General features: G+C 35.7%; 2 protein-coding genes and 1 long non-coding RNA gene across 3 annotated transcripts; all 3 read right to left on the bottom strand.

Moving 5' to 3' along the window:
- Positions 1-40,361: 40,361 nt before the first annotated feature.
- On the bottom strand, positions 40,362-47,513 carry LOC140857486 (uncharacterized). Its single transcript, XR_012140943.1, has 3 exons — positions 47,069-47,513; positions 41,412-41,481; positions 40,362-41,285 (listed from the first exon to the last, which is right to left on the bottom strand). It is a non-coding gene; the product is annotated as an uncharacterized lncRNA (long non-coding RNA).
- On the bottom strand, positions 44,603-47,072 carry LOC140857485 (cuscuta receptor 1-like). The gene has a single exon (XM_073256428.1). It carries the CDS (start codon positions 46,679-46,681, stop codon positions 45,356-45,358), a length of 1,326 nt encoding a protein of 441 aa, XP_073112529.1. The 5' UTR covers positions 46,682-47,072; the 3' UTR covers positions 44,603-45,355.
- Positions 47,514-59,660: 12,147 nt separating the features above from the next.
- Positions 59,661-63,934, bottom strand: LOC140857484 (receptor-like protein EIX1). The gene has a single exon (XM_073256427.1). The coding sequence runs from the start codon at positions 63,454-63,456 to the stop codon at positions 60,928-60,930; it is 2,529 nt and encodes an 842-aa protein (XP_073112528.1). The 5' UTR covers positions 63,457-63,934; the 3' UTR covers positions 59,661-60,927.
- Positions 63,935-72,089: the final 8,155 nt, after the last annotated feature.

Raw genomic sequence — 72,089 nt, 5'->3', positions numbered from 1 at the left:
TCGGTCGGTCGGTCTTCGGCAGTCGGTCGGTCGGTCGGTGGATATCCCCAACAGGTTGCTATTTCAAAATCTAAGTTCTTAAAAACAAAATCTTTGATCTGTACTTCAAAATCTATGCAGAAAATAAATTATAAGTCTTTAAAAAATAAAAAAACCTATGCTTTCTATCTAAAATCTGCACAGAAATTTAATTAACTTCACAATATAAATCTTATTTTCTGCAATTTTAAAGACTATAAAAAAATTAACTGAGAATTTAAAAATAAAATCCAAAAAATTACTGCTCTAGAAACTATGTAGATAATTAGTCCATTTTTAAAACTAAAATTCTAATAATTGCTGCTTTGAAAACCATATAAAACTTTTATTTAGATTTCAGCATAAAATCTCATTAGTTATTGCTCAAAAATTCATATAGAAATTATTACATTAAATTAAAACAAAAATTCTTTTTTGCAGCTTTAAAATAGTGGAGAAATGTATAAAATAAAAATATAAATCTTTTCTAATGTTCTAATAATCGTGCAGAATTTTTTTAATTCTTCAGTTAAAAAAGGAGAAATATATAAATGTTTTCTAAAATTTCATATTGAAGATTCAAAATGTGCAAATAATTCATAGTTGAATTCAAAATTTGAAACACCCTATAAATTTGCACACTATTGAACTTTAATTTAGGTTCTGAAATGTAACACCATGTTTATCTCATTACTTAGTGCAAACATCACTTAGTTATGCTATTATTATTTACTCTTTAATTTTATGCATTTTACATATTTAAATTTATGAATTCAAATTAAAACAACAATCCATCCAACTATATGGATCTCAAAGCGATTAATAGATGATCTAGATTATTCAGCCATAGTACAAATCTCAAAGCATCCATGTGAATGATCCAGATTATTTATTCTTCTACGTAGATCTTAAAATAATCAATGGATGATCAGGATTATGCATCCATCTGCATAGATTTAAAAGCAAATATGGATGATTCGGACATTCATTCATCTGCATATATCTTTAAGCAATCGTAGATAATCTAAATATTCATTTGTATGTACTTATCTCAAAGCAACCATAGACGATCTTGATATTCATCTGTCTACATAGTTTCAAAATAACAACAGATGACTTATATATTCATCTCCTATATAGATTTAAATTTGAATTTGCATTCATAAAATTTTAATGTCTCTCCTCATGAGTTCCAAAATGTTTGATCTTCGAACATAATTTCAATGAAATGATCGTCAATAATATCAATCTTACAACATTCTATGAAAAAAATAATCAATAGTATCAATCTTACAACATGTCATCCTCATCTTCTTACAATCAGCAAGAAAAAAAAAATATAACAATTATTTAACCAAAATAACATAATTTTGTCAAAGCAAGATAATATGCATCTGCCGTCATGACATACAGCTGGAACAAAAGAAAAAAAAAAAGGGTAAGAATGTTGAAATAGAAGATATAAATCCTATAATAAATTAAACAACACAAACCCACAAAGCAAAGCAATAAGTAGCTTTGGGGAATAGCCACCTTCTTGTTTTCTTATGGCTTTGGGGGGGTTGTTACCGTGTTATTTTCTCGGCTTCCTTTTTCTTTTTGCTTGGACGGAGAGAAATCTTCTCTTTCCTAATTATAATATTTCTAAAAGAGATGTCCCATTGTGTTGTGCACTGATCTGAACGCATGACAAAAAATAGCGTGGGAAAGGAACCAACAGTCGCAGCTGAATAGTCAAGAGGACGACCAGTAGATACCTTACACGGATCTCGCTTTGACCCTAGACATTTGGTAATGGGGTCTTCTTTTCCGAGTCTAAAAACGTGCCTCTAGTTCCTCTCCCTTTTTTTAAGCTATCATACGTGCATCATGAAAAAAAAAAAAAAAATTATCAACTTTATGCCAGCTCAGATTCCAAATTTAGTTTGAGTTACACAATGATAGCGTATATTTGAGAGGTTATGTTATATTGGACCCGAGCTGTATCTTCCGCGTGTAAAAAAAGATTTATCTTGTACATTAGATTGTACTATAGTTATTTTGAAATCTGTGCAAATAGTGAATAAAAAATTTAAAATGTTTTGAAATCATATAAAGTATGATCCAATTATCAACATCATATAAGAAGATCAACCATTCTTTCATCCAAAAATGCAAACTGAACCCTATATGTTATCTAAAATTAGCCCTTGTTTCAATCAAATTCTTGTTTGAAATTGGATTGACATCAGTGATGGGAAAACATGTCCAAAGAAGCATGAGAAAATATTGTTATATATTCACTGATTTCCAGAGCCGGAAATCCTAACATGGAGATCTTTTGCAAGGTGTGACATTTCGATCTTTTTGACTCTATAAAAGTGCAAGCTATTAAAAATTGGTGCATCATCGTCCATCACATACATAAAAATTGAGGATGTGTTAAGCTGCTCTTGGAGCACGATAAACACGGATAATGTGCCACGATTGGATTTTCTGATAAAACTCATCTGTTTTGCATGATGTACCCAGTAAAGTATAAGTTTTTATTGCGCCCAGACTATCCAGATGCCTTGCTTCACCATTCTAATCTCTAATAGAACTAAAAGAGGAATAACCGTGTTCAGACGTGAAACAACAACCAGCATTGGCTGGTGTTGATACTGGTCCACAGACAGATGACTGACAATGGACTGAGCTTCGGCCACCGCCCCATAGGTTCAGCCCGTTCTGATCCCAAATCTTTAGAACACGGCCCAAACCAGGCCCAAGATAACCATGCCCTTGCCTAGCATCATCCGCACTTCTTACCGCCACGGCTTGCCCCCTTATGCCCATACTTCCCTCTACCACCCATCCTACCGTACGCTCCACCACTTACGTCGGCTCGTCCCGTCCTACTCGCCATTAACGTCCGTAAGAGTGGAGGAAAAGGAAAAGGTTCTAGACTCGATCTCAAATAGCCTTACGGGCCATGGACCAGGCCGAGAAGACTAGCTCGCATCAAGCTTAAAAACTTTTTTGGACCCAAAAACTCAGGCCCTGGTCCATTCCAATGAGCTCGGATGCAGCAGGCATGCGCCTGTCTCAGCCCATTAGCAACCTTCGTCCGTTGCCTTCCTTGGCAGTGATGACACCAGAGAAACATCGCCTGCCAGACGGCCCATCAAGCATGGAGGCAAAACTTGGAAGAGGGTGATGATGGTACGACTGGTGGTGGTCTTTGGCGTGAATGTGACGAAATGACATTTTAGGTGAGGTCGAATAGAGGTTTCTTTCGCATGAAGGTGAGGAAATGATGTCGTAGGTGAAGTCGGGTAGAGGTTGTTTGGTTTGAAAGAGTGGTGTGAGTGGATCTTCATATAAGGGTAATGCTCTTTGATGATCTGTTTGATAATTAATGGTATCAGCAGACTAAGCATATTGTCAATCCAGTCGCAAAGGATATTATTTCATCTGAAGCCAGCTACGCAGCCTGCCGTTGGCAAGAACAATGGTAACCCATGTCAGAATTGAATATTCCTATGGGCGAGGACAGAGAAAGACCTTTAGCCTTCATAACGCCTGGAGTTGGCATTCTGGGTTTGGAGGACGAAGTTCTACTGTGCAATGCCACCTTTAATTTCTCGCCAATGCTATCAAAATTTTGTAAATTACTATGATTGTTTAGGCCTGTAGCTGGCTTACTATTTTGAATAGACTGAGTGTATAGCTCTTTGCTGGAAAGGCCTTGCTGAAGGCTATTGTAAAAAAGGATACTTCTGTAGCTAGCCTTGTTTCGTATCAATAAAGTATTTCATCTTTTCAACAAAAAATTAAAATAAAATAAAAAAGTGCATCAAATCTCATATTAATAAATATTTTATTACAATCACAAAATCACCGTCCAACCTTTTGGTGTATCAAAAAGTGGATAAGGATAAACTAGTAGTTGGAGAGGGTAAATACCGTTTGTTCCATAGAATAATTTTATTCCATCCAAATGGTAAAATAGAACTATCCCCTCTCTCGATCACTTTTTTGGCGCTTGTACTGATATAGCTATTTAAGAATGCCTTTGGGTATGTAGCTAGAAAACTCTTTTGGATATTTGCCTAGATATATCCTAGTTTGAGGAGATACCTTCAAATTAACTTATCCTCCCTATCAAATGCCATCATAGATGTGCAAGGCCGCTTGACATGGTGTGATCCGAAGGGGGATTTTGTTCAACTCGTTCAACTAGAATTTTTTAACAAATCAGAAACATAGAAAAATTGGTGAAAAGAAGGTGTTGACCCTCTTTTATTTTATTTATGAATAACAAACTGAGTTACATAATCTCCACTTATATTAGTGAAATCTGTTCTTTCATAATTCGAGTTAGATTCTTCTAGTTAAGAGAGAACACAGTAAGAATAGATATGACTAGTTTAAATAATTATAAAAAGCTAAAATCTATATAAGGTAGACCTCGACTTCTACATCAATTTTATTTACAATCGCTTCATCTTATACTTCCAAAATTATAAGATATGTCATATCGAAATTTTCAAAATAATGAAATTTAACCTTGATATCTCCATGCACCATATCTTCAAGGAGGGTACTATGTTGATGTGCGTGTGTGTGCGTGTGTGCGTCATCAATCTAACATTATATGGCAAATTAGGATCTCCAGAAGTTTGATGTACAATTCAACTTCCTGATATTATACATCATTCTTTTCAAAACTCCCCGTAATGACTAGAGAGATTCAAGTTTGCTAATCCTCCTGAATCATCAGTATTTTGGTGTGCCTCTACAATTTAGATTAATTATCTATTAGTTGTGATGTCCTTTCCTATGCCCCACTCCAATAATGATGAATCATCGACAATGAAAATTTGGGTATTGTAGCAATGAAGATGAATGGCTATTGTTTGCAAGGTCCCTTTTGGCTTTTTTATGTTATAGTGATGATGTGGCCCTAAGGAGGGATGAAGCTATTCGCAGCATCAGGTAAGGCGGCAGAAAGTTGTAGAGAGACACTTGATGTCCAGGTTGCGTAACGTAATAAGATATCAGCGCAGGTTTAGAAGCTTATTATATATCACCTCCCAGCACCCACATAACTATGCTTTTAGAGTAATCTAAGCACATGAATGGAAGCTTTGAAATGCATAAGGTATCATTGACATTTACCCTTCTAACATTTCTTGATGGTGGCTACCAGATTTTTAAACATAGAACACACTCATAATCTCCAAATTTTCAGCCATAAATGTAATATAATCTCAAGGACACAATTATTCGCCATCCTTTTGGTAAATACAATTAGTTATTTGCAAATAGTGCTTAAGAAGGATGCTCTGTTTCTAGTATTGTTGACACAAAAGGAATTATCATGACACTTCAAAATAACATCACCTGAGTGATCAAACTGCCAATAGGACATCAAAATGTAACGAGCAATGCTACGATAACTCAGAAAAGCCAATCAAAAACATATAAAAATAAAAACTATTTGGCCCCAAAGCCACTGATTTTGCATCTTGGACATTGCGAGATGCATCAACAATTAAGTTGAACCATATGATCAAATAAATAAATGTGCGTATGCCTGTTAAACTATCATTTTGGTCCTATTCTCCCTGCACAATGTGTAGTCCTTTTTCTTCCTAATCAATATCCAAATGCTAAGTTCTACTTAAGGGGAAGATTAGGGGAGTGATGAGGACTCACAAAGCCATCTTGCAATGGTTGACGTCCAGTTTTGGGATAAGTTCTACCATCTTACCCAGCAAGTTAACTATTACTTTTCATAAGAACTTTACCAAGAAGATGGCTAACAGAGCATGATGCAATATGTATCTTTTGTTTCTTACATACTACTGTATAATAGTAACATACTATAATTTAAATTTAACTATGTAAAATTTGTAACTACAAGTATGTCACTTGATTTTAATCATTTTGTTTCTTTAATTACATTAATTTCAAATGGACATTAGGAGAAAGCTTTTGCTGTTTGGTATCTTATTTGCTTTCATATTCACCACATTTTCTCTTTTTATGTTTTTGAGAAGAATTTCTCTTTTTAAAATTGAAAATACTTGTTTCCTTTACTGGTTTTTTTTTTCCCCATCTACTTTGTGTTAATATATCTTTTTAGCTTAGTACTATTTTCAAATTACAGTCTTGATTTTTTATGTGCATCATTTATTTAATTATGAAAATATTATCTTGTAAGATGTCAACACTATATATTTTATCTAATTATATTCGAGTAAATATTTATTGTTTTAGAATATTTTTCAATATTCTGATAACCGATTGTTTCTGTCATTTTATAATTTTTGCACATGCATTGCATATATTTGCAGAATAGTGGCAGTATGTACAAAAGCATCTTCCCTATTCATATAGATTATCACAAAAAAAAGGAAAATATTGATAGACAATCAATATAATAAAACCTTAAAATGAACCAAGATAATATTTTGAGACAACTATGTTAGAATGGTTGACATAAACTCCAAATAAGCTAGAACGTATGAAACTGAAACCAACTTATGTTGTATTAGCTTAAAATTAGTAAGTTGAGTGATTCAATCACTATAATAAAAGCTAGAACTTTGTATTGTATGAGATTTTTTTTTTTTTTGATGATGAGATGGAGCACTCATACAATTCTAATATGAATACAACCAAAAAGATCAAAAAGCAAAATATTACGAAATGCGCTAGGTGTAGTCCCCATGTCAGTCCAGAGTGCTCTGCAATGAAAGGAGTGCCCAATCCGTAGCATAGTTCACCTCTTCATAGATGTGCCTGATGCACAGAGAGGTGGCCCCTCGCAACAGCTTGAACATATTAACACAATAGTGAATGGGCGGCACTCGACCTAGTTTGCAACTAAATCCATCCCACTATTATCAATACGTCATCCTCAATGATGAGACAGTCAACCACCAAGGTGAGTCTTGCATAGGTGATGCCCAACTTTGGTAGCCCATGACTCTGCACCGAGTATCGTGGTCACAAATAAATGGCTCCTAGCTCACGGCTACTAGCTTTGAGTCCAGTTTGTAGATCACAAACCTAGCTCCTCCTCTACTATTAGTTGCATTACCATTTAAGTTGACTTTAAGAAAGATCGAGTGTGGGGGTTCCCATATGATAAACACCCTACTAGTCACTCCATGAGCTGAAAGGAAATCTCATGAATCCAGAATTCTCAATATCATTCTAATCAATAATGGGTGAATAATCTCAATATCCCGAGCCAACATTTTCTTTAAGACAAACCTCACAAAAGACCTCTTCAACTCAAGCATCAGGCTGTTCTTGGATAACAAAATATGATATGTAATATATGCAGCCTAGAGACCTAAGAACCTAACTGCCTTAGAGCCAGCACTAGGCCTCATGAACTCATTAAAAACCTAAATAGGTGTTTTTGACTAGACAACCACTGAGGGGCCCAATCAGCCTCCATATCTGCCTAGCTCTCGAGTATGAGAGCAGAACATGCCCCACTATCTCCTTTTCTAACTTACAGCACAGATAGATAGCCGCGAGATCCATACCTCTATATTTAATATTGATATGGTGGGAAAACGACCCCACATAATTTTTCATACGAACAAGCTAACTCTTGGGTATGCTCCAAACCTTTAGATCCAAGTGCCATCTAATTGTCTAGCCAGCTCCCTCTTGTACACGTCATATAGGTCCCTAGCTACCACCCTCGACTCACCAAAAAATCTCCACAACCTCACATTATGGGTTCATGGACGGAAATCACTAGGGAGAACACCCTCTCGACCAACCCATTACTGAAAATTTGAGCCACTATTGCAGTACTCCAGCCCCTACCCTCATGTCAGAATAGATCACAGATCCGCATGAACTCTCCTACTTCAGTACTCCCAAAAGTCGGCTATCGGCTTAATAGAAGACCAGAGAGCTATGGGTTACTAGGAAGTTTGAAGTCTGCCCATCTTCCACCAACCATCTGATCCAAGCCATCATCTGTAGAGCATGAGAACAAATCTCCTCTACATGAAGGAATAATGACAACTTGTCCTTTTATGAGAAATGCTTTAGTGACACAAAATTTCTTATACAAAAACCATTTTGATCCAGTTATTGGGTTATCTCTGAGTTGAGTCATGTTGGTTTTATTCAAGCTCAATATTTTGCCACCATTAGACCATTATTCAAACTAAACTTGTTTCTAAGATGTCCCACGTGTGTACAAATGTCAAGGTGGGCTGTTAATGGCATCAAGGTGCAGTAAATTGAAATCTAGTTTGGATTTATCATGAAGTGCAAGTTATTTCATCTCCATTACGTTGCAGCAACAGCCTACTCTCCGGTTAAGTGGTGGGACCAGGAGGCACTTGTTTGATGAAATGCTTGGATGAATTAAACCATTGAGGGGAGGCAGTGGCGGTGGAGCGACAGGGGGAGGGGACCCTCCATCCTCTACAATGTGGTGATGGGCTTGATTGGAGAAGCAGCTCGTTGAGATCTGCTTGCTCGATGCTGAGGTGGAGAGCGGTGGAGTAGAAGGTAGTAGTGGCGGTGGAGTTGTGTAGTCGCGAGAGAGATGCCAAGGAGGGGGGGGCTAGAAATGGGGCTGACCCCAAGCTTGGTGAAGGGAGGGTAGTGAAGAACGGTGGTGAGGAAGGCTCCATAAAAACCATGACTCCGGAAGGTCCGGGCCTCCAGTGATGTTCAAAGGAGCCTTATGTAAATGTGTGTTTCTCCACCTGTTTGATGAAATGCCTGATAGAGGGACCATATGGATCAGTGCGTGAGGGAAGAGGATGTTTTTTTCTCTCTCTAATAAGGGTTGTTTTAGTAATCTGATAAAACTGGATTGAATTTTCTATTGGATTTATGGATTGAGCAACCTTTTTGGATGTGACATGTATTAACCTCACACTCTTCTTCCTGGAACCTTATGGAAGTAATAGAAAATACCTTGAGGACTCATTTGGCACAAATTTTTTTTTTTAAATATTATTTTTAAAAAATTGATTTTTAAAATATGACATCTAAAAAAATGATTTTAACATGCTTGATTGACCATTAGAAAATGATCTATTATGGAGTGTCTTGTATTTGATTGAATATCTATTTTTTAAAAAAATTTATAAAATATATATTATATCCTTGGTAGATATAAGGTCATAATTTTTTTCTCCATATTAATATAATATAATATAACATTAGTTCATAATAATTTATTATATTAATATAATATTAATAAATGAATATTATATTAATACAATACTAGTATATATTAATATAATATTAATATTTTAATATAATATTTATAAGTATAGTATTAATGTAATTTAATATTATATTATATTAAAATGATAATATTGTAAAGATATTTTTAAAAAAGATCTCCAATTTCCATCCCACAAGAATTCTAGAAATTCATCTCCTCCATGAATTTTTCTTTTCCATTAAAATTGAGAATTGTATCCTCATAGGAATATTTTTTTCCAATCTTTTCGTTTTGAAAACTACAACCAAGTAATAGAGATTTCCTTTACTTTCCAGAGATCATACTTTCCCCCTTCCAATTCCCATGAAGCAAACGAGTCCTGAGTCTTTTTTTTTTCTTTCATTTTTTTTTTTGTCAAATTCCTGCACAAGTAACAAAAAGTAAACAGACTCGGGCGGGACGTGAATGGATCCTTAGAAGGGCTAATAGGCCAGAATACAGCAGAATGCTCCTGTTCCTTTTAGGGAGGCCTTTATTTATTTATTATTATTTTTTTGGTACCATTTTATTCGTGTCATGGAATGGTGGCGATGTGGTCGCCACTTTCTCAAGAGGCACCAGCCCTTTCTCAAGTCACTTACATTAATTAAACATATCCATTTAATTATAAAATTATGATTTCAAAGAATAACATCTTTTAATGAAACAAATAGAAAAGCCATGTGCATTGCATGTACACATATCAACAAAGAAAAAAAATGAATAAAACAATTAATAATAGCATTGCTGAATGCCGACAATTCTATCAAGGTTAGACCATTTTTCCTCCACAAAGAATATCACACAAGATTCTCAGGGGACCATTCTCAACCAACCTCTATCTTTAGGTAAGGTTGAAACCTTTTCTGTATCAAGTGTGAAACACAGCCACATGAACGACGCCACTGCATCAGTTCTATCGCCATATTAATCTTCCAAAAGGATTCGACTACGTCCCACCTTTTAATAACACCTAAAATATATCTATATTGCTAATTGCAATGAGACCTAGGAGGAAAAGCACATTGCTCGGGTCGTCGTCTTTTGATGCTACTACCCTTTTTTGGTCCAGTTGTATCGTTTGTGCAAAAAATTGATTTATGTTTTCTCGCGATGCTGACCCTTGGATTATGCCACACAGACTTCAACGCATCCCGAATTTCTCCATTCGTTAACTGCATAGATCTTGAAGCGACGATCCAACAGTGGATTCACGCAAAGATCCAACTGTGGATTCACGCAAAGGAAGTTGAAACCTTCTTGGGCACGCAAGATGCAACCCCGTCCCCACTGCGCACTCGTTGGACTCGTGACACTCGCCATGTACGGAATTGAGCTATAACCTTGACCCCCATTCACCGCAAGAGTGGCGAAATTACCCACGGGTGGTGGTAGCTCGCAAGTCGGTCAACTTCTACACCTAAATTGTCAAAATTCGGTCATTTTTAATGGAGAATTGGATTAGATGAAGTAATCTTGAACGTGCTTTTCCCGGCCCTAGTGATGTCAGCAATGCATTTTGTCAATGGATGCAGTGTAGAAAGATGAACTAAGACTTGCAAGGGTAAGGATCGTAGGACGGGATAGGGAAGTTTGGGAATATATATATATATATATATATATATATATATATATATATATAGTGAAGACTCAGCTAACGAGGATAAAAAATAACAAAGGACTTGAAACATTTTCTTGGGTGAGACAACCATGGTCGACAATCTTATAATATTTATTTTTTTTTAAAACTGCTGCCTTCCTCCTTATGTAGGTTTCTATTCTCTCTATATATTCTGCATGTACTATACAAGGTATGTGAAGCTGTTTACTTCAGCACGAGAGATATTAACAAAATTGCTGGAAGCTTGGGACAGAAACTTTTTGATTGACGTCCTGAATGAAGACTATGTTGTTTAAATGTGTTGCTATAGGGCTTGAAATTTGAAGTAGAGTGGATCGACTTGGGTGAGATTGAATTGGAGTGATCTTTGTGACCTGATAAAAACTCCTTCAATATGCAAAACCAGTCAAAAAATCTGATGAGGATCTCCAGACCCTCTGATGCTTAGGTCAGTTCGAGCTTTGAGAACAGAGGTGAAAAAGAGTAGAAGAGCAAGAAGATTGAGTGAAATTGGAGAAATACTGGGTGAAAGTCAAGAGTCTGGTCTAATTTCCTACCGACAGAGTCTCTCCTAATTTCATAGAACATAACTTATCGATGGAGGATCCTTGACCCTCTATTTATAGAGGGGTTGAAGAAGCCGTTCCAGAGTTTGTTAGATCATTAGAGGAGTTTATTAGGCAGTTAGAGAGTCACTTGTAAATGAGCTAGCTTATAGCGTATATATGAGCTAGACGTGAGATTGTGGCCAACTGTGGCTTGGTTGAAGAAACCACCGTGAGCATTCATAGAACAATCAAGTCCATCACCATAATAGTTCACCTCAGCAAATGACCGGGGTGAAATAGAGATGTCCTAATTTCTCTCGGATCAGAAGATATCGGGGTTCAGATAAGTAGATGCCCAACCTGAGTATTTCTTTGTTAGCTAAAATGTCATCTGGTCAGAACACAAGGGTGTTCTTTATTCCGATCAGTGAAATATCGAGCTGAATCTACTAACTGGTAAATTAGTCTGCTGAGATCTGGTGCTTTCAGATTGACATCTTTTTGATCTTGTATGATGATTCTACGTATCTTAAGGCTGATTTAATGCACCAACATTTTACCCCTCACTTCCTATATTTGAGGTGATAATCCTTTGATCGGACTAGGAAGTAGAAGTATTTTCATAAAGTTGGGTTTTTGCCAATTTGGGAGGCATTTATCATAGAAATCAAATTTTATCGATTAAGATATCTTATTCCTAAATTAAAATTTTGATCCAATTTTTTATCGATCAGGAGATCCTATCTTAGCACTTGAATTTTTGATCCAGTTTTCATCGATCAGGAGTTCTTATCTCCACACTTGAATTTTGGCTCAGTCATTCACCAACCAAAAGATCTTATTTCCATGCTTGAATTTTTAATCCGATCTTCACCAATCGAAAAATCTTATCTCCGTACTTGAATTTTGGCTTGGTCATTCACCGAACAAGAGATAAGGAGATCTTATGTCCACACTTAAATTTTGGCTCGATCATTCATTGATCAGGAGATCTTATCTTCATGCTTGAGTTTTCGATCCGATCTTCACCGATCAAGAGATCTTATCTCCATATTTGAATTTTGACTTAATTATTCGTCAATCAGAAGATCTTATCTCCATGCTTGAATTTTTCATCCGATCTTCACTGATTAGAAGATTTTATCTCTACATTTGAATTTTGATTCGATCGTTCACTGACCAGGAGATCTTATCTCCATACTTAAATTTTTGGTTCGATTTTCACCGATCAGGAGATCTTATCTCCATACTTGAATTTTGGCTCATTGTTCACTGACTAGGAGATTTTATCTCCATGTTTGAATTTTGATTTGGTCTTTATCGATCATGAGATCTTTCTCCACATTTGAATTTTGGCTCGATTGTTCACTGACCAGAAGATCTTATCTCCATACTTGAATTTTCGATCCGATCTTCACTGATCAGGACATCAAATCTCTGTATTCAAATTTTGGCTCGATCGTTCACCGATTAAGAGATTTTATCAGTGCCAATCTGATCATTCTCCAGGAGGAAAGAAAAAGGAGTCCGAGATTACTGCGGGACTCAAACATCAACTTGACGAGAAGCTAAAGGCACTGAAGAAGAAGAATTAAAACCTACTGGATCTTCAGTGAAAGGTCAATGAACAGGAGAAAATTTTTTTTTGATCTGCATACTATAGCTAAGAACAATAAAGAACTAGAATCGAGACTTAGAGAGATGGAGAAGGCCAATGAGGCTCATGAGAAGGCCATAAAGGCCTTGAAGAGGCAAATCAAGAAGGAGCGGGACAAGGTAGCTAAGGCAATAGAGCTATACAAAGCCTCTGAGTAGTTCGAGGATGAAGTATCCGAGAGCTTCAAGGACGCATATGATTACGCCTTCAGTTAATATTGCAATCTAATCAAAAAAATTATATCTCGAGGTAGATATCTCCAAGGTCATTCTAAAGGTGGCCATCGAGATGGATGTAAAGGAGAACCTTGAGTTGCCTCCTGAAGCGGTAGAGGAGCCAGTAAAAGAATTTCGTTGGTCTCCTATCAGGGTGAACACAACTAAAGCCATCATCGTGGAGCCTATATATGTGGTGTTGGGAATAGTGTCCCAAAGCCAATCGTCAGCCTGTTGACGGTTGTGCTCCTTTTGTATTAGTACATGAATTATAAATAAATAAAAGTTATTTTGATATTTTTTATCACAAATATTTCATCTTCTAAATGAACTCCTGTGTTGTGGTGAAGTCCTTAGGACTATTTAGACTCGACAAAGGAGGATTTGTTGCTTAGTCCTTAAACATGTTCGTGACCAAATGATACGTTGTTACCAAGGATGACAATATTTATCGAGCATAGGTCGTTGTGTGCCATATGGGTTGGTTGTCCTCATAACCAAAGAGTGTGGAGACACTCCTATGGCATACAGGTGAGATGTAATGGTACATCTGCACTGAACGTGACCAACTCCGGAGCTATTTCTGCTGTCAAGATTTGCTCCGATGGGATATGGGTATAAATGTCCCTCCGACCTGAGACCGCCACGATGACTTGCAAGCAACTCACTGCACTTAGGCACTGGACTACCTGCATTTCTAATTCAATGACGGAAGGCTGCTGGGTGTAGTCAAGTACTTGACTTGTCGGTGCGTGTGTCAAGATGGGATTGACCACTCCAGTTTAGGAGCTGTGTACAGTCGTGTTTCAATTTAGCAAAACCTTGACCATGGTAGTCCTAGTGAGGAGTCACAGGACTAATTGAGTTGAGCACGATTCGGATGATATCATCATGGTTGACAGTTTAACCCTGAGTCGTCCTAAACACAGGGGTCAAAAGGGATGAATTATACGGTAACCATATTCACGTAGGTTCTGAATGTTGCGATTGCGATTATTTGATCTATCCGGTCATCGGGTACCATTGCTAGATGGTCACTTCGATTAGTACAGAAATTGGTTCCTGTGCTACCGGCTTAGGTTCGAACCTGCGGGGTCACACACATTAGTGGTTCCTTTCTGATCAGATGGCTGATTATGAGTCTTATGTGTCTGAGACTCTATGATTAAGAATTAGGATTCTCTGATCATGAGTTCCACACATTTTGGATACCGGGGTCAAAATTTTGAATTTTAAATTTTGAATTTGAAATTTGAACTCTTTGATCAGGGTTTCATATCGATGGTCTCTGATGCCTGATTGCCCATCGGATTTGGACTCAATATTTATGAGAGATTTAATTAGTGATTTGATCGCTAATTAACTCAATTTGATTAAGTAATTATTTTTGGATCAAGTCCAATTGAATTGGATTCAGTTTGGATTGATCCGATTAGGTTAAATGTTGACCTAATCGCTAAGGTGGTTTAGTCCCTGATTTGATCAGGGGTTAGGTTTAGTTAATTCCTGATTTGATTAGGATTTTATTGAGCCTAATTAAGCTTAATTAAATTAGATTTAATTTATTCTAATTATCTTAACCTATTTAGATTAGGTTGGCTCAATTAGGTTCAAACCACCTTGACTTTTCTCCCTGCGCCACCTCACTTCTTCTGTGCATATTTAAATTCACGAGAAGCAACTTCTCATGAATTTTCTCCATGCAGAAGCCATCCCACGCCCACCCTTGTGCGCCAAATATCTGAATAAAAATAAGTTGGTTGGCCATTCAAATTCAAAAGAAAGTTTGAATTTGAATGAGCAACCAACTAATCCATGCGCCATGGTCTTATCTTGTGCGCCCCATATTTTACACGAGAAAATATTTCTCGTGTAAACTCTCCATGCACAAATCAACTCACGCCCCTTCTCTTCTCACGTACAAGTGGATAGGGATGAGTTGGTTTTGCATTTGAATTCAAATTTGATTTGAATTCAAATGTGCAACCACTTATCTTTATCCTCTCACGCGGATAAGACACGTTCGATGTTGTTTTAAAAAGAGGAGAAAGGTGGGACATGTGTAGAAATTTTAGGAGAGAAACTCTGGGGCATGAGAAAAGTTTGTGCGAAAGGTGAAGGTCCAAAACCTTCCGAGAGAAAAAGAAAGAAAAGAAAAAAAATTGAGCACAGGATTTCTAGTGTGTACCCTAGGGTTTCAACCTAGGGTTTGGGAAGTGAGATTGGTGTGCCACGAGTGTCGTGAGTCACCAAATTTAGGGAGAGATCCATCAGCCTCTCAAGAAACCATGCAAATGATCTGGAGCATCCGAGAAGTCAGCACGCATTGATCGAAGGAGTTCGATCAACATCTGCCATCAAAAGGATGAAATCACGAACTAGCATTCGTGAGGAGCTGATCAGACGGGAGCTTCATGTGGATGATCCGCAGAGGCCAGACATTTGTGTGGCTGTGACGTGATGATCAGAGCCTCCCGACGGTGATCAGATTGCGGTGATCGACTACCCGCAAAAGGTGATGTGTTCTGAACACAGTACTGTAAAAGGTTTACTGATTCAAATTTGAATTTCAAATTTAAATGCATGCTGTTGTATCATATTTAGATCCTAGTGTAGGGTTAATTAGTATTAATTAATGAGATTAATTAATAATTCTACTGTAAAATAGTAATTTTGAAAAAGTTTTAAAATTATCATTTTGCCCCTGCACTAAATTTTCGCTACATGTGGTGCCTCCAGTAGAGATCGAAATCCTCGAAGTCGGCAAGAAGCCGGAGTCCACCCCAACTACAGAGCCTATTGCCATCGATATTACTATAAAGTTGGAGCAAGCCAAAAAAGAATTGACCAAGGAGAGCTCCGATGCATCGGTGATAATCCAATAAAATTTTTTCTTTCTTCTCGAGATGTACTGACCTGATACAAGTCTCCTCTTTTTTTTTTTCTTTTTTCTTCCTTTTTGGAACATGTAAACCCAATGCGGGTTTCTGCTTCTATACTATCTTTTCATATTAATGCAAGAAATATTTTCTCAAATGTCATGATTTACTCTGTATGTTCTAATAAATTTCATTGCTTGCCAGGATAAAATAACCATACATATCTTTATAATTCGACAGAATCAAAAAAGGGTAACTTTAAATTCACTCATCATTAATTAATTAAAAATTAATATTTAATGTACCTTTATTTGTACGATCTTGAATGGATCAAGTTTGAGATTCGATTCGGAGATCAATATTTTTAAGAGAATCTAAAGACAATCTTACTCTAGAGATCAATATAGTATCACATCGATTCGAAACTAATGTAAGATCCTCTTGATTTTGTATTCAGAATAAGACTTGTTGGTTGATGGGGGGAATCAAGTCCTTTGGAGCTTTACCAGATCGGGATCTAGATTAGTAAGTATGCCCTTCGGAGCTTTATTGAATTGAAATCTGGATTAACATGTATGCCCTTCGAGTTTTACCAGACTAAAATTTGGATTAATATGTATGCCCTTTGGGGCTTTACGAGACTGAAATCCAGATTAACATGTATGTCCTTCGGAGCTTTATCGAGTTAAAATCTAGATTAACATGTATGCCCTTCGAAGCTTTACCGGACTGGAATCCAAATTAACATGTATACCCTTCGAAGCTTCATCGAACTGAAATCTGGATTAATATATATGTCCTTTGAAGCTTTAGTGGACTGAAATTCAGATTAATATGTATGCCCTTTGAAACTTTACCAGATTGAAATTTGGATTAATATGTATGCCCTTTGGAGCTTTACCGAACTAAAATTTCGATTAATATATATGTCCTTTGGGGTTTTATCAGACTGAAATCTGGATATCGACAAAAGAAAAAATATGACATATGAGAAAGAGCTTGCTAGAGCATTTTTATTGATAATATTTTTTGAGATTTTCAGAATTTCAAGTACGAAGAATAATAAATCCATCTAAATTCTCAATTCTATAAGCCCCTAGATGAACTACATCAATGATCCGATAGGGTCCTTCCCAATTGGGAGCTAATTTATCTTGTTCAGTAGGCTTTGAGACTTTAGTTTATCTCAGGATAAGGTCATCCTTCTGAAATAACTTCGATTTTATATGGGCATTATAATATTTGGCAATTCTCTACTTATAGGTCGTTATGCTGACATGAACTTGTTCTCTTACTTTATCAAGAAGATTCAGGTCAGTTCTCAACCGATCTGAATTGGTTGCCTCATGAAAATTTCTGACTCTATCAGATAATAAGCCAATCTCAATGAAAATCACCACTTCAGTCCCATAAATGAGTCTGAAAGGAGTCTCTCCTGTCGAAATTTGATACGTGGTTCCATATGCCCATAGTACACTCTGCAGGTCTTTAGCCCACAATCTTTTTTCATTAGTGAGCCTTGTTTTCAAACCTTGAAGGATAGTTCTATTGGTTACTTCAGCCTCGCTATTTGACTGTGGATGTCCAATAAAAGTGAGTCGGTGATTAATATAAAACTTGGAGCCGAATTCATTAAACCTAGCGTTGTCAAACTGTCGACCATTATCAGTGATGATGATCCAAGGTAAACCAAATCAGTATATTATAGATTTTCAGATAAAATCTTGCATCTTTTTTCTGTGATCTGAGCTAAAGATTCTACATCTATCCATTTTGTGAAATAATCAATGGCTACCACCAAAAATTTTCTTTAGCTTGATGCTATTGGAAAAGGTCTTAATGTATCTATCCCCCAAATTGCAAAGGGCCAAGGGGCGGTAATTGAAATAAGCTCAGCAATAGGTTAATATTGGATACTAGCATACTTTTGGCATTGGTCGCACTTGTTGACAAGATCTGCTGTATCATTTTGAATAGTCAGTCAGTAGTAATTTTGTCGGATTACTTTATACGCAAGTGACCTACCCCCCAGATGGTTTTCACATATCCTCTCATGTATTTCTTGAGGTGCATAGTCAGCTTCATATGATGTCAAGCATCGAAGTAGAGGAAAAAATAAGACTTTTATATAAGTGGCTGTCTTGAAGAACATACCATGGAGCTTGTCTTCTAATACTTCTGGCCTTGATTGGATTATTGGGTAGAACTCGTTTAGATATATAATTTATAAGGAGATCTATCCAACTCGGCACATGATCGATTTGAAATACAGAGAGCACCTTAATACTAGGCCCGTGCAACTGTTCAATCAATACCTTCTGATTTAGTTTGAAAAATATAAAGTGGTGAGGTGGGATAGAGCATCAGTCCGGATATTTTTCGATCTAGAAATCTAGAGAACTTTAAGCTCTTCAAAATTTTTAGATAGTTTTTGATTTCTGCAAGTAACGGGCCATCGTGGAATCCTTGGCTTCAAATTGACTTCGGATTTGGCCAATGATGAGTTGTAAATCTGTAAAAGTATTTAATTTTCTGACTCCAAGTTCTTTTGCTATTCTAAAACCTACTGTTAACACTTCATATTCAGTGCCATTATTGGAAGTGTTCAAATTGAATCTCAGGATCTGCTTAGTCACGAACCCTTCAGGACTAGCCAAGATCAAATTGGTGCCACTTCCCTAGGAATTTGAGGCTCTATCCACATGTAGAATCCAAAATGAATCATAACTTTTAAGACTTGCCGGGATTGACTTATCATCTGATATAGTGCATTCTGCAACAAAATCAGCTAGTATCTAGCCTTTAACTACAGTTCGAGATCGGTAGTAGACATCAAATTTACTAAGTTCAATGGTCTATTTGGCGATCCGATCTGAAGTATCCACTCTTTGTGATATTGATCTAAGTGGCTGATCTATTAATACTATAATAGTATGAGCTTAGAAGTAAGGCTTGAGTCTCCGAACTGTCACGATCAGAGTATATATCATCTTTTCAACATTCTTATATTGGGTTTTTGCATCTCGTAGCAATTTATTAGTGTGGTAGATAAGTTTTTGAATGTCCATTTCTTTTTGAATAAGAACTGAGTTGATTGCATAAGGTGAGACAGAAATATAGATATACAGTTCTTCACCTTCGACTGGCTTAGAAAGAAGAGGCGGAGAGTCAAGATACTTCCTAAGATCCTCAAAAGCAATCTGACATTCTTCTATTTAGTTAAAATTTTTGATATTTCTTAATATTTAAAAAAAAAAAGACATCTTTTAGCTGATCTGAAAATAAATCGACTGAGAGTTGTCACTCATTTGATGAGCTGCTGGATTTTTTTTAATAGAGGTCGGACATTTCATTTTCAATAATGCTCTAATCTTTTCAAGATTAGTTTTTATTTTCAAGATTAGTTTTTATTTCTCTTTGATTAATAAGAAAGTCAAAAAACTTATCTGAGCCAACTCTAAAGGCATATTTGTTAGGATTGAGCTTTATCTGGTGCCTTTTAAGTTCTCCAAATGCTTCTTTTAGATCATTAATATGCCGATCTTTCTGCCCTTTACTACCATGTCATCAATATAGATCTTCATATTCTAGCTAATTTATTGCTTGAAAACTTTATTAACGAGACATTGGAATATAGCACCTATATTTTTAAGACCAAAAGGCATCATTTTGTAACAATACAAATCTCTTTCAGTGATAAAAATAGTAATTTCTTCATCTTTTGGAGTCATTTAGATCTGATTATAGCCTGAGAAAGTATCCATAAAGTTGAGGAGCTTATGATTGAAGGTAGTATTTATGAGTTGATCAATTTTTGATGGAGAAATATAATCTTTTGGGCAAGCTTTATTAAGATTTTTATAGTCGATGCATATCCTCCATTTATCGTTGGCCTTCTTAACTATAATAATATTGGCTATCCATTTTAGATAATGAGCTTTTCTAATGAATCTCACTTTTAAAAGCTTGTCAACTTCCTCATCGATGGCTTTTTATCTTTTCGAGATGAAACTTTTTTTCTTCTGCTGAACCGGCTTGAAATTTGGATTCATATTAAGTTTAGAAATAATCACATCGGTGGGGATGCCACGCATATCAGAAGTCGATCAAGCAAAGACGTCAGTATTTTTTTTGTAAAAACTTGATCATTCTCTCTTTTAAACTAGGTTTGAAGTTTACACCAATCTGGATCATTTTTCTTGGACCATCTTCTAAAAAAATGACTTTGAACTTTTCTATCGATTCACCTCAGATTCTTCTGACCTCATCTAGTGCATCCAATATATCAACTGGCACAGTTTCCGTCAGTTGGTTTATTTTAGTAGAAATCATAAAACACTATCCTCTAGAGGGGCCTTCAAGGGATCAAGCCTTCAAAGATATCTCTCCCCTTCAATTTTCATTAGAATATGAGATTAGGGAGCAGACAAAGGGGCATAAGAATTAAAGCACCGAGGTGGGCTTCTTGACCTCGAATTTTTTTAAAATTGATTTGAATTTTTAGTCTGCTTATCATTCTCCCTTGATCATTTTTTTTTTCATTTTTATCCTTCTTCGTTTGTCTTAAGATAGTCTCCTCCTTCTCGATGTGGGCATACTTACGCACCCGATCAAGCATCTCGTTATAAGTATCCGAGTTCTTATTTAAAGAAAAAAATCAGATGGTTACTCTGGAGTTTCCTCTTCAAAGCAGATATGGCAACTGATTCATTAAAATTTTTTACTTTCAGGTAGCCGCATTGAAATGAGCCATATACTTTCGAAGATCTTCTCCTTCCTATGTTGAATAGAGAAAAGACTATCCACATACCTCAGATGTGGTCTGTTAGTACCAAACTAAATGACGAAGAGTCTTTTAAGTTGCTTAAAAGAAGAGATGGACCCTTGTAAGAGTCTGAAAAATCAAACCCTCACCGTCTTTTTGAGGGTTGTAGGAAAAGCAATGCATAATAGGATATTAGAAGCTCCTTGTAAAGTCATGAGGATCCTATAACCCTCGATATGATCCATTGGATCAATAGAGCCATCAAAAGACTCGATGGCAGGTATCTTGAACCAGTTCGAAACTAGTTCACTTAAGATCTCATGAGAGAATGGAGATCGAAATTTGAAGCTATCTTTATTCTGAGATCGATCTCTTACTTGGAGCTCCATTAGATGCCTTTCAAGATTCAGGGTCTTGTGCTCTAAGTCACCTTCTCTTTGAACTTTCAAAGTACTGGAGGCAAAAAATTTATTGTCAGCCTCATCAATGTGGTGTTCATCTTGATGGGCTGGTTGAGAGCTATGCTGGGATAAAGCATTTGAGAGAAAAGCTTTTTTCGATGGTTGTTCCTCTTTTTTTTGAAGTTATTGAACAGCTGCTGTCTGGACTTGGACCTATTGAACAAAAAGGCTGAATTATTAAGGATCAACAGTAATTGGTTGCTGTGGTGGCATCTCAAGTGCTTCTTCTTCTGGAGCGAAAAGAAAGGGATGCTGAGCTCATACTTTAACCATCTTTTTCACAAAAAAAATTAGAGCATCCTTTCTCTAGCACCAATCTATTGCTGTAGAGCTCGAAATCTAGAGTAGAATGGATCAATTTGGGTGAGGTTAGGATGGAGCGATCTTTGTGACCTAGTAAAAACTCCTCCAATTTGTAAAATTAATCAAAAAATTGGATTGAGATCCTTCGATTCTCGATCCTCTGATGTTTAAGTCAGTTCAAGCCTTAATAACAGTGATGAAAAAGAATAAAGAGCAAGAGAGATTGAGTGAAACTGGAGGAGAACTGGATGGAAATCAAGAGTCTGGCCTAATTTTCTACCGACAGAGTCTCTTCTAATTTCAAAGAATAGAACTTACCGATGGAGGATCCCTAACCCTCTATTTATAGAAGAATTGAGGAGACTGTTTCAGAGTTTGTTAGGCCATTAGAGGAGTCTGTTAGGCAGTCAGAGAGCTACCTATAAGTAAGCTGGTTTACAGCTATACATATGAGCTGGACATGAGATCATGGTTAGTTGTGGCTTGGTTGAAGAAACCATCATGAGCGTTCGTAGAATGATCAAGTCCGTCAACATAATAGTTTGCCTTAATAGATGATCGAAGTGAAATAGAGATGTCCTAATTTCTTTCGGACAAGAAGACATCAGGGTTCAGGTCAGTAAATATCCAATCTGAATATTTTTTGTTAGCTAAAATATCATCCAGTTAGAATACAAGGGTGTTCTTTATTCAGGTTGGTGAAATATCAAGCTGAATCTACAATGTATAAATTAGTCTGCTGGGATCTGGTGCTTTCAGATTGACATCTTTTTGATCTCGTATGATAATGCCACATGTCTTGATGTTGGTTTAATGTACTAACAAAATGAATGTTTATTTACTTGTATATTCATTAATAGATACGACCTTTGTAAATCCATGAATGTTTATTCACTTGCTGTTTCTCATCTTTCATTGCTTCACTGAAGTTTATTTTCCTGCAATTGTTAACTATTGGAAAGTTCTTCATTGAAAAGGAATGGATGGATTGACTGGTAATTAGTTCGCAGTTGAGTTTGCCTCTGATCAACACAAACACAGGTTAAGTTAATGGTTGAGCATACATTAGCTCATAAAGGTGCAGAATATACAAATTTTTTAGGTTCTATTTGGATGGTTGGCCCCAAAATTTTATGGGATTCATGAATTGGATTATTATAATGATCAAATGCATAGATTATAGATTGGGCTAGGCCTATGTTTACCGGTATCAATGACCATCACTTGACTGGGTTGACCCGAATTCCATTGAAAGAAAAAAATGATCTCAAGTAGTTGGATAATAAATCCTATGGGATTTTGGGCCTAGCCATCCAAACAGACCCTTAATATTGTTATTTTTCCACCATTCATATTGTTCACTGCAATTGATATGTTATCTCTTTTGTATGTGAAAGAATCACATGCTCCTATTAGGAGTGGAAAGATATGCTTGCTTATTGTGAATACAGAAAAAGATCAAGCTGCAGAAATAGTTCTGCCTATAAGCTACCAGGGGTCGGATCTTTGATGAGTTTGCTGCTGAGTGTTCCACAGCCATCTTGATGTTTGTCTTATACTTCAATTATGTCATGTTTTCCATGTTTCTCATCTATGCATCTCTTGAATTCTGAGCTTATATTTTCTCTCAGTTGCCACATTCCAAGCTTTGGAAAATTTTGAGATGGTAGTACTTGTAGTCATCGAACTCGTATGGTAAGAGTGCATGTTTTCAAATTGGTGGATTCAATCTATTGAAGCATATTATGCATGAGAGAGCTGATAGCCTCAAATCTATTTAATAGGCAAGCACTAAAAGTCTATCCACCATCTCTTAGGTAGGGCAAGCTTGGGTAGCTGCCTGTCAGCCAAGTTTTACATAATGTGGGTTGTTTGTATCTTCCTTCTGGCTGAGATCTATTATCAATATTTATTACTCACTGATGAGATTCAAATTACATGCTAACAATTTTGTTCAGTTAGAGAAACATAGGCTTCTGAGGTACTTAATTGAGGCTAATCTTATGCAATAAATGCATATTCATGTGATTGATCAATTAAAAAATTAGAAAGATTATGATTCAATTTAACCTAAATTATTTGTAATTCGAAAGAAGTTTACCCTTGTTGCAGCCAACTCCCTGTCGCCTGTCGCCGGTGATGAGCACCTGCAAAACAACGTCCACACAGATTGGAGTTGTGTCCGGTGGAGACCCTCCGATGCTTAAGTCAGAGAGAGAATTGGTGAATAGTAGATTTCAATATCGAGAGTAGCAGAGCTCTGACCAAAAGTGGCTTACTAGTACTGCTCATTTATCTTCCTTTTATACATAATTCTGATGTAACCATCGAGCACGTAGTCCCACTTTTTATGGTGCTGAATTATTGGGCCATAAATGTGGAGTTAGTGGGTCATTAATTCTTCTTAATAGCTGTGACATATAGTCGATAACTGTTCGTGATGATTATGGTATGTTGAGCATATTAATCGACCATACATCGATAGAATCTATTGACCATCGGCTAATAGTTCTGTTATGCCGACAGTTCAAGTCATTTACTATTAATTTGTAGTAGCCGAATATTAGTCGGTCAGCCGACTATAAGTCGGTGCGATTTATTCAGTCGATCGATGAAGAGTTGGAACCGCACATTTAGCCGATGTAGAGTCGGGGTTGTATGTTCAGTCGGTCGGCCATTGTTGAGTCGAAGTCAGGAGTCGGTTGACCTGAGTCGGGGGTCGATTGACTTACCCCAACAACCCTCATATCCTGAGTCATAGCAAATCTTTGATCATTTAGGTCTAGTGATATCCACGAAAGGTTTGGTAGCGAGGGATTAGCCAGTTCTCCACGTTATTTAGATTTATAATCCTTGCATGCTATTCATGCCAGTTTTGCACACGTTTGCACTCCCATGTCACAATAGAACATAACTTGTGCGACACAGTGGAGTTAAGTTGAATAAAAGAAAAAAAAGAGCATTATACCTAGATCTAGATGGTATCTAGATACAAAAGTTAGTTTTTCTTATAAAAAAAAGAATTAAAATTAGTATTTCTTATGGTGCAAGATGAAGGCAAGGCCAAACAATAAAGCAAGCAAGATTGTATATGCATTAACTGATGTTTGTTTTCTAATCCCATCAGTCGAATGATCCTTCATTTCTGATGGCTTTTGCATTCTTTGTTGCAAAAGAATATTCCACCTTGTTGTAATTGCAGCCATACAACCGAGGGTATGAGTGTCGAATGCCAACATTCATCAACACGCTACCAAGAAGAGGGCTGCATCCGAGGCTGGGCCTTTTCGGCCATCAAAGAGGAATCAAGCTGCCACTTCATCGTTTGCACCAGTTGTTGCTCCGACTGAGGAATTTGATGCTCCATCCGCATCAATTCCTGAACCGGTCTTGGCACTATCGGCCCCGACAGTGCTTCCTACCGTGCCATCTAAAAAAAAGGCGACAAGGAGAACTACCGAAGCAACATCAATAGTTCCACCAACTGAAGAGGTTTGGGCTGAGGTAGGAGGACCCGAACAATCTACAGCTGTATCAGTTGCTCCTTTAGCTGGGTCAGGCTTCTTTGGTGCAGTCGAATTCAAGCATCCCCTCACTTTCGAATGTGGGGCCACCGACAAGGAATCGGGGGAAAGCTTTGGTGACTTCGGTGGAAGATGCAGCGTCGGAAGGCCACATGGTTCACTTCAACCTTCAAGTGCCTGGTGATGAATCGGCCTTGGTCAATCCAACATTGGCCAAGTGACTGTGCCAAGCCACTCTTCTTCTGACTGATCGGGAGCACCGGAGAACCAGACAGTGGTCGAGATGTTCTCATCCTTTTATTCGATGATAATCGGGGTAAGTTTTTTTTTTTTTTTTTTTTAACCGACTTATCTTCTGTTTGTAGTTGATCCACGACATGTTCGATTTGGAAGCCGATTATGCGAAGTTCGGTGATTTTTGTCAGTCGTGGATGAACAAAGTGGCAACCGTTGATGCTGAGAAGGCAGCTGCTCTCGAACAACTTAGGTCGGCAGCTGAGTGGGAAGCCAAGCTTTAAGTGGAGGTTTTTTGATTGACTGACGACCTAGCTTCTTCTAAAGTCGAACTTGAGTGGCTCGTAAGAAAATTTTGGCTCTTGAGTCGCAAGTCAAGAGCAAGAAATACTCGATCCACCGGCTTCGACGGGAGTGAGACGGATGCATCACAGAATTTGAAGCTGAATGTGGTCGACATCGGGCCGGCCTAGAAAGGTTGCCACTGGTCGAAGAGAAGTCATCTTTCGCATGAGTCGATGTTGATTTGGTGAAGGCAGAAGCAGAGTCGGCAAGGGAGGCACTGAGTCGGGCAATCGAGGACTTCAGGAGTTCAGAAGAATTCATAGAGGAGATCCTCGAAGGTGGCTTTGCTTCGTACTGCGTCGGGTATGAAGACGACCAGGATGCGGTCAAAAAATTATACCCGAACCTCAACTGGAGCAGCATCGTCCCTCCGAGGTCGGAAGTGTTGGGAATAGTATCCCAAAGTCAATCGTCAGCCTGTTGACGGTTGTGCTCATTTTTGTATATGTACATGAATTATGAATTAATAAAAATTATTTTGATATTTTTCATCACAAAATGTTTCATCTTCTAATAAACTCCTATGTTGTGGTGAAGTCCTTAGGACTATTTAGACTCGACAAAGGAGGATTTATCGTTTAGTCCTTAAATCTGTTCGCGACCAAATGATACATTGCGACCAAGGACGACAACATTTATCAAGCATAGGTCGTTGTGTGCCATATAGGATGGTTGTCCTCTTAACCAAAGAGTGTGTAGACACTGGTATGACATACAGGTGAGATGTAAGGGTACATCTGCACTGAACGTGACCGACTCCGGAGCTATTTCTACTGTCAAGATTTGCTTCGATGGAATATGGGTATAAATGTCCTTCCGACCTGAGACTGCTACGGTGACTTGCAAGCAACTCACTGCACTTAGGCACTGGACTACCTGAATTTCTAATTCAATGACGGAAGGCTGCTGGGTATAGTCAAGTACTTGACTTGTCGGTGCGTGTGTCAAGATGGGATTGACCACTCCAGTTTAGGAGCTGTGTACAGTCGTATTTTAATTTAGCAAAACCTTGACCAAGGTAGTCCTAGTGAGGAGTCACAGGACTGTTTGAGTTGAGCATGATTCGGATGATCTGATCAAGGTTGACAGTTTAACCCTGAGTCATCCTAAACACAGGGGTCAAAAGGATGAATTATACAGTAACCATATTCACGTAGGTTCTGAGTGTTGCGATTGTGACTATTTGACCTATCTGGACATCGGATACCATTGCTAGATGATCACTTCGATTAGTACAAGAATTGGTTCCTATGTTACCGGCTTAGGTTCGAACCGCGGGGTCACACACATTAGAGGTTCCTATCTGATCTGATAGCTGGTGAAGAGTCCTTCATGTCTAGGATTCTGTGATCAAGAATCAAGATTCTCTGATCATGAATTTCACACATTTTGGGTACCGGGGTCAAGAGTCCTACTGGTTTAGGACTCTTCGATCAGGGTTACATATCGATGAATTTGATGTCCGATTACCCATCAGATTTGGACTCAATATTTATGAGAGATTTAATTAGTGATTTGATCCTAATTAACTCAATTTGATTGAGTAATTATTTTTGGATCAAGTCCAATTGAATTGGATTCAGTTGGGTTTGACCCGATTAGGTTAAAAGTTGACCTAATCATCGAGATGGTTTGGTCCCTGATATGATCAGGGGTTGGGCTTAATCAATTTTTGATTTGATTAAAATTTTATTGAGTCTAATTAAGCCTAATTAAATTGGGTTTAAATTAGTCTAATTGGGCCTAACTTATTTGGTTCAATTAGGTTGGTTTAAATAATAAAACCACCTTGACCCATTCTCCCTGCGCCACCTCACTTCCACTGCACCCATTTGAATTCACAAGAAGGAAGTTCTCATGAATTTTTCCTCATGAAAGCCCTCCTCATGCCCTACTTTAATGCGCCAAATGAGTGATAAGGATGATTGGTTGGCCATTCAAATTCAAAATAAAGTTTGAATTTGAATGAGCAACCAATCTTAGCGCCTTGACCTTATCCTCTTTTAACACCCCATTTATTACACGAAAAAATATTTCTCATGAAATCACTCACGCACAAATTAAGCCACACCCTCCTCTTCTCACACCCTTAGTAGATAGGAATAAATTGGTTTCCATTTGAATTCAAAATTTGTTTTGAATTCAAATGTGCAATTACTCATCTTTATCCTCTCATGTGGATAAGACGTTTGACATTATTTTAAAAGGAGGAGAAGAGTTGGACATGGGTAATTAAAAAATTTTGGAAGAAAATTTGGGTGTGAGGAATCCTTGTGTGCAAGGTGAAGGTCCATATCCTTCCGAAGAAAAAGAAAGAAAAGAAAGAAAAAAAGTGCGCAGGGTTTCATTGAGTTCCCCAGGGTTTCAGTCTGGGGTTAGGGAAGTGAGAAGGTGAGCTACGAGTATCGTGAGCCCACCAAATTTTAGAGAGATCTTTATCATCCTCTCAAGCACGTCTGCTAATGATCCAGAGCATCCAAAGAATCAACAAACATCGATCGAAGGAGTTCGATCAGCATCGACCGTCGAAAGGGCTCTACAATGAGCTAGCACTCGTGAGGAGTCGATCAGACTGGGAGCTTCATGTGGACGATCCACAGAGGCCAGATACACTGTGTGGTTGCATCATGATGATCAAACTCTTTCAACGATGATCAGATTGTGCGATCTACTATCCGCACAAAGGTATTGTGTTCTGAACACATTACAGTAAAGTGTTTACTGTCCAAATTCGAATTTCAAATTTAAATACATGTATGCTATATATCATATTTAGATCCTAGTGTAGGATAAATTCATGTTAATTAATTAGATTAATTAATATTTTTTCACTGTAAAATCATAATTTTGAAAAAGTTTTAAAATTATCATTTTACCCCTGCACTGAATTTCCCCACAGGAAGATGGGTTGTCGAAGAAGAAGTTGCACCAACTCAAGGTGGGACACCTACCGTGCCTGAAGTTGTTCTAGTCACTGACTCTACACCAAAGCAAAGGGATAGGGGCGGCGACGAATCTTGATCGATGTATTTTGTTTTTTCTTTTGTAATCAAATATCTGTAATCAGACTTTGATCCAACTTTGTAGTCTCTTTTTGATAATGAACAAAAAGAATTTTTTCTTCTAAGTCCAAACTTTTGTTTTGCTTGTTTACAATGTCAAGTTTACAATATCTGTAATGTAAAGCAGCTACCAACATTAATCGATGATCTGAGCTTTCGATCGGACTTGTAGAATCATCTGTTAGTCGTAGTTGATGTAATTAATTAGGATAATGATGGTAAATCAAATATCCTATACCCGACTTTTGATCGGGTCTATACATCAGATCATCTAATAATTAGTGGCAAGCTGAATATTCTTCGACTAGCCATAGTCAAGTCGGTATAATTTCAATTCGACCTTGATCATATTGGCATTTCATTCCACTTAGTTAGGACTAAGTTGGTATATTAGTCTTTCAACTATGATTGGCTTTTACAGTAGAAAGCCGACATTGAATATCGAGATATAGTCAGTAATATGGCTTTTGCAGTGAAAGCCTGTGTACTTGATGTTGGTTTTTACAGTAAAAAACCACAGTCGATATAATATAGTCGACATTGAGACAGTTGATTCTCTGGCTTTTACAGTGAAAGCCGACATATAGTTGATAGTTGATAAAAATTGACCAAGGCTTTTGATTCTGAAATTTTGTATTGCATTCTGAAGAATGTATACATGAGCAACTTCATTGGTAACACACCTTTAGATTGTCGGCGTTCCATATTCAGAGAATTGCCGATTCTTCAAGGGTTTCTAGCCGATATGCACTCAGTCTAAGTGTTTCAGATATTTTGTAAGGTTCTTCCCAATTCGAAGATAGCTTTTCTTGATCCAAAAGTTTTGAGATTTTTATTTTTCTTAAGACCAAATCTTTTGATCGAAAGACCTTCGACTTGACTCTTGCATTATAATATCAAGCTATCCTCTGTCTATATGAAGCCATCCGAACTTGAGCTTGTTGTTAGAGCTCTGGAAGGAGATCTAAGTCAACTCTCCGATATTCAAAATTGCTCAGCTCATTATATTGTTCCACCCTTATTGATGGCAGTCTGATTTTAAGTGGGATCATTGCTTCCGTCCCATAAGCTAAAATAAAGAGAGATTCTCTAGTCGGTATGCGAGGAGTTGTTCGATATGCCCATAAGATCGGATATAGCCCTTCCACCCAGAGGTCTTTAGCTTCATTCAATCAGGTTTTAAGTCCGTGCAGGATTGTTCGGTTGGTAACCTCCACCTCTCTATTTGATTGTGGATGGCCGACTGATGTGAATTTATACATAATATAAAATTTGACATAAAACTTTAAAATTTTGATTGTCGAATTGTCGATTATTATCGATGATGATGGTGTATGGTAGATCAAATTTATAAATGATGAATTTCTAAATAAAGTCTTCCATCTTACTTTCAGTGATTTGTGCCAAAGGTTCAGCTTCTACTCATTTGGTGAAATAGTTGATGGCAATCACTATAAATTTTTTCTGATAAAAAATTAGAGAAAAAAGACCAAGTATATCAACTCTCCATTGTGCAAAGGACCATGGTGCCATAATCGATGTCAGCTGACTAGCCGGTTGATGTTGTATATTTGCATATTTTTGAAAGGGTTCACACCTTCGAACAAGTTCAGTTGCATCATTCTTCATGGTGGGCCAATAGTATCTTTGTCGCAGGACTTTATAAGCTAAAGATTTGCCCCCCAAGTGATTTTCACAAATCTCTTCATGTACTTCTCTAAGTGCATAGTTGGTATCTATTGGTCTCAAATATTTTAGTAAGAAAAGAGAGAACGATCTTTTGTAGAGATGATCATTTATCATTACATATTGAGAGGCCATCCATCGAAGCCGTTTGGCTTCTGAGAGATCTGTAGAAAGAATCCCATCGGTCAAGTATTGGACAATCGGATCCATCTAGCTTGGTTCAACAATGAGTTACAATACTTCCTCGGCTTTGTCAATACTCGACTGTTCAAAGCATTCAATGAATGTTCGACCTAGCGAGTTGAAAGTAGTAGTAGCCAATCATGAAAGTATATCGACCTGAGCATTTTCGATTCTCGAAATATGAAAGATCTTGAAGTATTTTAAGGTTGATATAAGATCTTTCACCTTCTGAAGGTACTTCATCATAATGAGATCTCGAGCTTCAAATTCAACGTTGACCTATCCAGCGATCCGTTGTGAGTCGGTAAAGATCTTCAAATTGTCGATCCTAAGTTCTTTGGCTATCCTCAAACCAGCTAAGAGTGCTTCATATTCGGCTTAATTATTTGAGGCTTTGAAGTTGAATCGAAGGGCATATTCAGTAACTACCCCCTTAAAATTTATGAGGATGAGGCTAGCTCCACTACCTTACGTATTAGATGCTCCATCAATGTACAGCACCCATATCGACCTTTGGTCAGATTCGAAAGTCGTAGCCTGCTTTGTTGTGTTATTATCTGTATCTACAGATTTATTGTCGGATATTGTACATTCGGCGATGAAGTCGGCTAAAATTTGTGCCTTCATAAACAGTTGTGGGCGATATTATATATCGAATTCGTCAAACTTTACTGCCCACTTCACCATCCAACCTGACATATCAGGTCGATGTAAGATCGTCTTCAGTGGCTAATCTGTCAAGACCACAATCAGATATGCTTGGAAGTACAGATGAAGTCATTATATTGATATGATTAGAGCGTAGATCATTTTTTCTTCTCTTGAGTATCATACTTCGGCATTGTGAAGCACTTTACTGGTGTAGTAGATCGATCGATGGATTTGATTTTCATCTTCTTGTATGATTACCGAACTAACTACTTCTGCAGAAGTCGCCAAGTAGAAATACAACATTTCTCCGACCTTTGGTTTTGTAAGCAAAGGTGGAGAAGCAAGGTACTTTTTCAAGTCTTTGAAGGACTGTCAGCATTCATTTGACCATGAGAAATCCTTTATCTGCTGTAAGATTTTGAAGAATGGCAAACATCTCTTGATCGATCTAGAAATGAATCAGCTGAGTACGGTGATCATTTCATTGAGTTGCTGTATCTTTTTCTTAGAGGTCGAGTGCTTCATATCAATGAAAGCTTTTATCTTTTTAAGATTAGCTTCGATTCCTCATTACGAGACAAGAAATCCAAAGAATTTTTCGAAGGTTATCCTAAACGCACACTTAGTCGGGTTCAACTTCATCTGATATCGTCGATGTGTGGTAAAGGCTTCCTCCAGGTCCCGAACATGGTCTGCAGTTTGAAAACTCTTCACCAGCATGTCATCCACATATACTTTCATATTTCGTCTGATTTGTGCCTTGAAAATCTTATTGATGAGCCGTTGGTAGGTAGCTCTAGCATTTTTCAAACCAAAAAATATTACTTTGTAGCAGTATATATCTTTGTTGGTTATGAAGGCTATGTGCTCCTCATCTTCTGGTGCCATCCAGATTTGATTATACCCGACGAAAGCATCCTGAAATTCAGAAGTCAATGGCCTGAAGTTGCTCAACCAGTTGATCGATCTTCGGCAATGAAAAATTATCCTTCGGACAGACCTCATTCAAATCTGTATAGTCGATGCAGATTCTTCACTTTTCATTGACCTTTCTCACTATTACTATATTGGCAAGCCAATCGAGGTATGTGGCTTCTTTGATGAAACCCTCGTGAGGAGCTTGTCGACTTCTTCATTGATGACCTTCTATCTTTCAAAGGCAAAAGGTCATTTCTTCTGTCTCATCGATTTGACATTCAGGTTGATGTTAAATCAGTAAGTTATTACTTTCGAAGAAATCTCGGATATGTCGGTGGTCGATCAAGCAAAAATATCTGCATTTGCTCTAAGTAAATCTGCTAACTGCTACTGCTCTAGATCGGACAACTGTGATCCAATTTGGATCAATTTTTTTGGGATCTTCTTCTTTTAGCGGGATAGAAATCAGTTGTTCAGCTGGTTCACACCTTTCCTGATTCTCTCTTTGGTCCAATTTGTCGACGGGTAGAGAGTCTTCAGGTTTATTATTTTAGGTAGAGATAAGGAAGCAGCATCGGACAAGCTGCTGATCTCCACGCATCTCTTCTACTCTATTTTTTATCGAGAATCAGACTAATAGATGGTATGTTGAAACCATTACTTTCAGAGCGTTAAGTCCAGATCATCCGAGTATGCATTACAAGCTGAAGGAACTTGAACTATAGTAAACGTTATGAAGATGGTGCTCTGTTGTGGTTTAGTTTCAGTGGTTAGGAGGAGAGAGATTTCTCCTTTCACTGTGACAGCATCTCCTATGAAGCCAACTAACAGCATTGAGATTTTTCTGAGCAGATCAGTTGGTAGTCGCATTCGAAAGAAAGTCGAGTAAAAGAGAACATCAGTCAAACTTTCATTATCTACAAGGATTCTTTTTACATCATAGTTAGATATTATTGTCGAGACAACAACAGCATCATCATGGAGAGTCTGAATTCTTCGAATATTTTTTTTTCGAAAAAGTTATTACATTATTGAGTCATCGTCATTTCGTCAACTCTTCTTCGGAAGTTGCCCCCTAGTTCAATCATTCGAAGATCATGTTGATCACCCCCGCAATCGGCTGATTATTTATAATTTTTCAGTTTGCAGCTGAGGTCGTCGATCGATAGGAGGTTGAGTCGGTGGATCTCTTTGGTACTTCTCAAGATAGCCTTGTTGAATAAGGCCTCTATCTCGTCCCTGAGTAGGATGCATTGTTCGATTTCGTGACCATGATCATGATGGAACTGACAATACTTCTTCCAATCATGACTTCTTGATGACGTTTTCATCGATGGAGGGTGTCGTAGATATTCTGCTCCTTCGATCTCCATGATGATCTATGCACGAGGAGCAAAAAGAGGAGTATAAGAGTCATACCTATCGTAACTCGGCCTTGGACTCTATCTTCGAGGTGAAGCTCGCTTATTGGAAGGTGGCCGACTTGATTCGACTGGAGCTTCTCCTTTCTTCTGTTTCTTCTTCTTCTGATCCTTACCTTCTATTTGCGACGGTCAGAAGCTCTTTCGTCTGTGCACATATACTTGTATGCACGCTCCAGAAGTTCAGCATAAGTCTGGGGGAGAGTTTTATCCAAAGAATATATAAATTGAGATCCCCTCAGACCTCTCTCCATGATCGATGTAGCTATGTCTTTGTTGAGATCCCTGATCTCAAGTGTGACCGCATTAAAATGAGCCACAAAATCTCTTAATGTCTCAGTCTCTCTCCGCTTAATTGAGAAGAGACTATCAGAAGTTCGTGATGGCCTTCGGTTAGTACTGAAGTGAGCCATGAAAGAATGTTCGAGCTATCCGAAAGAATATATGCTTTTTGATTGAAGCCCGAGGTATCAGGCTCGGACGGCTTTCCGAAGAGTCGTCGGGAAGCTGATGCACAAGAGGGCGTCAGTTGCCCTTTGAATCATCATGAGAGCCTTGTAGCTCTCAAGGTGGTCGATCGGATCTGTGGAGCCATCGTATGGCTCCACTTGTGGCATCTTGAATCGAGACAAGATCGGCTCGTCCAAAATATGCTAAGAAAGAGGTTGGGTGGTGTGGAAGTCGTAGTCGTTAGAAGACTTCCAACCTTTCACTTAGAGCTGAGCGAGTCGGCGATTGATTTTCTAGAACTTGCATTCGTAGTCATCAAATCGCCATTGTTGGAAAACTTCGGGAGTGGAACCTCCCGACGAGCTTGAAGGAGAAACAGAAGGTGTTCGTGCCATTTTCCCTTCCTAATACTATCGTCATAGGAAGGAGAGGAGGAACACCACAAGCGATGGGTGGCACATCGAGAGTGTCGAGAATGCCGTTGCTCGTCTCAACGAAAAAGCTGAGACGGTCGCTCTGGAGAAGGAGAAGGTGATCGCCGCAAATGGTAGCGCCTGTGCCTGGACGGCACCGACTGTGCCACCGGTTGTTCTGTTGGTGGCTGTTGCTGCTACTGGGTTTGCTGCTGTTGGAGGTTTTTGACTGCCTCCATCAAGACGTTCATCTGCTGCATAAGTACAGCGATTTGGACGTCCGTGGTGACCACGGGACATAAAGAACTGGACTTTGCTACTGGAGGAGGGGGAGGAACCTCTTCCTAATGGAAAGAGTACCTCACCGATCGGATTGTGGTCTCATGCTGGGCTCTAATTTTTGCCATAACGAGTGTGATCTTCTCCCCCTATCTGGCGCGTCAATCTGTTGCGGCCAACTCCCTATCGTCTGTCATCGGTGATGAGCACCTGCAAAACAACGTCCACACAGATTGGAGTTGTGTCCAATAGGGATCCTCCGATGCTTAAGTCACAGAGGAAATTGGTGAATAGTAGATTTCAATATCGAGAGGAGTAGAGCTCTGATCAGAAGTGGCTTACCAGTGCTGCTCACTTACCCCCCTTTTATAGATAATTCTGATGTAACCTCGAGCACATGATCCTATTTTTTATGGCACTGAATTATTGGGCCATAAATATGGAGTTAGTGGGTCATTAATTCTCCTTAATAGTCGTGACACGAAGTCGATAACCGTTCGTAACGGTTATGGTAAGTTGAGCAGATTAGTCGACCATACATCGGTAGAATCTATTGACCGTCGCCTAATAGTTCTGTTATGCTGACAGTTCCAGTTGTTCGCTATTAATTGATAGTAGCCGAATATTAGTCGATCAGTCGACTATAAGTCGGTGCGATTTACTCAGTCAGTCGATAAAGAGTCAGAACCGCACATTCAGCTGATGTAGAATCGGAGTTATATGTTTGGTCGGTCGGCCATTGTTGAGTCGAAGTCGAAAGTCAGTTGACTTAAGTCAGGGGTCGATTAACTTACCCCAACAACTCTCATAACCTGAATCATATCAAATCTTTGATCATTTAGGTCTAATGATATCCATGAAAGGTTTGGTAGCGAGGGATCAGCCAATTCTCCATGTTATTTAGATTTATGATCCTTGCATGTTATTCATGCCAGTTTTGCACACGTTTGCACTCCCATGTCACAATAGAATATAACTTGTGCGACACATTGAAGTTAAGTTGAATAAAAGAAAAAAAAAGCAATTATACCTAGATCTAGATGGTATCCAGATACAAAGTTAGTTTTTCTTGTAAAAAAAGAATTAAAATTAATATTTCTTATGGTGCAAGATGAAGGCAAGGCCAAACAATAAAGCAAGCAGGATTGTATATACATGAACTGATGTTTGTTTTCTAATCCCATCGGTCGAATGATCATTCATTTCTGATGGCTTTTGCATTCTTTGTCACAAAAGAATATTCCACCTAGTTTTTTTTTTTGGATAAGGATCTTCTTCCTCATTCTATTTTGCTTAATTCTATTGAATCCATTTTAGTTTTAGATAGAACAATAAGAGAACTTATTCAAGTGTTGTTCTATCCTCATTTAATTACATAAAACTTAAATAATCGATTATAAATCATTAAAATATCATAAATCAACAAAAATGCACAAAAATTGATATCAAAGATTAGAAAATAAGTAGCATATATGATGACATTCTGATATTACAATCAAACATTGCAAGCGAAGTTGCGAATGAAATAACATAATATCTATATATTTCTTTTCACAATAAAATACCAAGAATCTATACAACTACATTACATTCTCTCCACACAATTTTTCCAATAGAATTCTATCACAATTCATTCTCTCCCACATTGTTCTCTCCTACAGAAGACTGCATCCGAAGAGATCACCTTCTTGTCCCTGTTAAACTTTTCGTGCTACTGTCCATACTTATTAAAGTCTTATATCTTTTTTCTAGTGTGTTATAATTCCTATTCAACCGTGTATAATCCATCCACATATCTTCCTGAGCTGTATAAATTGTTTGGTATCAATTCTTATTTTTTATCTTCAGAGTTTTTTTTTTTGATCGGATGGGAGGTGAAACCTCCCAAGATTTTATTCAGAAAACAGAGGTTACAAGCAGGATTAAGAGGACTGGTTGACCTAGGTCAACCAACAAGAGAAAAGTGGGGCATTCTTGGAGAAGAATTGCTAGTGTTTACAGGATCTGAATTTAAACTAGTTTTTGAATGATTTTTTGGATGCTTTGCTTAGAGCTATCCTCTGCGTGACAGCCATCCGGCTCTGTAGTGTGTGGCAGATTCTTTGAAGAAGGGCGATTGCTGATAGAGCTTCGAATTGAAAGAGCCGTCTATTCCGTTCTTTCCAAATCAGCCAGCAGGTGGTAGAAGCGATAACATCCCAGGCTTTCTTAGAGATTCTCAAAGGCGCGCAGGTGTTCACGCCAGCTATCCCAAAGTTCTTCAACCGAAGAAGGCATGGACGGTATCCGTAGTTTGGTACCGATTTTCTGCCAAATAAAAGAATTATATGAACAGGTTATAAATAGATGGGATGTAGATGCTCATTGGGCAGTCGTGATTGAGATGCACATTCCGCCGCATTAAATTTTCTGCTGTTAGAATTTTGTTGTGGAACAGCAACCATTTGAAAACCTTCGTTTTCTTGGGGACGGGGTTTCTCCAAATTTTCTGAGCCACTGACGACCAAATGCCACCATTGCTTAGGAAAAGGTAGCACTCCCTTACCTTGAACTGGCCATTTACACTCCATTTCCATTTTGCCCCGTCCGGATGGCTTGAAAGTTTTATACTGTCTACACGGCGTCTCAAGTCATGTAAAAGCTTCTTCCGGATATGCAATTGCTTGATCCCTGAAAATGCTGTTGATCTCCAGAGAATTTTTAAAATCTTGTACAGACAGATTTGGAAGCGAAGTGAGGTAGAATAGCACCGGGTAGATGCGTTTGAGGGGCCTGTCTTCCGAATCGGGATGTCATTTTGGTAGTTCAGATTTTGTATTAAAATCCTCCACCCTTTGTTCTGTTCCTTATAGAATCTCCACCAACGTTTCAGCAAGAGAATTCTGTTTAAGAGTTTGAGGTTTATAAATGTGATAACCCGGCCCGTTGGGCCTAAAGCCCACTAAGCCCACCCAGAAAAAAAAAAAAAAAAAAAAGGGGGTGGGGGGGGGGGGGGGGTAGAAGACTCCCGATCGGAGTTTTCTCCTTCCCCAATTCCGATTGGAATCGGAGTCCTAGGACTATCAAAGGACCCTAGGATGAGCCCTATAAGAACCCCCCTCCTCTCCTCTAAGAGAGGACATAGCAATCACCGATGATCCCTGGTGTTTCTCTCTGATTTTTTCGATTGAAGCCGCGGCCCCTCGACTCGTGCTCGCCGTGATTTCTCGCCGGTGGGGGTCATCGGAGGTTGAGGTAAGTCCTTCTTTCACTTCCTCTCTTCTCTCCCTACTTTCCCGTGCCTGTGGGTACGATTGCCGGCGACAGGAGTCATCGGATTTCGTCAGAGAAGAAAGCCCTGTTCGGCCTCTCCCTTTCCTTGATTTTTATGGCACCGACGGCCACCGCCGACCTCCGGCTTGGGCCTCTCCGAGCTCGGGAGGGTCGCCCCTTGCCGCCAGCCACCGTCGGACGAGGTATGGCCGTGATCGGTCGGTCAAAAGCAAGGGGACCTTTAGGTCTCCTGTTTCAGCCAAAGAAGGCCACGGGAAAAAGAAAAAGAAAAAAAAGAAAAAGGAAAAGAAAAAGAAAAAGGAAAAAGAAAAGGAAAAGAAAAAGGAAAAGAAAAGGAAAAGAAAAAGAAAAGAAAAGAAAAGAAAGAAAGAAAGAAGAGAGAGGATTTTCTCTCTCCTCTCTCCCCTCTTTCTCCCTCTTTCCCTCTCTTCTCTCTCTTTCTCTCTCTAAAATTTCTCTCTCTATTTTCTCTCTCTAAAAAAGGAAAAGAAAAAGAAAAAAAGAGAATTTTCTCTCCCTTTCCTCTCTCCTCTCTTTACTCTCTCTCTCCAATTTCTCTCTCTAAATTCTCTCCATTTTCTCTCTCTAAACCTTTTATCTTTTTTTATGGATTTTATCTCTCTAGGGTCATTCTCTCTCTCTGATTGCATCATAGACCCTAGGATAAACTTGAGATGAAAATATGATGATCTGAGACTGCTTCGAAATTCGTGCAGTAGATTGGATCTTGATCCGATCCTTATTCGAAATTGATAACATCGATCATGGTTAATCTATATTAAGTCACCCTGATATAACCTCTGATGATCTCAATCATGATTGCCACTTTTGAAGAATACGAAGATTCTCTATCTACTTTCTCTCTGTAGTTTCTCTCTCATGATCGACTTTCTCTCTCTAAGAAGGTCTATGAATCCTGTACCGAGTCATGCCTTCATCTTTTAAGGGCTCATATTGACTTTAACAAGATGATCCGAAGTTGCTTTGATATCCGTGCTGTATGTCACCTCATTTGATCATATCAAGGATCTTTCAAATTCATTATTAATGAACCCTATTGATTGATCTTGATCTAATCTGTGCTTCATAATTTTTTTTGATCAAGTCACTTGAATCTGACCCTCAGATCAGAGATCCTGAATTGCCCCGATATCTGGATGGTCCGACACATCCGGTCAACAGTCCTCTTTTTTATGATTTAATCTTATTATATTTATGGAATAGAAATTGACGATGATTTGATATTTTAAATAGGATTAGCTGATTCTTCTAACGAAGTCTGAAGATCTAAGATGAATGAGGTAAGTGGATCTTACGCTCCTTATTTATTTTTAAATCTTCATGATTTTCATGCATATGATCTCTTATTGATGAAGTCATATTTTTCATAAAATAGAGATCAGCATATGTGATATGAAAAAACATGTTTTATTATGAGCATTGATTGTATGAGTGTATTTTATAAAAAGTTGCATGATTATGAAGCATGAAATTTTATTGTTTTCCATCTATGTATATGTATGTTTTAAGAAAAAGATATAATGATTTCAAAAAGACTCTCAGATGGCTATGAATGAATTCCTTCTGAAAGATCGACATCCAGAGCTAGCATCCACACGAAACATGGCCCTGCCAGCGGGTATAAAGTTGGCACATGAATTAAAAACTCTATCGATTAAGAAACATGGCTCTGTCATGGGTATAATAGTGATCTTAGCACGAATATCTGTGAGCAATGTTTTGAACATGATATGAATACATAATGAAAATGATTTATGATTCATGATTGTGAAATATATATGATTTTTATTATATATTCTATGAAATACTTTATTTTATATTATCTATTATTTTTTAAATATTGCATTATCATGAAAAACTTATGCTTGATCCAATAAGGAGGTGCAAGTTCTACTTACTGGGCTAGTGTAGCTTATATTCTTTTTGTTTTCTTTTTTGTTTGAACAGAAGAATAAGGTTAGGACCGGCAAAAGGAATTCAGATTTGGAGATCTACGATGCAAGCTTAGAAATTTTGTAAATGAGGTTTAGATATATGATGATCACGAATTTATAGTAAATAATTATGGATTTTGAGATATGGATTTGTATTTGATTTTGGATTTAAATGCTCTGAACCAATATTGGTTTAATTATCTGATGAATAAAGAAATTAAATCTTTTATTTGATGGATTTTAGATTATTATGATAGATTGGCTTCGTGTTATCGTGGGCTCCATCCCTCGGTAGCATGGCCGTGTTATATTCCGGATTTGGAGCGTGACAATAACTCCTAGCCCATCAAAGATTTTTGGTCTACAAACGTTTTTCCAATTGAGCGGACAGTGGATTCCTTTGCATTTGTTGTCTCCCCTCCACAAGAAACTCCCCCGTTTCTTATCTATTCTGTTTAAAACTTGTTGTGGTATTAACAGTGCTGACATCCAGTAGATGGGGATTGAACTGAGCACTGAGTTGACAAGAGTTGAGCATCCACCGAGTGAAAGAACCTTCTCTTGCTGATGGTTTAAGATGGCGGAGCGGAAATCCCAAATAAGTCGTTGGAAGCTTTGAGTAGGCGCAGCCAATAATTTGGGCAATGATTGTGCTTTCTCTTTAAGGGATTCCAATGGTATATAGATTACTTTTGTGGCAGTTGATGTCAAAACCAGAAGATAGCTCGAAGGCATAAAGGTTGAACTTCAAAACAGAGGCGTGATGTCTGCTTGCATTGGTCACCAGTAAGGTGTCATCCGCATATTGAATGCACAAGAAATTACCTGTTTTTTCTGGAGATCCGATTCCAGAGATAAGTTGGTTTGAGGCGGCCATTTTCAGTAGCCGACTAAGAGTGTCAACAGTAAGAACAAAGAGCAGTGGGCAACTTGGATCTCCCTGTTTTAGGCCTCTCCTGATTTGTATATTTTTTTTCTTCAAAGTTGATATGTTTCACATCAAAATCAAACTTATCTTTTAATTGCTTAATCCCATTTGCAGCAGTCTTTTTCTTCAAATTCATTTTTTTCTCACTTCGACCGCTCTAGAGCTCGGCAACTTCCGTTACTTCATCTGCCTTGCTGAATATTGTATGCACACATGCTCTGATATATTCTTCATTTTGAACTTCAACTCCATATATTAAGCTGCAATGACCTAGTTTTTCCATATTATTTTTTCCAAAATTAGAAACAAAGTGAGATTTAAATGATATTTTTGCACACCTTCGCAAATATTAGAAACACAGTTAGATTTAAATATTTAAATGACATTTGAGCACACCTTTGCAAAGCTTTCGGATACCACCCATCCCAACTCTTTCTCAATCCCAGAGACACTATCGTTCTCTTACCTATTATCATACGAAAAGAAATGAGTTGAACTTTGTGAAAACCAAAAAAAAAAAAAAAAGGAATGCAAAAATTACTCATAGCATTACAAGATACAAATGCTTTTATACCCACAAGTAGCATGAGTAGGCTTAGAAGTTAGCATGGGACAAAATCCAGACTTGCATGTCTCCTCACTAACAAGACACGAGCATCGTAAGGTAAGAAAAGTCCACAACAACTTTAAAATATCCAAAATTTGATGAGGTTGGCAAAGGGCTCGACTTAACATAACCCAATGCTATCATGTTTACTGATTCCTCATTTCTACAGATTCCCAAAATAGTGTTGTTCAGTTATTAGTTCTACATGATATTGGAAGCTTGCAAATTCAATTTAAGCTGTAGTTTCCTTGAGCATACAAAGACACTTGGCAGGCGGTTGCATACCTTGGATGGTGTTGCGGACCAAACCATCAATAAAATTAAACCAAACATTATGCAAATTGATGGGTAATGTTAGCTCCATTGTGAAGCCAAGAAAAAAGAAAAGCATGCTTAAAGATTGTCCCAAGTTCTACCTATGTTGGAGGAGCGAAACATTTTCTCACCTAGCCTGGCTCGGCCAATGGATGAGAGGTGTCTCGCTACTTCTACATACTTATTCCACAAGCAGCTAAGGAGCTCAACATTAGGTTGCTAAAGAAGAATAGGAGGAGTTGCTAAAATCGAGAAAGCTTTTACGGACACTGGAGACCCTAGTTAGCAGCCCATGCATGGAAAACTCTAAATGACTAGATAGTTCTTCTGTCAAACCAGCCTCTTGACATTGGGTGTAAACCAACCTTGAGATGGACCTTGAGATGGATGATCCTAGACACATTTAACTGACCTTGATAAAAACACATTTGACTGACCTCAGTGAAAACACATTCGACTGACCTCGAATTTCACCGAGGTCCCACCTCAGCATCTCACCAAAATTTCTGGATAGTTTCCTTCAACTATACATATGTGGGCTAGATTATCGTGTGTAATGCTTGTAGATGATGCACATAATCGACGCCCATCATCATGCACCTGTCTTTAGTGCATGCAATAGATGTCCACAATCTTCAGTTAAGTGGGTGCAGATTCTTCAGTTCCCTTACTGGATTTAATAGTAAAAGTCAACTACTCCACCTCTATATAAAGGGGAAGAAAGAGAACCCTTGGATAAATATTCTCTCTAAAGAAAAGAAGCCTTCCTCTCTTTCTTTCTTATTTTTTATTATTTTCGAGCTCCGACTAATTTAAGTATCAAGGTTCTTCGTCAGAAAATCTCCGATGTGGATTTTCTTTTAGGTCTCTGAGACGAAGGTGCTTTAGTTCATCACTGGATCTTAGGTCGGTAAGAGATGGACCTCAACTGCACTAACCTGTTGTTTTGCGACAACAACTTACATATAAAAACAGGATTGTGTCAAGACTTCAATGTGCAAAATGGCCTTGTTCCGTTGCAAATTATATTTTTAAAGTGGATGACACCCTGTGTTAGATCTAAGCCATAAAAAGAGGTAACAGAACCTACTATGACATATCTGATTTGAACAACACAATAGTATGCAGAACCCAACCCAGTAAATTTAATCAAATATCAGATTAAAACGAGCAATCTAAACACAAGTATACGTCTTTCCTCTACTTTTTTTTAAAAAAAAAAATTAACTTAGCATCATTTCCCGTCCGTCATTTTTTGATATCAAAACAGGCAATCTCAATACAACTATATTTGTCAAACAAGCAACTTTACGCAAACAAATATAATTAGCCAAATAATTGATGTGCTTTATCTTTTTTAAAAATATGGAGAAAGCCAATGCTTGGTCTAGTGCAGGTCTGGGATAATGCTATTTTCTGGACACAAGCACAGAAATTTGAGCACAGGACTAAATCCATCATGAGCATTGTCCTTGTGAAGCTCTACCATATAAATAAATAAGACCCAGCCCAACTTCCACTCTTTTATTTTTCCTTTTTCATAGCATGCAATTTTTGTTAACATTGTTTCACAACCCCTGCAGTTGTGAAGTGCTGAAAAATTGAGATGATGTTTTGTGCTTCAGCTGGCAAAGACCCCACGAAGTGCTAAATTTCTTTCCAGAATTTTGGAGATGCACCGTTACAAGATTATTTCTCTACACATCAATCAGGAAAGATGACAAAATCATTACGTGGGGCCATTATCTTGGCCCAAAATAATGAAGCAGGCTCTGTACAGATATTAGCTGCTTAAGAATTGCCAAACGCTCCCTTAATAAGGGTAGGAAAATTTCTTTTTTTTTTCTAGCATATTTTCATGAAGGAGCTTGGGGGTTGATGGGGATAAAATTGCCCAAGGGAATGGACTTAACTGGTAGAACCCTAGCTGACCCAAAAGCTGTTGAATTTTTAGCCAACTAAGATATTAACCCCTTCTACTAGTTTTTACTGTCCATTGTGGAATCATTTTTTCATACATGGATTCTCAACAAATCAAAAGTTAGTTCTAATTGAGCCTCTCACATTTTCTTATCTTGACAGAAAAAGGAGGCAAATCTACCTGCTTTGTTGTGGTATTGAAACTGCTGGACAACCACTGGCAGAGACATTCGATCAGGTTCTCCCATGCTACCGTGAATGTCAAGTTGTCTCTCTTTTTGCATGTTAATTGGCTACAATTTTTCAAGGTTGCATTAACACCAAATTTTATTCTTAATCAGTAAATTCATAGTCAGAATATTGATCCCGAAAACCACCATACTTGTTTAACCTCAAAATGTTCTTCCCAAACATCTCAACGGGATAATTTTATACCATTTGATTTATTATACAATAATGACAAAGAATAAAGAAAACTCAAGTAGTGTAAAAGATGACAAGCTTGTGGGCTCATAGATCGAGCAAAGCTTTGAGATAGAGCCAACTTTATAGCATATCAAGAATAACCAAAGTTCTAATTCCTTAATTTGCTGAATAAACAAATTATGCATAGTCTCCTGCACCTATGAGTGCAATCTTCTGAGCTCAAACGCATTTAAAATTCACATAAGTTCAGGCCTATCTGCTTAGCTCATTCACATGAGCTTCGTCCTCTAGCTCAAATAATTTAAGCATGATATATGACTGACCTTCAAACTAATTAGCAATTCTCTCTTGATAAATTAAGTGAATTAGTTTGAACATAATTATTTTATTAGAGTAGTACAGGTGCAGTTTCCATGTGTAAAAGTAGAGCTTGAGTATAGACAATCCATTCTGAATATTTCTACAATCACTTCTAAAAAAAAGGAAAAAAATTACAAATACAATTCAAGGTCACAAACTGTGACGTTGTAATGTTGCATACTTTAAACTTGGTGAAAATTGTTGCCAGGGCCATGTAAACCACATTGAATACTTGATCTATATGTTGAAAATAGGCTTCTCTCCATTTTCTATTGAATAATAGTGGGCCAAAGACAAACCAGAAACCTACTGTGAATCCTGGCCCCATGCTCATATACAACTGCTTCATTTCAGACCCTTCTTCATTCATGGAGTTATCATTTTGTTCATCCTCTCCAACTGTATTTAGACCTTGGTTTGTCTTGTCATCTTTACACTTTTGACTTAATGGGAACCCACAAAGATCAGGATTACCAACATAGATAGATGGGTCCACGAAGGTTTGAAGCTGATTACCTATTGGAACTCTTCCTGATAGGTTGTTATATGACAAATTCAAGTAACTCAAAAAAGTTAGACCAATCATGCTTGAAGGAATTCCATCGAAAAGATTGTTTCTTGACAAATCAAGTGACTCCAACTGTTGCAATGCACCAATCTTTTTTGTGATCTCTCCTGTCAGATGATTTTCAGACAAATTTAAGCTCACGAGTCAAAAAAGTCTGGTCAGCTCTTCTGGTATCATTCCAGATAAGTTATTATTTGAAAGGTCCATAACGATCACAAGTGGAAGCAATATGGCATACTCAATGTATATTCTTTTTATGGTCACTTGCACGTTTTCATTGTAATGAGTATAATTTTTTAAAATGGTTCTATTCATCTCCCCCGACAGTTTCATGGCAGTAAAGTTTCCAAAGCTAAAAGGGATGGTTCCTGATAAATTGTTACTGGCCAAATCCAAGATTTGAAGAGCCCTTAGTCTTGATAGATTAGGAGGAATATTTCCAACAAGCTTGTTTGATCGTAAGCGAAGGATCTTCAAAGACAACAAACTTTCTTCTATCCAAGTAGGTATTGTACCAATGAATCCATTCTGTCCAAGATCAAGAGTATTTAATCTCGCACAACTCTTTAAGGATAAAGGGAGTTCTCCTGAAAGATTATTATTACTCAAATGCAATGATTCGAGAAAAGGTAATGAACAGATTGATGGAGGAATACTTCCGGATAGACTATTGCTTGAAAAATCCATAACAATGATAAGCGAAGAGTGGTTCCAGCAATCAGGGAGCTCACCTGACAATAGATTTTTTGAAAGATCAAAAGCACTATATCGAAGATGACAAAGAGACAAGGGAATTTCACCACTTAAATTATTTGTGGAAAGAGAGAGGTATTCCAAATTAGGCATACTTTTGCCAATGTCAAGATGAACCGCTCCTGAAAATGAATTGTTTGATGGGTCTAGTAGGGACAATATTGAAGAATTAAAATTTGGCAAAGGTCCCTCAAAGTGGTTACAACTCAAATTAAAATAATAAAGGTTGATGAAGTCTGGAAGATTGGGTACACTGCCGGTGATTCCATTGCTGGAGATATCTAAGTCGGATATCTGGAAAAATGACCACCAAAACCAATCCGGTATAGTGTCTGAAATTCCTGTGCTAGACATGTCTAGATAGGTAATGTTTTTTTGCATTCGGAGCCATACTGGGAATCGTGGTCCCAGCTTGCATGAACCAATATATAATTCTGAAAGATGAAAGCAGGGAATCCAATCAGACGTCAGATTCAAAATTAATTGATTTTGTGATAAATCTAGATATTTCAGTTTGGTGAAATTGGCAAACTGCTCTTCAGACATGACACCCTTCAAAAAGTTCTGTCTAAGGTATAAACCAACTAACTCTATAAGTCTTCCAAGTGATGCAGGAGTAGGACCAGAAATTGAGTTGCCACTCAAATCGAGATATTTGAGCTTTCTGAAGTCTCCCAACCAGTCTGGCAAATAACCGCCAAGCTGAGTGTTTCTCATGTATAGAGTTTCTAAACTATTTTTGATGCATCCAGTAAACACTTTATCAAGTTCATGCAAATTTTTGCTGATATTAATGTCTAACAATCCTAAATACTACAGCTTACATAGACCCTCAAGCACGATCAGAATTTTGCCTTCAAGAAAATGATTACCAGATAGATCAAGGGCCTTGAGCGAAGCTAGATTCTCAATTGCAGACGGAATGATCCCCCAAATAAAATTGTAACTGAGATCAAGGTACTCGAGGCTACTTTTGTTGAACAACCAACCAGGTATTGTCGAATTAATGGAATTAAAAGAAAGATCAAGAACAGAAAGTGAAGTAAAATTCACATGTGGAAGAGAGAGCGAAGTGGTGTTGATGCCACAATCAGATAAGTGTACCTCAATAACAGAAGGGAGCATGTTTAGTGCTTGCAGCCAATGAGCACCTTCTCTGAATTTCACATCCGACATATTGAGATATCGCAGAGAAGAAAGTCGAGAAATCCAAATGGCATTATCAATGATGAGAAATCCAGGTGGATTGTCATCATAATAGTTATAACTGAGATCAAGATATTGGAGGCTCGATAGATTCCCAAGCTGGTGTGGGATCAGTCCACCCAAACGAGCATAGGAGAGGTTAAGATATTTGAGCTGACGGAATGAGCCCATGAATTCTGGGATACGAATTCCTCCAAAGTTGTTCATGCTCAGATCAAGATAATTCAGGTGTTTCAGCCCAAGTAAGGAAGGCCTCAACTCACCTCCCAAGCACCACGTGTTGTTTGGAGGATAGTATTCGAAGCATGATGGGTTGCGGAGGTCTAGCTTGACAACATGGCTGGTACGAGAAGCCACACCTTCCCATGTGCAGCAGTCGTCACCCACCCAAGAAGATGGCCTGTTGGAGGGATCTTTGAGGCCTTCTTTGAAGGCAAGAAGAGCATTCCTTTCGATGGGTATGCAGCTCGGGATCGAAATTCCATTGAGTTTCCTCACTTGATCAGCACACAGAAAAGCAAAGAACAAAAGTAGAAGTTGGGTTCTTTTAAGATCCATGAATTTATTAGTTGCTGTGAGATGAAGTAGAATGATCTCTTTATATTAATTATTAGCAGGACAGAAAGCATCTTCCATTGCCGTCCATGACCAACCAATGAATTGGTCTCTGAATATTCCATCTTGGAATGTAAGGTCGAGCTTCCTTCCACACCACACCACACATATATTAATTATAAATGCGAGTGCTCTTGCATTTATACATGGCTTGTTCTTTCAAATCTAAGTTGGACTTTAAAGATGGTGGGCTGGCAGCTACACACACCTACATGCACTCGGCTCGACTTGGTCGATCGTATCATGTTTGTGGCATGCATAGTATATATGTGCATGGGCGGTAGTATGTTCTCTGTCACACCTCAAGTAATATTTAAAATTTGAATTTGAATTTGAATTTAAGCTTTAAATTTGATTTCAATATGTACAAAAGCATTATGGATGAAGTTTAGTTCTATATTGAATTTCATAACGTTACGTTAACTTTGATAATTAACTTTGATAATTTCATAAGGTCTAGCTTCCTTCCACACCACATGTGACTTGTTAGCAGTCAAAAGTCCGTGGGATATTTTTGGTTGGGGATAATCTGGCATAAAAAAATAAATTCCATCTCAGATTATCATATTTAATATGAAAAATGAAAGTGAAATAGTAAAAAAAATTGATGAGCCCCATGTTTATTTTTCGGAGAGAGAAGGTAAAATAAATACTATAGGAGTTGATATTTGTTAAATTTTTGAGTGATGATAATCCATACTTGATAAAAATATCCCTAATAAAACTGCATATGTAATCATTGAATTTATTCTGATGTCTTTCCAAATTCATTCAAAAAAGAACTTTGACAAAAAAATTAAGATGAAGATGGCATTATGCAAAGGGCTATTTAATTATAGTTACTATATAAAAATTAATTAAAAATGATAATACTATCCTAATATTAAAAAATTATTTTATGCTGAAGGGTATATTTGTAAATTTGATCATAGTCATATATAAATTTATCTCCAATCAAATAATCTTTTTTCGGATTATTTTTTAGAGTAATTTTTTTCACCAATCAATATAATAAAAATTATTTTTTATAATTATTTTTTGATAAATAATTTTGAAAAATTATTAAATTATTTCATAATATAATATATTCCAACCAAATAGATCCTAAGCATTACTTACAAAACCTCTTCTTTTCCACGCCACATTTGGCTTCTCCTGTGTGCTTGTCATTGGTTAAATACTTTGCCAAATCATACCGGAGCCAGTTCAAATCCTGCAAGGGCTAGAATAGCGAGCTCTTTTCCAGAATAATACAAAAAAAAAATTAATTACTAAAATAATTCAAAACTTAACTTTTTTACCAAACTAATGCAAAAAGGAGAAAATGCTATTTTGAATGGCGTTTTTTTCCCCTTCCACGTCACCCTTTTTTCCACGATGGCATCGTCCCAAAAAAAAAAAAAAAAGAAACGCCGTGCAAAAAAGGTATTTTTAAAAATGCCATTTTGAATGGCGTTTCTAAAAACGCCATTCAAAATGGCGTTTTCAATTTTTCCCACCAAAAAAAGAAAAAAAATCAGGAAAGAATGGAAATTTTTTTAAAAATTTTTAAATTAATAAATAAATTAAAATTTTAATTTTGATTGAAATTTAAAATATAAAGATTTGAATTTGTAATTCAAATAAAAAAATAATTTTAGATTTTTTTTTCAAATTTTTTTAAAAAATGTCTAAAAAAATCTTAAGAAATTTAAAAATAAAAAATATCATAGAAAATGAAAAAAAAGAGAAAGAAATATGAAAGAAATAAAAATTTTAAATTTAATTGAAAAACATCATTTCAAATGCTTGTCAAAAAATATAAAAAATAAATTTAAAAAATAAAATGTACCATTAAAAAATAAAATTTTTAAAAAATCAAAAAAATAAGAATTATAATTTAAATTTTTAAAACAAATAAAATTTTAAAGATTAATTGAAATAAAAAAATTTGTAAATTGAACTTTAAAAAAAATAAATTTTTTTTTAAAATTATTGTAAAAAAATTATCTCAAGAAAAGAAAAAAATATTGTAAAAAAATAAAAAATACCCTAAAAAAGAAAGAAAATTTTCCTTTCTTTCTTTTTTAGGGTATTTTTTATTTTTTTACAATATTTTTTTCTTTTCTTGAGATAATTTTTTACAATAATTTAAAAAAAATTATTTTTTTAAAGTTCAATTTATAAATTTTTTTATTTCAATTAATCTTTAAAATTTAATTTTTTAAAAAAATTTAAATTATAATTCTTATTTTTTTGATTTTTTAAAAATTTTTATTTTTTAATGGTACATTTTATTTTTTAAATTTATTTTTTATATTTTTTGACAAGTATTTGAAATGATGTTTTTCAATTAAATTTAAAATTTTTATTTCTTTCATATTTCTTTCTCTTTTTTTCATTTTCTATGATGTTTTTTATTTTTAAATTTCTTAAGATTTTTTTTAGACATTTTTTAAAAAAATTGAAAAAAAATCTAAAATTATTTTTTTATTTGAATTACAAATTCAAATCTTTATATTTTAAATTTCAATCAAAATTAAAATTTTAATTTATTTATTAATTTAAAATTTAAAAAAAAAATTCCATTTTTTCCGATTTTTTCCTTTTTTTTTTGGTGGAAAAAATTGAAAACGCCATGTTGAATGGCGTTTTTAAAAACGCCATTCAAAATGGCGTTTTTTATTTTTTTACAATATTTTTTTCTTTTCTTGAGATAATTTTTTTACAATAATTTAAAAAAAAATATTTTTTTTAAAGTTCAATTTAAATTTTTTTTTATTTCAATTAATCTTTAAAATTTAATTTTTTTAAAAATTTTAAATTATAATTCTTATTTTTTTGATTTTTTAAAAATTTTTTATTTTTTAATGGTACATTTTATTTTTTAAATTTATTTTTTATATTTTTTGACAAGTATTTGAAATGATGTTTTTCAATTAAATTTAAAATTTTTATTTCTTTCATATTTCTTTCTCTTTTTTTCATTTTCTATGATGTTTTTTATTTTTAAATTTCTTAAGATTTTTTTTAGACATTTTTTAAAAAAATTGAAAAAAAAAATCTAAAATTATTTTTTTTATTTGAATTACAAATTCAAATCTTTATATTTTAAATTTCAATCAAAATTAAAATTTTAATTTATTTATTAATTTAAAATTTAAAAAAAAAATTCCATTTTTTCCGATTTTTTCCTTTTTTTTTTGGTGGAAAAAATTGAAAACGCCATGTTGAATGGCGTTTTTAAAAACGCCATTCAAAATGGCGTTTTTTATTTTTTTACAATATTTTTTTCTTTTCTTGAGATAATTTTTTTACAATAATTTAAAAAAAAATATTTTTTTTAAAGTTCAATTTAAATTTTTTTTTATTTCAATTAATCTTTAAAATTTAATTTTTTTAAAAATTTTAAATTATAATTCTTATTTTTTTGATTTTTTAAAATTTTTATTTTTTAATGGTACATTTTATTTTTTAAATTTATTTTTTATATTTTTTGACAAGTATTTGAAATGATGTTTTTCAATTAAATTTAAAATTTTTATTTCTTTCATATTTCTTTCTCTTTTTTTCATTTTCTATGATGTTTTTTATTTTTAAATTTCTTAAGATTTTTTTTAGACATTTTTTAAAAAAATTGAAAAAAAAATCTAAAATTATTTTTTTTATTTGAATTACAAATTCAAATCTTTATATTTTAAATTTCAATCAAAATTAAAATTTTAATTTATTTATTAATTTAAAATTTAAAAAAAAAATTCCATTTTTTCCGATTTTTTCCTTTTTTTTTTGGTGGAAAAAATTGAAAACGCCATGTTGAATGGCGTTTTTAAAAACGCCATTCAAAATGGCATTTTTTATTTTTTTACAATATTTTTTTCTTTTCTTGAGATAATTTTTTTACAATAATTTAAAAAAAATTATTTTTTTTAAAGTTCAATTTATAAATTTTTTTATTTCAATTAATCTTTAAAATTTAATTTTTTTAAAATTTTAAATTATAATTATTATTTTTTTGATTTTTTAATGGTACATTTTATTTTTTAAATTTATTTTTTATATTTTTTGACAAGTATTTGAAATGATGTTTTTCAATTAAATTTAAAATTTTTATTTCTTTCATATTTCTTTCTCTTTTTTTCATTTTCTATGATGTTTTTTATTTTTAAATTTCTTAAGATTTTTTTTAGACATTTTTTAAAAAAATTGAAAAAAAAATCTAAAATTATTTTTTTTATTTGAATTACAAATTCAAATCTTTATATTTTAAATTTCAATCAAAATTAAAATTTTAATTTATTTATTAATTTAAAATTTTAAAAAAAAATTCCATTTTTTCCGTTTTTAAAAACGCCATTCAAAATGGCGTTTTTAAGGCGTTTCCTTTTTGGGACGATGCCATCGTGGAAAAAAGAGTGACGTGGAAGGGGAAAAAAACTCCATTCAAAATGGCGTTTTTTCTTTTTGCATTAGTTTGGTAAAATAGTTAGGTTTTGAATTATTTTGGTAATTATTTTTTTTTTTGTATTATTCTGGAAAAGAGCTCTAGAATAGCTGAGTACTTCCGCATGAGGCGCATCTTTAGTCCTTATTCAACTACACGTTGGAGACGTCTTGGCACTTATGCATGACTTCTGTGCTCTTGCATTTATACGTGGCTTGCCTTTGCAACTCCAAGTAAGACTTTAAGGATAGTGGGCATGCGGCTGTGTCCTTATTCAACTACACGTTGGAGAGATCGCAGTACTCATGCATGACTTCTGTGCTCTTGCATTTACACATGACTTGTTTTTTCAAGTCTAAGTTAGGCTTTCTAAGGGAATGCTTGATTGGGCGGAATTAAGATCTAAAATGACAAATGACTCCCATTCCAATTATTTGGCTGAAGGAAGTTTCATTTTGATTTCTATTTCGAGATAGCATGGGAATGATCTAATCTATCTAAAATTCAATCACTACCCTCTCCTATGGATTCAAATTTTTATTTCGATTCTAATCATGAATCAAATATATTAAGAGATTTGGTCATTCCGATTTCCATTCCAATCAATTCTGATTCCAATTGCAGTCGCGAACCAAGCATCCTCTAAAGTTGCATTTGGTGCATCATCAGACAATCTTAAAAAGTAATCTAGAGTACCTGTAGGATGATTGCCACCATTAAATTAACAGTAATATTGATTACTATGTTTGGTATACGCAGATAATATTGCAGTAAAATTACTGAAAATCTTGATTGACATGTTTGGCATGACAATCAGATTACTAATAATGTAACATCAAATTTTCAAAATACCCTTTCCTCCTTCCTTTCGCTGCCCATTCCCCCCTTCTTCTTCCTTTCGCTACCCATTCCCCCTTCTTCTTCCTTCCATGTTTCCGACGGTACCTGCCACCGCTATCCTCGCGGTGCACTCAGACCTCTCTGGATGGAACTCTATCGCATCCCTCGGCAGTACCTCTCTCGGGTGGAACTCCATCGCATCCCTGCCGCTAGATGCAGAGCCGGAGGAGACGGAGGAGGCACGACAGACAGGGGGAGGGGAGGGAAGGGGAGCGCAGTGGGGGCCGAGGGGCGATGCCGGAGGCACACCAGGTGGGGGCCGTGGGGGAGGGGAGAGCGAAGCAGCGGCGGGCGATGCGGTCACGGGAGGAGGGGTTGGGGGGAGGTGCGGCGGGTGGCGCTGCACAAGGAGGGGGAGGGGAGGCGTGAAGGAGCGGCGGTGGCGCTGCGCGAGCGGGGGGGGGGGGTTGGTGTGGGGTGAGGGGTGCATGTTCGGTCCGGAGCTGCGGAGGAAAGAGGGGTTTAGTTTATTTTTTTGATGAAGGTAGTTTCATCCAAATATTTTATAGTCAGATTACCAAATATTTGATAATATGGATAGCCATCTTTAGATAATCTAGATTACCTTTTGAGAGGTAATCTAAATTGTCAAGACAATCCAGATTACTATCCCAAAAAACATACTAAATGTAATAATCTGATGGAATCTTTTTAAATTATCAGCAATCTGAACAGATTGCCAACTATCAAACACAACCTAACAATAGTGGGCTGGCGGCCATACACTCACATACACTCACCTTAGATCGGTCAATTGGGTTGGCGGCCATACACTTGCATGCACTCGCCTTAGCTCGGTTAATTGTACCGCATGCATGGTATGCACAGCACGTATGTGCGTGGATGATAGCATGTTTTACCCCACCTCAAGTTAAATTTAAAACTAGTATATAACCCATGCAATGCGTGGGATTTTTTTTAAAATTAGTTCAAACATATATTATTTCTAAAATTTTAAGCTTCAATAAAATGCCTCTCTCTCTCTCTCTCCCTCCCCCCCCTCCCTCTATTCCAATGGAATACCGGGCTAACTTTCCCAAACTGACACTCGCCCTCCTCCTCTTCGCGCACGAGATGCTCCCCCTCTCCCCCCTCGCCCCGACACCCTCCCTTTCGCCATCCGCACCGCTGCCCGCCTTTCCGCCCTCCATCCCACCCGTCAGCTCCACTCTCAATCCCTCTGACCCCCCCCACCAACGACGGCACCATCGTCGCCGTCCTGTCCACCTGTGCCTAGCTCGGCTCCCTCCATGACGGCGCCGCCGTCCACGACTCCGCCCGCACCTGTTGATCTATATTCTTCCATCGGTCGGAGACCCGTGTTCCCGTGATGTGCCGTGCTGGCGACTATGAAAAAAACTGGCGGTGTGAGCGTGCGATCTCGTCAATTTTGTCTGGGTGGAGCGAGAGTGTGCCGACATCGCATTTCAGTGTGTTTTTTTTTTTTTTTTTTTGTGGACGCATGGTGTGCAAACGGGCAGCGCCACAGGACGTCGTGCGAAGGCTATGCTTCGGATTTTTTTTCAACACGTGGCATACAAACAGATTAGAAAACGTGATGTAGGAAGGCATCGTTGCGATGCCTCCATATATATATATATATATATATATATATTAGATTTGAATGTAAATTTAAGATTTAAATATAATTTCAATATATAACGTAAGCGTTGCGGATGAAGTTTACCTCCACATTGAGTTTCATAATGCTAAGCTAACTTCCATGTTCATTTAACATGCTTGTGCTGGTAAGCTTTGTGCTGGTAAGCTTTATGAGGTGCTAACAATATCAAAGCCATTGAGGTCTTTACGAGTCTGTTCTTTTGAAAATAAAAAATTTATCTAAAAATTTATATTTTTTTAGATAAATATTTTAAATAATATTTAGATAAAAAAATAATTTATTTATATTCTTTTATATATTAAAAAATGACTCAAAAATCTGTTATCCATATTCTTTTGTATTACTAATTTTCTAAATAAGTTGCTAAAATCTATCCATATTTTTCATAATATCTTTTATTATATAAATATTATTATATATAATATTATAATATAATATATTATCTTATAATATATTATATTTTAATATTATAATATATTATAATATATTATAATAATATAATATATAATAATATATTATATTATATTAATATCCTATACTAATATAATATTATATAATATTATTTTATATAATAATATAGTATAATATATGATATTATATTAGTATATATTATTATATATTATTATATTATTATATATTATAGTATATTATAATATATTATATTATGCTAATATCTTATATAAATATAATATTATTATTATGTATTATATTATTATAGTATTATATTATCATATTATATTATATTAATATATATAATAATATAATATATTATTATTATTATATGATAATATATTATTATATTATATTATTATTATAAAGCTAAGGGTATACAAGGAATGAATTAACAAGATCATTTTTTTGATTGATGGAAAAATGATTTAGCCACCCTCTAGATGGATAAGATTTTTTTTTATTTGATAGATAAATGGTACCCATGAAAAAGTAACTTATCCATTTTGAAAAATGTGAGAATATGGGTAAATTGATCAATGAAGAAGTTGATCAATTTTTTTATGATATTTATCCATAAAATAACAAACTTTATAGGTCTCTTCGGTAGTTATCTGGACTGAACCTATAAAAAGGCTACCGATTCAAGAGCTTAGCATCATTGGTTCCAAGTTTATTGTGGCCTTGTGCTTCTGCTTAGTCCAAAATAGAGAAAGCTCTACTAAATTTTTCATCCTATTCATTTCAATTTATTTTTCATCTATTCTCTTTTCAATATAATTGTCGTCTGGGCAATTGAAAGCATTGATTGGGTCAAACTTCACTTGCGATCATACTCAGAGGAGGATCGAATTGAGTTGGATTGTTGTATCTTACAAACGATCTCGCTATTGGCCTATATGAGCAAGACTAATTTCATTTTTAAGATAGTGCACCTCAATGGCTCAATCCAAACAAGCCTTCAATCTTTTGATCTAAAAAATTTGTTATAAAAATTTGAAAATATTAATTTTTTCAATATTAGCAATTTGTAGGCACCACATCATTAACAAACTAAAAATAAAATTCATGGTTAAACTAGGAATTGCTACTAGTTGCTTATTTGAGTAGCATATTAAATTTGCTTTCATTGTGTAGCATCAGAAAGCTTTATCTCCATTATAAAAAAGTTGAATTCTTTTTTAAAAAAAGATCAGCTTTTAAAGCAAATTTTATTGCTTTGAGAAACATGCAAAAAGAATCATTCTATTTGCAGCTTTACAATATGTGCACAAAGTAAAATCCTTTTGGCCGCTACTTCAAAATCTAAATTCTTAAAACAAAATCTTTGATCTGTACATCAAAATTTGTGTAGAAAATAAATTAAAATTCTTAAATTTAAAAAAAAACCTAGGCTTTCTACTTTAAAATCTGTACAAAAATTTAGTTTACTTCACAATATAAATCTTATTACCTGAAATTTAAAAACTATAAAAAAATTGACAATAAATTTAAAAATAAAATCCAAAAAATTACTGCTCTAAAAACTATGTAGATAATTAGTCCATTTTTAAACTAAAATTCTAATAATTGTTGCTTTGAAAACCATACAAAACTTTTGTTTAGATTTCTAGCATAAAATCTCATTAGTTATTGCTCAAAAATTCATATAGAAATTATTACATTAAATTAAAACAAAAATTTCTTTTTCACTGCTTTAAAATAGTGGAGAAATGTATAAAATAGCAATATAAATCTTTTCTAATGTTCTGATAACCATGTAGAATTTTTTTAATTTTTCAGTTAAAAAAGGAGAAATATATAAATCTTTTCTAAAATTTCAGATTTAAAATTAAAAATTTGTAAATAATTCATAGTTGAATTTGAATTTTAAAGCACCCTATAAACTTACACACTATTGAACTTTAATTTAGGTTCTAAAATATAGCACCATGTTTATCTCATTACTTAGTGCAAATATCACTTAGTTATGCTATTATATTTACTCTTTAATTTTGTGCATTTTATATATTTAAATTTATGAATTCAAATTAAAGTAACAATCCATCCACCTATATAGATCTCAAAGCGACTAATAGATGATCTAGATTATTCATCTATAGCACAAATTTCAAAGCATCCATGTGAACAATCCAAATTATTTATCTTCTACATAGATCTCAAAATGATCAATGAATGATCAGGATTATGCATCCATTTGCATAGATTTCAAAGCAAATATGGATGATTCGGGCATTCATTCATCTGCATGTATCTCGAAGCAATCATAGATAATCTAAATATTCATCTATATGTACATATCTCAAAACAACCATAGACAATCTAGATATTCATCCATCTACATAGTTTCAAAACAACAACAGATGATTCGAATATTCATTCTCCTGTATAGATTTAAATTTGGACTTGTATTCATAAAACTTTATATGCCTCTCCTCATGAGTTCCAAAATGTTCAATCTTCCAACGTAATTTCAATGAATGATCGTCAATAATATCAATCTTACAACATTCTATGAAAAAATAGTCGATAGTATCGATCTTACAACATGTCATCCTCATCTTCTTACAATCAGTAAGGAAAAAAAATATAACAATTATTTAACCAAAATAACATAATTTTGTCAAAGCAAGATAATATGCATCGGTCATGATATACAGCTGGAACAATAAGCAAAAAAAAAGAGAGTAAGAATGTTGAAATAGAAGACATAAATCCTATAATAAATTAAACAACACAAATCCACAAAGCAAAGCAAAGCAACGGTAGCTTTGGGGCGTAGCCACCTTCTTGTTTTCTTGTGGCTTTGGGGGTTGTTACTGTGTTGTTTTCTCTGCTTCCTTTTTCTCTTTCGCTTGGATGGAGAGAAATCTTCTCCCTCCTAACTGTAATATTCCTGAATAGTCAAGAGGACGACCATTAGATACCTTATATGGATCTCGGTTTGATCCTAGACATTTGGTCATGGGTCTTGTTTTCCGATTCTAAAAACGTGCCTCTAGTTTCTCTCTCTTTTTTTAGAAACAAAAAAAAAAACAGGTTCAACTACAAAGAACATTGCAAGACGCTGAGCATTTCTTTCACGTCACTAAACCTGATGATTGTCTGTATAAAACTTTATAAACTTTATGTCAGCTCAGATTTCAAATTTAATTTGAGTTGCGCAATGATATTTAGGACTCGTTTGATTGACGGGAAGTAGAGGGGAGAAAGATACTTCATGAAAAGTGGAGAAAGAACTTCTTGTTTGGTTGAAATTTTAAGAGTAGAGAGTGAAAAAAGTATTTCCCATGAAAAGTCACTTCCCACATTTCTTGGGAAGTGAAAACTTCCCATGAAATACTTGCCATGACATGGGAAGTGGTGGTACTTTTTTTTTCCTAAAATATCCTTTTAAAATCCATAGCTAAAATTTAGTAAAATATCAATAGATGGTTAGAATAAAATACTGAATAGTAATATAATATTATATTAATATCATCTTAATAATTATATAAATATAATATTAATATTTATTATATTTTAATATTATTTTAATATTTTTATTAATATAATATTTTATTAATATTGATATAATATTTTATTAATATAATATTATATTTATATCTATATTAATAATTTTATTATATTAAAATATTCATATTATATTAATATAATATTAATATATTAGTATTATATTAACATAATAAATTATTATGGTCTAATGTTATATTTATATTAATATAAATATAATATTTATATTTATATAAAGTTTATGAGTAAAAAAATATGGTTTTATATCTACTAAGAGTATAATAGGTATTTTACACATTTTTTTTAGAAAAATAGATACTCATCCAAATATAAGCTACTTTATAATAAGTCATCTTCTCATGATCAACCAAATATAGTAAAGTCTTATTCTCAAGAAGTAACTTCCTGAAAAATTGTTTTCTTAGAAGTTACTTCTTGGGAAGAAAAGTTCTTCCCACAGACCAAATAAGTCCTCAATGTATATTTGAGAAGTCATATTATATTGGATTGGAGTTGTTACTTTCACAAGTAAAAGGAGATTCACCTTCTATCATTGGATTGCGCAATGACTACTTTGAAATATGTGGAAATGGTGAATAAAAAAATTGAAATGCTGTAAAATCTATACAAAATATGATCTAATTATCGACATCATATAAGAAAATCAACCATTCTTTCATTCAAAAGATGCAACCCGGTGCAACCTGAACCCTATATGTTGTCTAAAATTAGCCTTATTTTTAATCAAATTCTTGTTTGAAATTGGATTGACTATAGTTATGGAAAACATGTCCAAAGAAGCACGCGGAAACATTATTATATATTCACTGATTTCTGGAGCTGATGGAAGTCCTGACATGGAGATCTTTTCCAAAGAGTAACATTTCGATCTTTTTAGCTCTCCAAAAGTGCAAGCTATTAAAAATTGGTGCATTGTCGTCCATCACATATACAAAGACTAGGAATGTGCGAAGCTGCTCGGAGCACTTTAAACATGGATTATGTGTCACAGTTGGACTTTATGATAAAACCCACTATGTTTTGCATGATGTACCAAGTAAACTGCAAGTTTTCGTTGCACTTGGACTATGGAGATGCCTTGCTTCACCATTCTGATCTTTTATAGAATTAACAGGGGAATAAGAGGCTTTTAACCGTGTTAAGACGTGAAACAACATCCTGCATTGGCTGGATGGTATTGATAGACTTGTCCACAGACAGATCTTTTGCTATGATTGGGAATGGACTGGGCTTCAGCCACTGCACCATAGGTTCAGCCAGTTCTGAGCCCAAATCTTTAGAACACGGCCCAATCCAGGCCCAATATAACCATGCCCATGCCCAGCCTCATGCACACTTCTTACCGCCACGGCTGCCCCCTTATGCCCATACTTCTCTCTGCCGCTCATGCCGACCATACGCTCAGCCACTTGAGTCGGCTCGTCCCGTCCTCCTCGCCATTAACGTGTCCAAATAGCCTCGATTTCAAACAGCCTTACGGGCCATGGGCTAGCCCAGGAAGACTTGCCCACATCAAGCTTAAAAACTTTTCTGGACCCAAAAACTGAGGGTGAAGCCCATTCCAATGAACTCGGATGCAGCAGGCTTGCGCCTGTCTCGGCCCATTACCGACGTTTGTCCGTCGCCTCCTTTGGCGGTGATGAAGAGTAATTCTTTATACACCGCATGGGACGTAGGGAACAAAAAACAAGTCTACCATAGTAGATGTCCTTTGAGTCAAGGTGCTTTAATGATAGAACAAATTCAAAACCAGCTTCGGCTATGTTTGATCATGGGGATAAATTCTGGAGGGATATCTCTATATTGCAGAAAGGATTGGCTATTCCATGGGATAAGTCACTTTGATGATATTTGATTTAAGGCATAAGTACAGAGAATAAAGAGTGCATCAGGTTTATTACTACATCCCATCCTTTCTCAACATTTCAGAACTCCCAGGCGACATATGCTGCTTATTAGGATCTGTTTGATCATTAATGGTTTCAGCAGTCAGCAGACTAAGCAAATGATATTATTTTATCTGATATATGATATATGACTGATAAATTAAGTGAATTAGTTTGAACATAATTATTTTATTAGAGTAGTACAGGTGCAGTTTCCATGTGTAAAAGTAGAGCTTGAGTATAGATAATCCATTCTGAATATTTCTACAATCACTTCTAAGAAAAAAGGAAAAAAATTACAAATACAATTCAAGGTCACAAACTATCACGTTGTAATGTTGTGTACTTTAAACTTGGTGAAAATTGTTGCCAGGGCCATATAAACCACATTGAATACTTGATCTATATGTTGAAAATAGGCTTCTCTCCATTTTCTATTGAATAATAGTGGGCCAAAAACAATCCAGAAACCTATAGCGAATCCTGGCCCCATACTCATATACAACCACTCCATTTCAGATCCTTCTTCATCCATGGTGTTATCATTTTGTTCATCCCCTCCAACTGCATTTAGACCTTGGTTTGTCTTGTCATCTTTGCACTTTTGACTTAATGGGAACCCGCAAAGATCAGGATTACCAATGTAAATGGATGGGTCAATGAAGGTTTGAAGCTGATTGCCTATTGGAACTCTCCCTAATAGGTTGTTATATGACAAGTTCAAGTAACTCAAAAAAGTTAGACCAATCATGCTCGAAGGAATTCCACCGAAAAGATTATTTCTTGACAAGTCAAGTGACTCCAACTGTTGCAATGCACCAATATTTTCTGTGATCTTTCCTGTCAGATGATTTCCAGACAAATTTAAGCTCACGAGTCCAAAAAGGCTGGTCAGCTCTTCTGGTATCATTCCAGATAAGTTATTATTTGAAAGGTCCATAACGATCACAAGTGGAAGCAATATGTCATACTCAATGTATATTCCTTTTATGGTCACTTGCATCTTTACATTGTAACGAGTAGAATTTTTTAAAATGGTTTCATTCATCTCCCCTGACACTTTCATGGCAGTAAAGTTTCCAAAGTTAGAAGGGATGGTTCCTGATAAATTGTTATTTGCCAGATCCAGGATTTGAAGAGCACTTAGTCTTGATAGATTAGGAGGAATATTTCCAACAAGCTTGTTTGATCGTAAGCGAAGGATCTTCAAAGACAACAAACTTTCTCCAATCCAAGTAGGTATTGTACCAATGAATCTATTTTGTCCAAGATCAAGAGTAATTAATCTCGCACAACTCTTGAAGGATAAAGGGAGTTCTCCTGAAAGATTATTATTACTCAAATGCAATGACTCAAGAAAAGGTAACGAACAGATTGATGGAGGAACACTTCCAAATAGATTATTACTTGAAAAATCCATGATAAAGATAGAGGAAGAGTGGTTCCAGCAATCAGGAAGCTCACCTGAAAAAAGATTTTTTGAAAGATCAAGAGCACCATACCCGAAATGACAAAGAGACAAAGAAATTTGACCACTTAAATTATTTGTGGAAAGGGAAAGATATTTCAAATTAAGCATACTTTTGCCAATGTTATGTTGAACTGCTCCTGAAAATGAGTTGTTCGATAGGTCTAGTAGGGACAATATTGAAGAATTAAAATTTGGCAAAGGTCCCTCAAAGTAGTTAGAACTCAAATTAAAATAATAAAGACTGACGAAATTTGTAAGATCAGGTACACTGCCAGTGATTCCATTGCTGGAGATATCTAAGCAGAATATCTGAAAAAATGACCTCCAAAACCAATCCGGTATAGTGTCTGAAATTCCTGTGCTAGACATATCCAAAAAGAAAATATTTTCTTGCATCCGGAGCCATGCTGGAAATCGTGGTTCCAGCTTGCATGAACCAATATCTAACAAACGAAGCCGAAAAGGGGGAATCCAATCAGACGTCAGATTCAGAATTAATCGATTTTGTGATAAATCTAAAGCATGCAGTTTGGTGAAATTGGCAAAGTGTTCTTCAGACATGACACCCTCCAAAAAGTTCCCTCCGAGAAATAATTCAACTAACTCTGCAAGTCTTCCAAGTGATGCAGGAATAGGACCAGAAATTGAGTTGCCACTCAAATCGAGAATTTTGAGCATTCTGAAGTCTCCCAACCAGACCGGCAAATAACCGCTAAGCTGGGTGTCCGCCAGCTCCAGAGTCTCTAAGCTGTTTTTTTTGATGCATCTAGCAAATAGTTCATCAAATTCATATAAAGTTTTGCTGATATTAATACCTGACAATCCTAAATTCTGCAGCTTACATAGACCCTCAAGCAAAGACAGAATTTTGCCTTCAAGAAATAGATTATCGGATAAATCAAGGGCCTTGAGCGAAGCTAGATTCTTAATTGCAGGCGGAATGATGCCCCGAAAGAAATTATAGCTAAGATCAAGGTACTCGAGGCTGCTTATGTTGAACAACCAACCAGGTATCGTCAAATTAATGGAATTCCAACAAAGATCAAGAATAGAAAGTGAAGTAAAATTCACATATGGAAGAGAGAGCGGAATGGTGTTGATTTGACAATCAGATAAGTATACCTCAATAATAGAAGGGAGCATGTTTAGCGCTTGCAGCCAGTGGGCACCTCCTCTGAATTCCACACCCGTCATATTTAGATATTGCAGAGAAGAAAGATGAGAAATCCAGAGAGCATTATCGATGAGAAGTCCAGAGGGATCAAAACAACTACAGAGATCAAGATATTGGAGGCTCGATAGATTCCCAAGCTGGTGTGGGATCAGTCCACCCAAACCAGCATAGGAGAGGTTAAGATATTTGAGCTGACGGAATGAGCCCATGAATTCTGGGATACGAATTCCTCCAAAGTTGTTCAATGCTCAGGTCAACATAATTCAGGTGTTTCAGCCCAAGAAAGCAAGGCCTCAACTCACCTCGCAATCCCCACGTGTTGCTGCGGCGAAAAATTATTTGTCCCAGAATATCAGTGTAGAAGGAGAATGGATGTGGGTTGCGGAGGTCCAGCTTGACAACATGGCCAGTCCGATTGTCACAAGCCACGCCTTCCCATGTGCAGCAGTCATCACCCATCCAAGAAGATAGCCTGTTGGTGGGATCTTTGAGGCCTTCTTTGAACCCAAGAAGAGCATTCCTTTCGACCGGTATGCAGCCTGGGATTGAATCTCCATTGAGTTTCCTCACTTGATCAGCGCACAGAAATGAAAAGAACAAAAATAGAAGTTGGGTTCCTTTTAGATCCATGAATCTATTAGTTGCTGTGAGATGTAGTAGAAGAACCTCTTTATATTAGGAGGACGAAAGGTATCTTCCATTGCCGTCCATGACCAGCCAATATGTAATTGACTGCTGGATTCTATCATGGAATGTAAGGGTAGAAGTTTCCCAACACGGTGAAGCTTCTTCCGCACCACACATGACTTGATCGAGGTCAAGAGTCCGTGGGATATTTATGAAGACCTGTTTCCACACCACATGACTTAATTGTCTGTGGGATTTTTATGAAGACTTCTTTCCACGCCACACATGACTTCTGTGTAGAACTTGGGTGATTTTTATATCCATAAGTTTAGTTGCTGTAAGATGAAGTAGATGCGTCTCTTTATATTTATCTGAAGCAGGAAAGAAAGCATATGTCTGAAGCATTGCCGTCCATGACCAGCCAATAAATTGGCCTCTGATTGAATTCCATCTTGGAATGTAAGATTTGATGCCTCCAAACATGGTCAAGCCACCAATGCTGAAGAACATTGAATGCAAAAGTCCATGCGGTGCTTAAAAAGACCACTTGCTTGCCGCAGCACTATTTGGTCACCGGTTCAAAAAGTAAGGGTTAGAAAAGATGCAGTACTTCCACATTAGGCATATATTTAGTCCTCAATCAATTATACATACTGGAGAGATTTTGATATTTCAGTTTGACCTTTGTGCACTTCATTACTGATTCAAAACTTGATAAATGGTACCACAGCCATTTTTGTTGGAAATTTTAAATTCCTTTTTTCATAAAAGATTCAAATTTTTTAAAAATTGAATTTTAATTATTTCATACATTAGAAGAATCAAAAGTTTTAAAAGATGATTTTAAATAGCTCTACATTGAAATCTCTTCTTTTTAACAGTTGAAATCTCTTCTTTCATGGTATCCTTCCAAACACCAATGCCTTTGGCCTCATCATATAAAGCGGGTTCAAGCTGATCAACAACAATAGAAGCATAATAATAAGCAATAAAGGAATGATCCCAATCGCCATACCCGTCAATAGGTTTCTTCTTTCTCTTGCTTCTCTGCAATGATGATGGATCCATGGAAGCTTAGTTCATCTTCCATTGACTTTGCATTTTCTTCCTCTTTAAGAATTTACTTTTTCTTAGAATTTGAAGTATGTACATCAATTTTTCATGGACTTTTATGAGCACCTGAAGTAGATAGAGAAGACTCTGGCAATTTAGTTGAAGAAGAAGATGATAAAGAAACTGAAGAAGGCTCACCAAATTTTGTGTGAATATCTTCTCGATAAACTTTGTCCTCATCAAAAACTCATTTAAACTCATCAATAGAAAAATAGGATCCATCAAAAGACCACCAAGAAGAGCTCTCTTCAAAAATAACATGTCTAGATATATAGATTTTCATCATCTTAGGATTAATGCATCTCCAACCTTTTCTAGCTCTTACCATACCATTCTGTTCAAAAGTTCTTAGGCAAGTAAACTGTCTACGCATGCTACAACTAATCAAATAGTTAGAGAATTCCTTTAAGATGTAGTCACCACCTCCATTGGTTCTTAAGCACCCAATTTCTAAGTCAAAAAGATTTTCAACCAAATTCTTAAATTGATAAATTTCTCAAACACTTTTGATTTTTTTGTAACAAAATAAATCCAAATATATCTAGAGAAATCATTAATAAAAATAACTGCATACCTCAATCCAGTGAAAGATGGAGTACTAATTCTCTCAATAAGATTTGAATATATCAACTGTAGTGGCCAAGAAGATCTTGTTTGGCTCTCTTTAAAAGGCAGCTTATGCATCTTTTCATATTGGCATCCATTGCAAATAGTGTTAGTATTGACCTTCATCTTTGGAAGCCTATTAACTAGTCCTTTGCTTTGTATATTTTGAAGTCTGTCATAATTCACATGAGCCAATCTAGTATGCCATAAGTTAGCAGTATCATGTTTAAGAATTCGATCAACATAAGAATTACCAGCAAACATGAAACAAAACTTGTTCACTTTTCTGCCTTAAGTAATAAGTTCTCCAGAAGCTTTAATATTAGTATAAATCTCTATAGTGTTAGGTCCAAATAAAACAGAATATCCTTTATCCATGATTTGTGAAACAAAAATCAAATATTTCTTTATGTCAGACACATAATAAATATTATTCATGAAAATAGAAGAACCAATAGATGATGTGAGAGACAAATCACTAATACTTTTAACAGGATGAAATGAGTCATCGACAGTAACAATAGCCTCAGAACCAACATAATCACACAAAGAATTAAATATCTCTCTATAACCAGGCAGATGATTAGAACACCTAGAATCAATAATAAAATTAATATCTGGTACATAAGAAAAAGTAGAGACACATGCATATTGACTATTAAGATTAGAATCAACGATAGTAGTCGTAAGAGCCAACTACCAATTTCTTTCTCTCCCTCTTGCTCTGATGTAGAAAATGAAACATTAGACTATTTGAGCTTCACCCAGCCATCTTGAATTTTACGGCCAAATTTTCTACACCTATAATAATTTCCCTTGAGTTTATAATTTTTCTTCTAATTAAGATTTTTATCCTTATCATATTCTCCAACTGACCTTTTTCATGAATTCTTAAAATTATTATTCCACTTCTTATTTTTATTTATATTTTTACTATCAAAAAATAAGGCCTCTTCTTTTTGAGGAGATATCATCAAATCAAGCATCTGAGTATTAAGTTCTTCTTAATTAACAAGTATATTTTTCAACTCTGCTAATGTAGGTTGTTGAGCCCATTTAGAAATAGCTAGTATATAAGCATCATATTCTTTATTCAAACCTCGAACTAATAGTCTATACCATTTATTTTCATTATAATGAGATATTGGATCAAGCATGCCAAGCTCATCAAATAATTGCTTTTCTTTAATAAAATATTGGGAAGTTGTTAGATTATCTTGTTTGAAAGCACCAATCTCATTATACAAAAATTGAAATTGAGCCTTATTGGACTTTAAATAGAGAGCAGTAAGAATATCCTATATCTTTTTCGACTACTCTATACCTTGAATATGCTGTTAAGAATTTTCATCCACATTCATTAGAAAAATAAGAACTACATATATGGCTTTGATCTCCCATATTTTCCTTGCTTCTACATTATCCGGAGTTTCTAGTGGCTTCACCATATCTATTCCATCCATGATCTTCTATAAATTTTTTCTAATCAAATAAGATTGGATGTAGTCCTTCCAAAATACATAATTGGTGTTGTTCAATATTTTGATATAGTACCTTCAGCCATAATGAATCACCAAATAAAAGTCCACATATTTGCACCACCACAAAAAGAATTACTAGAGGCTCTTCAACTACACCGAGTTGCTAATGCACAGATTACCAATCTCCAAGCTTATGGCTTTAATATCATATAGAACGGCATGCTATATATAGTAGATCGATCATACCGATCCAAGATCCAAAACAAACACTAAATAAAAAAAATATTTGGGGAGAATAGTGAGAAAAATAATAATTATGGAAGAATAAAAATTAAGAGAGAAAAAAATAATTTATTTAAATAAGAATAAATATCAAAACTTCATAAAGATGCCTTACAAAGGAGTCTCCACATGCATAAATAATCTATCATCTCTCTTTTCTCCACACTCTTCTCTACGGTTTTCTACACACTAAAGAAATAACAAGGGTCCCTTTTAAATAGACCACCATATGGGTGAGAGTTTGACTCGTACCTTGATTTAAAAAATAAAATCCACTACAATACAAACTCTTGGTCCTATTTTAAATAGAATGCACATAATAAATAAATAAATAATAGAGTCATAGTTGGAGATGCAATGAGTCTCAACATGCTCTTCTGCAATGATAGCATCAACCATGATTTCTTGATTCCATGAAGTAGGTGTCAATCTCTCTCACCCTATCATGATCTTTCTCTCTTTTTTTCTATGTTTCACAATTACTGTTGATCTCTTTCTTTTGGTGGTTTCAAGCATCAGAGGGGCTGTGGTCATCCAAATTCTTTTCTAGCTAAAACTTGAAGAAGGTAAATCATTCTTCCCTTCATGTTTTTCCCTTCTACTTGATGTCTTGAAGCTTAAATCATTGTATTTTTCTAATTTAAATGATGAATTAAATTGAATTAATTTGATGCTTATTCAATAATTTGTCAAAATTAATTTGAATTAATTATATTTTTCATGGGCTGGTCTATTAATTAATGAAGATGAGCATGATGCTCAATGAGTAATTTGGCTTATTAGATGATAGTCTTGACTGGAAGTTTTCCTAATTGTCTTTTTGCACTATGGTCAATGAGTAATTTGGTTTATTAGATTATAGTGCTGAGTCAAAGTCTTCTTAATTGTCTTTTTGCACTATGATAATTTTCTTGAGTTCTGATGGCTAATGAGTAATTTGGTTTATCAGATTATAGTCTTGAGTCAAAGTCTTCCTGATGGTCTTTTTGCACCATGACTATGTACATGTCACTCTCATTAACTAAGAAAATATGCACTACATTTAATCTTATGGGAAGATCTTTGTTTGCATATAGTTTTGTCAGTTAACTTGAGTGGAGAGTGAAAATGATAATAAAATCATGGAATCTTCAACTTTTAGGTCTCTTCTCTGTGAGAAACACAGCAAATTTGGAAGCATATCCTATATTTTTTTTTAGCTTTGTCCATGCATTGAAGTCTAGAAATCCTTAGCTGTGGCAAAATATTTTTTTTAAAATTTTTTGTCATGAATTCATCACAAATCCTTCATAAATTTCTATCATAAATCTATCATAAATTGTGATGGATTTCATTCTGAATATAGTTTATTATTTATGATGGAAATTTTTGTCGCAAATATTTGTGACGAAAATTTCTATCACAAATATTTTTAGTGACTAGGTTTTCAGTGATGGATTTTTTGATCACAAAAATCATTTGTGATAGATTCGTAGGTTTCAATGACGGAAAAATCTATCACTAAAGCCTTATTTTTTTGTGGTTAGGGATGGTAATAGGGTGGGTAACCCACAAATTCGACTTGCTCCAACCCTTGATGCGGCAGATAAATAGATCGGCTAAATAGGTCAAAGGATGGGCCAGTCAAAAATTAATAAACCCACCGGTGAGATGGAGCAGGTCAAGGTTTGCTCTTGCCCCACCCCGTAACCCGCCCCATATATGTGAAAAGTCCAAAGTACCATTAGTTATGCACACACACACACATAATATATCTATACTGTTGGATCTTTTTATTATGATCACTTTATAATAATATAAAGATCTAGAAATTTTGACAAGAAATTTATTTATAAGATAAGATCTGTTAATAGATAAAGACATATAATATGTCAGTGGCGGATTGGATTGGGGCGAAGCGAGTTGGGTTGGACGGATTGAAGAGGATTTTCATGGAGGGGTTAGGATCCAAGTTTTTGAAATGTTAAGGGTTTGAATCAAGTTTATAAACTCATCAATGGTTGATGGAGCGGAATGAATCCATGTATCTAACTCATGGAGCGGGTCACGAAAAGGGCCGATCTGCTCTAAACTTGCCCCATTGCCATCCCTACTTGTGGTGACTGAATTGAAGATATAAATCCTATGACAAATTAAACAACACAAAGCCACAAAGCAACGAGTGGATAGCTTTGGGGAGTCTGCAAGTTACCATGCTGTTTCTTTTTCCCCATCCCCTTATCTTGCTTGGATGGAGAGAACTTGTTCCAACGGTTGAAGGGATAGATGCTCTAATATGTTGACAAATAGAATTCTTCACTCTCCTAAATATTATCTTTCTGAAAAAGACATCCCATTTATTGTGCACTGATTTGAACATATGAGAAATAGTAGTATGGGAAAGGAACCACCGTCGTAGCTCAAAACATAGAAACATGATGACCCAGGTTGTTTTATATGGATCCCGGTTTGATCATAGACATTAAGGCTCGGAGAAAAACTTTTCTTCCTTGGAATATTATTTTTAGCTAATTTTTAAGAATATGATATCTAAGAAAATGATTTTTGCTATTTGGTTTATTACGAAAAAGTGGCCTAGTCTATAGTATATAGTTTATATTTGGTTGAGCATCTATGTTCCTGAAAATATTATATAAATATCTATTATATCCTTAATACAAGAAAAAATCTGATCATATTCTAATCATTACCATTACTTGTAAATAAAAAAAATTTGATGGTTAGGGTATTTTTCACTGTCAATCATGGTATGGGAGTGTTTAAGGCCCTGTGATGGATAGAATATTTATTTCAGTTATAGATTTTTTAATGACTTAAAAGAATATTTTCGGAAGAAAAAGAATCTCCAATTTTCATTCCATAGGAATTCCAAAATCTATGTTCTACATGGATTCTTCCTTCCGATAAAATATGAAAATTGTATCCTTATGGGACATCTCTTTCCAATTTCTTGTTTAAAAACTCCAACTAAACAAGATACTTTTCCACTTTTTGTTGGCTATACTTTCTCTCTCCACTTCCTGTGAACCAAATGAGTCGCAAGTCACAGGGCCAAGAGATAGTGCATTTGTTTTCTAAGGACAAAAACAAGCTTCTCCTTTGTCTTTCTTTAGGGGGTTTTTGGTTGGGGAGAATTGGAGTATGAAGTGGGAATAGGAATGGATGACTCCCATTCCAGTCATTTGGTCATGGAACTCCTATTTTGATTCTGATTTTAGGAGGGGATAGAATGGCCCAATCCCTCCAAAACCTAATTTAGGCTTCCTCTCAAGGGTTCAAAACACATTCTGCCGCACATTCCACCCCATGTGCCTCACACCCCACATATGGTCATGTCCCAGATGAATATCTTGCTGCCAAGGATCGAAGTGACATTGGTGATGCTGTTGTTGATACAATCAACAAGGATCTCTGTGATGAGTTTGTCTGGCATCGGAATAGTTGCTATGACCTGAGAGAAATTCCGGCCGACAATGTGAGTAGCTATGGCAATGGTGGGAGGAAGTAAGATATGAAATACTGGCTTGGCAACTAATGAAAAAAAGTGATCACCATCGACATGATCTAGTCGGTGTCAATGTTATCACTGAGGATGTAGTAGGGACCATGGTAGGTGGTCACTGAGGGGGATGAGGAGGTGATGGTAGAGCAAGGGGTGGTGGAGAGGAGGACCTCCTATTATGGCTAATAGTGGAAGAACCCATGGGAGGCTATGGGAGATAGAAAGAAAAAAGAAAGGCATTTTTTATTTGTTGTGAAAGGCCATGATTTTTAATGACCGTGCAATGGCAAAGTTAGGATCCATTAAAATTTTATAAATAATAGTTACCTTTCGATTATTATTTATAACCATGATTGTTATGGAAGCAAATCGTATTATATTAAAAATATTAATATAAGGTACCAGTGCAATTATCATGTGCATAACGACCATGCACGAAATAATCTTCTACACTATGATTTGTGAAAAAATCAATTTCAAATGTTTGGCGGCTTTATGACAACCTAGAATAAAAGAATGAAACTATAAATATAAGTACACCAGTCCACATCCTAAAACAATTATCATCCCAAGAGATCAATGTTTGAAATGGTTATAAATTATGTTCAATTTGAAGTCCCTCAATATGTATTTTTAATGTCAAATAAGATAAATTATCAAAAAGAGATGAAACTAATGAATTTTTGAGTATTTCTCATTCAAGGATAAAAGTGAAAATTAGGGTTCACTGCAATTCATATCTTTAAATAAATCAAATAGCAACAATCGAAACCATTCATTTCGATTCTATTTTTAATTTTGATCGAAGGATATGGCTATTTCAATTCTCATTTCAATCTATTTCAATTTCTGCCCGTAAACCAAACGCACCCTTTTAGTAATCATGCTTGTGTTATCAAAAACAAAGGAAAAAGAGTTTAACAACAAAGAATATAGCAAGATGGTGAACCTTTCTTTCATATCTCTAAACTTGATGATTATTTGAATAAAAATTTATCAACTTTATGTCAACTCAGACTTCACATTTTATTTGAGTTATCCAACTATACATGTCTCTCTCTCTCTCTCTCTCTCTCTCTATATATATATATATATAGAAGGGTTCATGGCTCGATACGTGAGGTATTGTCTACTCTGACCTATGGATCTCATGGTTTTGTCTCTCAAATTCTAATCTAAAAGGCACTTCACATTGAAAGAATGGTCATTTCCTGTATAAACTAGAGTCTTC

This window comes from Elaeis guineensis, chromosome 4 (genome assembly GCF_000442705.2).
Source record: "Elaeis guineensis isolate ETL-2024a chromosome 4, EG11, whole genome shotgun sequence".
In the NCBI taxonomy this organism is placed as follows: Eukaryota; Viridiplantae; Streptophyta; class Magnoliopsida; order Arecales; family Arecaceae; genus Elaeis; species Elaeis guineensis.
This window is presented reverse-complemented; position numbering and strand designations above follow the sequence as displayed.

Coding starts and splice junctions, on each gene's coding strand:
- LOC140857484 (XM_073256427.1), bottom strand. CDS start 63,456: ATGGGCTCATTCCGTCAGCTCAAATATCTTAACCTCTCCTATGCTGGT.
- LOC140857485 (XM_073256428.1), bottom strand. CDS start 46,681: ATGAGAAACACTCAGCTTGGCGGTTATTTGCCAGACTGGTTGGGAGAC.